The sequence below is a fragment of the Glossina fuscipes genome, unplaced genomic scaffold (genome assembly GCF_014805625.2).
Source record: "Glossina fuscipes isolate IAEA_lab_2018 unplaced genomic scaffold, Yale_Gfus_2 26, whole genome shotgun sequence".
NCBI classification, from domain to species: Eukaryota; Metazoa; Arthropoda; class Insecta; order Diptera; family Glossinidae; genus Glossina; species Glossina fuscipes.
The window spans coordinates 5,226,402-5,297,306 of NW_023998421.1; the positions used below are offsets into that span (position 1 = coordinate 5,226,402).

General features: G+C 33.5%; 1 protein-coding gene across 1 annotated transcript; it reads right to left on the reverse strand.

The window, feature by feature from the left end:
- Window positions 1-21,888: 21,888 nt before the first annotated feature.
- Window positions 21,889-46,505, reverse strand: LOC119635502 (protein atonal homolog 8). Its single transcript, XM_038030327.1, has 2 exons — window positions 46,182-46,505; window positions 21,889-23,326 (listed from the first exon to the last, which is right to left on the reverse strand). Exons 1-2 carry the CDS (start codon window positions 46,267-46,269, stop codon window positions 22,272-22,274), a joined length of 1,143 nt encoding a protein of 380 aa, XP_037886255.1. The 5' UTR covers window positions 46,270-46,505; the 3' UTR covers window positions 21,889-22,271.
- Between the last annotated feature and the right edge of the window lie 24,400 nt (window positions 46,506-70,905).

The following is a 70,905-nucleotide window of genomic DNA, read 5'->3' on the forward strand; positions in this document are numbered from 1 at the left end:
AGATGAACAAGCACAATTTATTTGATTTCGCTACTCGTGCTAGCCAAGCAAATGCCTAATACTTTAAACGTCTCAAAACTCAAGTTTTCTTCTTTTTTTTTTGTCAATTATGTCCAGCATTGTGGAGCAAAAACTTCGCAAGCGTGCATCGTATACGTATTGGTAACACTTCTCGCAAAAATCATGGTTCAGGTCGGGACATTTCAAGTGACTTTCATGTTTACTTAAATAGTCTCGGAAGTAAGTGAAATCGGCATTTGGAGTGAAGAGAATCCACCCGCTGTTCTTGAAACTTCTTTGTGTTTACAAAAACTAAAATGTGGACATACCGATGGAATGTCACGAATGTCGTGAGGATATATTTCACTTGAAGGACGACGACCTACGAGCTTATTGGTTGGTGTTTTATATACATAGCGATGACTGTAAAATCGGACACCTACGTGAAAGGAAGAGATCCTTCTCTGGATTGTAAATCTAATGATATGATTGGGTTTTCCAATTTTCTTTTAGGTAAATATCTGGGTAAAGGTTTGCGGTTCTCATTATTGAGCAAACTCAACTGAGTACTCGTTAACATGAACAGACGATTACGTAAGCATTCCTTTTAAATGGGACGAACGAGAAGCATATGTCGATACGAAGGCAATGGAGCACCAGGAAGACAAAATGCGAGCGTATCGTACCGTAGTTCGATAATGAGAACCGTAAAGCGACCCTTGACATTTAATGAAAACATACACATATACGAAACATACATAAACGCCTATGAATTACAGATGGAATTCTACTCTTCTTGTAGCAAAAGCTTCTCGATAATCGTTTGAAGTTAGTGCTTGGGTGAGAGTTTTTATACCTCTTAGTTAAGTTAATGCTACATTGAATTGTACGTATGTTGCTGCCGTTTATTTGCTACATTTACTTAAGTAGTCTAGCTTAAGATATTTAGGTTTTTCTGCAGGAAAGTTAGCCTTGTTTGTGTACATTAAGTTCAATTACTATGGAATCTCCCCTTAAGCCGCTACGATTACTCTTTATCTCTATGATAGAATTTATATGTGATGGCGTGAATTTTATTTCTTAATGTCTAAACATATAAGTTATAATGCCCTTTGCCGCTGAAGAAGATTGTACACGTACATGCCTTTTCGATTCCTTCTTATAGCTAGTTTGAAATTAATTTTGGTGGCTGCAATTTAGCTAATCACTAACTATTAAATATATAAATTTTTAGCACCAAGACAGTATACAGAGTACGTTTCCTAAGTCTTAGATCATTATAGAATTTTTTTTTTTTTTTTGATTTTAAAGATCTGGCTTCGGTCTTCTTTACAGATGGGAAACTTAATCTTTGCGTCACATGATACTTTTAAGAGGGAAGAAGGAAGAGGAGCCTGGCTAATCGTAATGCATGTTTTCTGTCCAACGCAGTAAGGAAAATGTTATGATCTACGCAACACATAATGTTCGGGCCTAAATTATTTAACTGTCTTATTTAGGATTCATATCCGGTTGATTATTTTGAAGAGTTAGCACTACGGCATAAAAATGAAGAAGGACCCTTCTTTTCTTCTGGTGAATATATTTAGGCATTATGCAACCATTTCCCTCATAATCAAAAAAAAAAAAAAAAAAACACTAAAAAAATAAAATTTTTCTCTGCTGTTTGTATATTTTTTTTTATGGACCTCGTATTTTACTTTTGTAATAGACTTGTCTAGTTCTAAAATCTGCTTTGGCGAAAAGTTGCGAGTGGAATTAGTCATGACCTTCTTCTCCAAAGATGGTTACAAATTTAAATTTAAAAAAAAATAAAATAACGCAATAACTTTTAAAGGCAATCAAAGATTTAAATTTCCCATGAGTCACTTTGCATCGGCAAATTTAATTGAGATGCACGCTTACAATCACAAATCATCAAATCAAAAATTCACATTCACCTCAAAACGAATCTACCTCGAGTGAATATTAAAAAAAGTCTATAAAAAAAAAAAAAATTCTTTTATTTCACTCATCAACGAAGAATGGAGATATATTAGATTTGTCGTTCGGTTTGTAGCAAGCAGCGATAGATAAAATGCTTTTTATTCATCTAAAATACTAAATTTATTTTGTCATGATCGGTAGTCCTTTTATTCTTCATTTGTCGAAATAATGAGAATCAGTTGTACAAGAAATAGTGAGATTTTTTAACATTTCGTTGCAAGGATAAAAAAATTTCATTAAAAAGGCAGCGCGAACACTCCCTGCGGCCACTTGACCGTTCAGTGTAATTAAGTTGCGATCGGCCAGCCAAGTCCACAACTCTTCGCACAAAGTCTATACACTATATGAAGAGATCATTAACGTCCTTCCAGGCAAAAAGAATATTTTTACTCGTTTTTAGTTCTGCACCAATTTAAGCTTGTTTGTCGGTCTGTCCACGTTGTTTTCTTATGTTCAACCTACAGACTGCAGGCTGGCGTGTTTTGGCCCAAGGACGAACGCTATTAAAAATAATTCGGATCTTGCCATATAACGCCTTACTTTGAACACTCAGGGCGGTGACGGATATTTAATGCTGGGCGATGGCCTACTGCAGTGGCTTTGCTTGTTTCTCATGCAAATCATTGTTTCGGTGAATATTTAGGATGGAACAGGAACAAGATGGTAAACGGCTCTAGCGGATTAGCGTCCCAGACTACGATCAGAGAGCCAGAGAAAACCAGACACGCACACAAACGTATCTGCCTTTTCATGCTTTAAGCTCTACAGCACGACGCCGGGGTAGAGGCTATAAACACCCAAAAAAGAGGAGATCAGAAATCGACGTCGAAAATAGACCCAATCTCAACAATAAAAATTTAAAATAACCATAGAAAACGAAATATTTTTATTTCTTTAAGAATATTTGTTAAAAAGGGGAGGGTGATATACATCAATATTGTATCATGTTGGATCAGATCTTGAATGCTAATCACTTAAGGTAAATAATGCGATAAGATAAATCTGATTTGATCTATATCGAATATTGATTAAGGTCTTTAAGTGAATGATTTATATTTCTCTTAAAATAATTTTTTTTTAATTTTTTATTTGACTTGCAAGCAGACGTTGCGCCCCCTTCTTAAAGGTTATTAAATTTTGTATTAGCAAGAAGACTTTGGCAGGTCAACTTTATGATTAGAAACATACATACAAATACTGTATAAGATCTGCGGTATCAAAATTACAAACTGAACAACGACATTGTTATATCATTCTTATCTAATGTTGTCGATATAAGAAACCAAACTTTAATGAGACAATGTGAAATAAAAAAAAAAAATAAAAAGCAAAGTTGTGGACGCATTTAAAGTATTCGCCATAAAAATAAATTAAAAAAAACATATATATATGGAAAAATAATAATAATAAAGTAAAAAACATGAGTTTATAACTAATTTGTATTCCGAGAGCATACAAACGGGCCGCCACAAAAATTGCGACAATATTAATAAGATTTATTTTCACATTAATATCAAAATCAACAGAAAAGAATCGAAATCGAAAAACAAAACACATTAAGTACAAAAGTAAAAAAAAAACAAAAAAAAAAGAGAAAAAAGAAGAAAATAAAACCTTCAGAAAGGAAGTCTTCAATGCGCGCATGAATGAAAGAATGTGAGCGTATAAACATGTATTCATTTGGAACTTTTGCGCAGAAGAATTATTGCATTGATTTAGTAGCAAAAAGCAAAAATCGAAAAACGCCAACGTACTCTACGGACTGGTGTGGGACCAGCTAAAAGGAAAAAAAAGGGAACGTCGCAAGTTCACCAATAACAAAGTAACTGTTTTGTCTTTTCTGCTTTTCTGCTTTTCTGCAAAAATGGTAAGTGTGTATGCGCGCGTACGAACATACATATGTTCTTTGTTGCCTACTGATAGGCAATTGAAAAAAAAAAAAAAAAACTTATTCATTTTCTCCCTTTTAAATATATGCGCATTTTGATTATATAAAGATAATTAAATTTTTTAGTTTGTGCAAATGAAGAAAATTTCTTAATAATAAAAATAATAAAAAAATTAAAGATAACAAAATGATTGATGATTGATTATATAAATAAGCGCGAACGGTAAAATGTTAGTCTACATTATCAACGCTCGTGAAATTGCGTTAGCGTTCCATGTGTCACGATACTGGGAAACCGATTGCTTGCTATAGATACAGGAGAAGGATTTTGAAGCGTTTATTTAATGCTACAATGTTGAACGACAAGCACCAAAGAACTTTAAGACTTACCAGCGCTGCACAGGCATCAACAAAAAATTCTACATTAACGTTAAGGGTGATTTCACCAACACTGTTAAATCATTTTATTGGAAAACATAAGCGTTACGAATGCATTCAATAGCTTGCAGCGATTAACTTACTGCCATACAAAGATATGACTTTTCTTTGGTGGCTTTCCATGGCGAATAGAGAAATAATAATAATGAAAAAAAAAAATTACGGAGTATCAAGTTTGTTGCTTAATGTTCGAGGCTTGCAAAATAGGCGACAATGATCTGTAGACATCTCCAAGTATTTTAACTCTGACCCCAGTTCGTCTTCAGACAAGGTCCCCGATTGGTTCGAAGTGAGCACTGAGTGACATATCGTAGTTAGATAGCATAAGCCGTCGATTTTTTCAACACAACTGATTGTGTTGCCTTGTGTAGATTGCCGTTAATTAGCAAAATTTTTACCCAACTTGGAAAGAATCAGTATTTAGAAGGATTTTGTTCACAAACTTCTTTAAGACTGATGAGCTTTTCTTCTTCTTCTTTTTTCGTTCTCTTTTAAATTTTTCCAAGTGCGAGAAATTTATCATTTGTTTTTTCACAAGGAAGGACAGGTTTATACATCGGGCCCGTTGCCCGCTGATATATTTATGTTTATGTTTCATATAGAGCCACTTTTCCAATAACGAAATAATGATAAAACGGAATAAATAACAAGTGAATACGCTACAATGGATCACATGTCCCCATACTCAGCTATAGCTATTCAAATGATAATGGAAAAAGCGGACCGATTCGAACCATTTGTAATAGCATTCGCGCTTGGTCGATCTAAAGAATTCCTCAAAATGTCGTAAAAATAAAGCGGACAGGTGGACAGACAAGCTGGCAAACTGACTTTGAATCGATGGATGTAATAGAAGACTGGTGTATATCCTAAGTCCGCCTATGTAAGGCATCTACTCTATGTATGCTTAATAGATCCTTGCATTACAAATGCTGCAGGCTTTCATAATTTCTGTTATTTGCTTTTCTTGCATTTTTTCATACACGTCATGCGTAATTTGAGTGATTAAAGTTCTCACACATGAAAATGTCATATAATTTGTATTGATATACGAGGTGTTTATTAATAACGAATGCACACAAAACAATTTGGATGCAGTCAGTATTAAAGAAATAATATTTAGGAGAAGACGTTGATTGAATTTTAATTGCATTTATGAATATCACGCTAAAGTCTGATAATAAAATAATCTGTAAATCAAAGTGATGAGCATAAGGTATATATCACTTAAGCATATCGTTAAACTGAAATTGAAATTTAATCATACAAATACTGTCAACCGTGAAATTATTTAAATATCCCCACACTCACACTTGTATAAATTTGAATATAAATGTTTCTTTTGCGCAGAGTCGTGAGGAATATTGCTTGTAATAATAAAAGAAAACAAAAGAAATTATAAAGAAAAAAGGAAAAAATCGTATGAAAAATGATCATGAGTCAGTTATATTGTAGTAAAATTGTGTGTACTACACAATGCCTATATGTGTGTAATACATATGCTCTATACGTGTATTCGTGTCTTCATTCAATTGCAGTAAAATGCTTGATTGGTTTCCGACAAATTCCGAGCGATATACCCAAAAATAATTATGAGTGTAGTGCGTTGTTTATGACTTGCGAGCTGATAATGATCTCGTTTCTTCAATTGATTTTTATTAAATTGATCGCCCGTTACAAATGTGATTGATCACCCCATTGCATCTCAACTGCAAGTCGAAACACTCCATAATATAATATAGTGTAGCTTTTAAGTAAAGTGTGCCTTTACTTCACTATTGCGACTGATTGGCTTTCCTTGAAGCAACGTTTCTAAATACACGCTTTCAGTAGGAGGTACTAGTCGATGATATTATTCTCTAAATTTCTTGCACTTCTAGCAGGTGCATATGCTGCTACTAATGAACTCCTTGTGCTATTAGTATAAAAATATGGTAAGGCATTTGTCGGCTTAAGTTTTTTTCATTTTTTGTTTTTCTTTGACTCTCGAGATCGTGATATGACGTATATGCAGGTTAGATTTTGCAACTGTATCGGGAGTTCGACAGAAAAGACAAAAACTATTCCATCAGCAATACATCCTCTTAATGAAAGTTATAATATTTATAACTTTGTCCATAAAAGACGCACGAAATATCTATTTTAGGGTTCCTTGTACGCGTTTTCATACCATTTATATACCCTACACCGAAGATATGTTAAGTTCATGCGAATATATACCATATCTAGAAGGGCTTGCCCACGCTAAGCTCGTCTGTCTGCCTGTCCGCCTACACGCATTGCACGCATTAACAATAATAGATCGTAAAGTGACTCGAGAGCCAAACATTCACAAGGCTCACTATTATTAGCTTGAACATTTTGCCAAGAATATCCTAAAAGTTGATGAATTTGTCAATTAGTATAACGGAATGTAGTCATATAATGGGTCGAAAGCCCTTTAGAACGTTTCCATGACTTATAAGAGTGCGTTAAAAATTAAACAACACTCAATTCTCTTAATTCGCTTAGATGGATGGTCTCTTGGATGGCATGGATTAATTAATGTACTCTTGCATCACAAGTGGTGTGTGATTTTTCGTGTCGAACAGATACAAAAATATACGGAATGTTAAGATTATCTAAATTTGTTGTTTCCCAATAAAAAGAAATAGTCTCCCCATTAGAGTCGTGCAAGGCCGAATTATTTTTTACCATAAGAAATAATGAAGCGGAAGTTTTACTCATTAAACGCTATAAACTATAAATAACATAAACTAATATACCATTGGCGCCAACCTATACTTTGTATTCCCTAACGCTAATGCTATAATTACTAGTAAATGAATTAGATTAACTCGATTAGTTTATTATGAATTCAATAATGTATAAATAATTATGTTAAGATATATACTTTCATACATATTTCTCATATATATAATATAGCAAACAATAAGTCCCAGGACTAAGGAAATAAAATTTACTTTTTGCAGCATACTCGCCTTCAAGAATGATGCAATTAGTCCGGTCGCTTCTTTTCTACTTCGATATCTTCGCTATAGGTCGATTTGTCAGGATACTCTACATGTTTTTATAGTGAATAAAGCAGCAATTGGAACTTCAATTCTTACAAATTTGCCAGTGTACGGAGACCCCAAACTTGCTAATTGACGGTTCAGTTTTTATTGCAATTGCTTAGCAAGATTTTGACTAGATCTCATCTGCTTAGCGGACTCTCTGTTCGTCCTGATACTGCCGTCGATGTAACAAGGGCTGTGCTGTGTTTATGCATCGGTATCTCCAAGCGTTCTATGGAAGTAGAAGAGATTTGCCCACCAATCAAATACATCGCACGGCTAAATCGGCTTTCTTCGCTCTACCGTCTTTCTTTTAGCACATTGCCGCCATTGAAAAAATCTTTTTTAACGAAGATAGCATATCAGTCCTGGTACTTATTGGCCAACGTGTTATTAACATACATATTTTCACCTATGCAGTTGTATAGAACGTATATAATTAGCTATACAATGTTAATGCTTTCGCTTAATAAAACGCAAATAGAATATAACCCGTAACATAATAAATTAATGAAATATTTCTCGGAAATTAGGAAAAAAAACCGCTACACCCAAGTAATGTGGCTGAAATTGAACACAAAAAGAACAATAGCAAGTAAAGCAGCAATAGCAGCAGCAACAGCAGCAGCAGCAGCAGCAGCAATAACACTTAATAAATCAATGTCGATTATAATTTTTAAATAATTAGTTGCAAGTTTTTTGTAATAGTTTTTGCTAAGCAAACACAAGCAGCCACCGCGATAACCGCCTCGATAGAAAACACGATTTCAAATACAACGACAATTATCGGACACCTGTTACATTGCGAATAAAATTAACCTATAGTGGAACGAGAATTTAGTACTGTTATGCCATAGGTCGACGAACTTGGAGTCAACAACAAGATTAGCAATGCAATAAAAAAGAGAATAAAAAAAAAAAAGAAGAAAAGTGCATGAATGCATTACAATTATTACAAATAGCACAACGGAGATTACTTAGAAGAGTAAACAAGTGGACGCGCACAGGCTAACGAATAGAGGCGAGAATTGATTTGAATAATTTAGCATTTAATTAACAAAACAATTGAATTTTTAATTAAAAGAAACAAAGCCGGTTTAAGCCGCACCAGCCATTAGTTTAAGTATGAAATTTGATTACGAGAAAGTACACAGTTTCATTTACTCGATAGTAGTTCTCCTTTACATCTAAAAAGGTTTTACGTTTTCCTTTCTTACCCAAAACACTTTTCCATCTAAACGAAGACTACATTATCCTTCCTCCCCGTCAATAAGAACACTTATCATATTAGATAAGCCAACTGTAATTATCTAAGAATAAGACAGAAACCCGGTGGAATAAAGAAGAAAGAACACAACTAATTACACAGGCAATTTCGCATTTTTCTTCATAAATTATATATAAAAGTTTTTGTCTGCATCAGTTGGAGCGTCTTTTAGACTAAAATCACAACAATTTCGTACTTATAGTATATTCCCAGGTTCGGAGGGGATAACTTTAATTCATAAATTTCCTATGAAATGGGGGATATTTTTTAAATAGATTTATAAATTTTACATATATATATATATATATATAAAATTAAATTATTCATAAATCTATTAAGACGGAAAGTACTCTCTCCGTTTTTAGAGAGTAAAACAAAATCCTAGTTTCCGAATAATGGTCTCTGTTAGTTTGAATGCTTGAAGTCAATTAAAGTTAACTTCGAATACACGCCTAAGCTGAATGCAATTTTTTCTAGCAAAGCTAATCGATTCAATCAAATTTCCATACGCTAGCAGTTATTTTCTATTCTGGTATGCCGACAAGGACACAGACGGACAGACAATAAAGCATTCCAACTTACTTTCTATTGTGCATAAAATGAGAGAAATAATTTCATATGTGTGCTTAATTAAGCATTTGATGTAAAATTTATTTTGCATTTTCTTATTATTGCCATTAAAAACATCAATAGCAATAAATGTGTAATAAAGTGATTTAATTACATCAGCAATCATGTGTAGTAGAGTATGAATAAAATAATATACTAACCGACATATTTGCATAGCTACAAGTCCAAGTAGCTTAGAGACACACATTCATTATCTGTTGAAAATATTAAGCCTATTAATAAACCAATTTTAGTTTATTTAGTCCCAAATATTAATACAGATTCAAATATTGATAGCTAAGTACTACATACATATGCATATAGCAGATTGCTTTATACATTCTAACACATAGATATTTTCCGAAAGAGGATATTTATTAAAGCCCAACACATACATTATATAACATTATATATCAAATATTGAGTAAGCTTCTCAATGCAGTCACGTTTTCCCCAAGTTTGCAGACTTTTCACAAACAAGTAGCTTGAGGAGTTGATGCCTTTTGTTTTGATTTTTCTTCGTCTTTAATGCTCGCAAGTAAAGGCCGACCGCCGACCGCCGACCGCCGACATTCATCCCAAGGTCAGCAAGGGTTCAAAAAAAAAAAAAACAAGTAATAAAATCAGATTCGGTCGTAACCGAAAGAACCAAGTCCTCTTACTCTATTCTTGCGAGGAACACGCCACAAACATGAAAAACAAAAGAGTTCACAGTTGCTTTTGGGCATGTTGTAGGAGTGTGTTCTTTGAGATATTTGGATCCCATCCAATTTCCTATCATGTCATTTTTGCGAACTGGATAATGTTTACCGCAGATAGTACACGGTTGCGCAGAAGGACAGACGGACAGATGAATGGACGGGCCACGCTTAAATGCATTCCGAATTTGAACTTTGCTTCTGTGCTTTATAAAAGTTTTGAAAAAAAACATGGAATTATGACACATTGTAAAATTGAGTAGGTGTGGCCGATTTTTGTAGATATGCTAGAACATCGTCCATAGAGAACACTTTCAAGTCTTTGTAGATATATCTGTTTTCCATTTCTTGTGGGAAACAGAGCTGTCGACACTTTACGTAATACTGCAAGCGGGCACTTCGACTGATTTCGCTAGCAGCCTGGGTGTTAAAGCCTTCCAATGTTTCAGCCAAATTTAAAGACGATAGCTTCATTTTTACGGCCAGTAGAACGCAGACAGACAGACTGCCAGACATGCTTAGACTGTTTCAGAATCTGATTCTGATCAAGAATATATATACTTTAGGGAGTCCTTCTGGGCGTTGCCAACGTTTCAACAAAAAAACTGAGTAGCATTCATGCGTGAATACATCGTACAGGTGTATAAGTCACCCTTCTTTTTTTCTTTTTTTTTATATCTCCGCAAGTAAGTGAAGTTTAAATATCTTCTCTCATAAAGAAGCAATAGTTTGCATGTCAGATTCACTGCTAGTTGACGACAAATTCAAAAAATGCAGTTGACTTTTACGCATATCCCTGCATTGTTGTGGGCGAACAGAAAGTGGTTGCGTGAGTGGATTTAAAAAGAGAAATAATTTTTGCGCAGTTGATCTCCTTACAGCAATATCCCGAAAAGTATTTGCTCCTGGGCCAAACGCTCTCTGAAAGTTGATAAAAACTATTGATAGAGCGATAAGACAAGATCGATTTCCATTTGCCATGTACTCACGTAACTATTGGATTGAATCCTAAGTAACTTCCATTTTGTTTTACTTGCTCATTATCTTTCCCGAATTTATTCAGGTGGCGGAATATATTCAAACATCTGGCTCGGGGAAACTCGGGGAGCTTAGTTCTTACTCTAACGTTTCTTTTATTTTTTAATACAAAATAAATGAGAAAATTATATTCAGTCATGACCGAATCTTTTATACCCCAAAAAGGCACAAAAAGGAGCACTAAACTTTCGTACTCAATAATAATAACCCAGCCCGGCTGGTCTCCTCTGTTTTCAAAATAAAAGTTTTTTGTCGCACGGGAATGTGTCTGCTGTCAAATTTGAAGTCGATAGTTTCATTTTCTGCGGTCGTGGGAAAGTTTACGGCAGACATACAGATGGACGTGCTTAAATCGATTCAGAATTTAATGCTGATCAGAAATATACATTCTCTGTGGAGTCTCTGAAGGTTCCTTCTGGGTATTACATAACGACCGTAAAATATTATTTCTTAGAAAGATAGTCAGTTGGACGTCATGGGAGGTAGTCTTATATGAATTATATCAACACATTGCTTGGCAGTGTTGAGTTTTCTTCTGCTTCTCTCAGCCTAATCAAAAAGAATCACGCCGACCCTGTTAAAAAAAGGAACGGATGGATGGACATACATTGATATTGTGATAAATATGTTATATCGAACGTGGTTGTTTCCCTTCAAATAGGCTGAACTGGAGCAATACTTCGTCTAAGCAGAAAAAAACCTTTTTGTAGTATATGTCTATAGATTCGAAATAAGTCACACTTAACGCCATATAGCTTATCATTATCATTATTATTGTTTAAATCTTTGAGTTTTTTGAAACATTTATAGGTTATCAAAATAAATTTCAATTAGTTGAATTAACATAAGTTTTGATTCTGCTTAATTCTTCACATCGCTACAAAAATAATCATGCAAAGAATAAATTTCGAAACTTCTGAAGTATTTTATTACTTGAACTTGAACACTATAAACTGAAATGAAAATTTTCATTAATCGATAATCTAGGGCAAGAAGAAATTAATCCACTTTAGTTAGTTAGTTAAGGTTATCAGAATATTTCGATAGGAAGGAAGAATATTCATGCATTCTTTTTAGCGACTGTTCGAACAAGTTCTTCCTATTCGTTTTGTTCAAGTCTGTCCCTGCGCTGAGCTAATATCCATTCCGCACACTTTATTCTTTCTTTCGCTAGTCAAAAATCAAGCATGAGGAAGGGAGTACAAAGAGAGAATAGCTTCGACAGAGCAATCAGGCTTTAAAAAATATGTTGCTATTAAACACTATATGTGAGATGTTATGAGAACTAAATATCAAGAGTCGTGGGGGACGGGAACGCTCTCTAATCTGCCCGAATACGGTGAAATTACCGAAGAGCTGCGCAACTCGTTTAAATACTAGAGGGCAGGTAAATGATCCTTCTCTTCGCACATCACATTCGACAAAAGATATTATTATTATTATTATTATTATTATAAATTTAGCCAGAGAATAAATTCTAGGACTAAAGTCTTAAAGCACTAGCATGTTAGGCTTTCGGCTGTATTAAAAACTCTACCGCACGTGAGATTTGAACCCACGACCATTGAGTTGTTAGTCGAGACCCTTGCCTAGTCGGCCACTCAGGCGGATCGACAAAAGATAATCTTATGGATTCTTTCTCTAGCACTGCTACTTGATATGCGTATGACGAGTTACTTACGAGCTAATCGCTTCTACTTGAAAAGAACGCCCTTATCAATTTTTAAATAATCATTAACGCTGCTTGTTCTTCCAAGCTGATATTTTTCGCTGCAATAATTATGTTAATTTATCATAATTTTCTGAGCTCGCAATGATGAAATTGCAACTTTGCAAGACATCAGCTAGAGTTTATATTATAAAAATAGAAAAAATGTCTATAAATATAATATTCTTATATAGAATTTATTATAGGTAATACCTGCATACGATTACATCAGATTTTTGATTTTAAATTGGTATTTGATTTAAATATTAATTTTATTATAAAACTGCTATCAATAGCTCGAAGCAAAAATTCCGCAAAACAAGAACCATTCGTTATTTTCGAACGAATGCATAGAAAAGGAAAACAGGTGTTAACTACGTACAATTATACGATATTGAATTGCAGCAAATAATAACAAATATTAAAAAAAAGAAAAGAATAATAGCAATAAACAAAGTAACGTAATAGTAAACATATTCAAGTGTGGCGAATAAATAATTCGTTAAAAAATGGAAGACTATATATTCCATATCACATCGCCGAACTCCATGTAGTAGGAGGAGTCCATATTAGATTCATATCTATAAGCTACCGAAAGAAGAATGAATAAAAATTGCAAGAACCATCTTCTCTTTGGGTGAACATCGTGACCACCAAGCTTTGAAGAATCTGGCTCCTCGAATCTGGGTCACAGCGATTTCTTAAACAGTTCTTAAGCTATTGGCAAAAAAATGTGGCGGATTGAACAACACACAACAAAATTATATTAACTATGCACAATAAATTAATCGCTAACTAACTTTTTTAAAAGCCAGGGAAAGTTCCCGCAAACGGCTTTAAAATCACGTGTATGAGGCACACTTGTCTGCGGTTGTGTTTTTTTACAGCTTGGACATGGGGACATAACAAGCAGTCGTAATACTAAGAAACAACTTAACGTAAAAATACTTTATTCTAACAACGAAAATGTGGGAAATAAAAAGCGTTCATCGGCGGCATCTTTTCTTCACTTGAGTGCTATAAAAAAAGTCACTTTTGCAAGGTGTCCTGTTGTTTTGAAAATGTCACGCTTGCAAATGCACGAGCAGATCCAGGCATACCATTCTCATTGACTGCAGGAAGACGACATTCTGCGTTTGGTGGGACAAGATGAGTGTGGTCTGTTATTAGCTTCACAGCTTTAACAAGTCTGATGAGCTCGCCAAATTCATATGCTATTATCAACAACTAATCGATTTGAAAGTTTCACTATTTAAATAAAAATCGTCCAGAATATTAAAGAAAGGAGCGTACTTTTCCCATTTTGTCCGTCCATCCATCCATATTGCTAAGCCGCACTTTACCTAACGCTCGTCTGCGCGGATTATCACCAGGCTTGCGGCCTCTTCATAACTACTCACTCACGAATGGTACCGTGGCACCCATAAATCGTTAAACAGATATACTTCGGTTGAAATATTTTCTATCGTAAATGTTTATTTTTTGTTTACTTATTACGAAAATTCGGGTTTCATGTTTACATATCTTGTCATACGTGCTCACATTGACCCACTGCTACGTTGAGGTGACGACGCATCCGCTGTTGACTCGCCGATTATCTTTGCACATGAAGAAGAAGAGAAGTGCATGAAACATGAAAAGGGAATGCGTTACGATATTACTAAGGGGAAAAGTCACGCCAAAATCGAAAAAATTTAAATATGCTGCGCTTAGTGCAATCAGACGGATTAAAGATATTATGAATGGCTCCTTATATGCAAGCAACGAAATTACAACAGAAAACAACAACAAATGATACAATTAAGTCGGTCATTAAAGAAGGAAACTCAGGTCAGCTATATTCGGTTACACATCCTAACAGCTTTAACGAAAACCTGGGCGCCACCGAATTGAAGTTTGCTGTCCTGCGTACCAGACGTCATTCCTCTCGATTAACATCTTTTTCCCTCAATCACCTATGTCGGCCTGGATAGCGCACAAGGCATAGCATTCAAGGAATGGGCTTAACGATAGACGATATTTTGAACAAATAAAATTCTAATAATTTTTTCACAATGCAATCATGTTTTAATAAAAAGAAAAAAACCTTCCGAGTGAATTTCTACTCTAAATATATTGCATGGGATTTTTGATACGATTTGCACATATTACAAAAGGAATGACAAGAACAGTACGCTCCTCTGCTTTGGTAATTGAATTAGGAAAAAAACGACAAAAAATGTAACAACTAACTTCATATCTGTGAAAATAATTGGAAATGACAATTTGCAAACAATGTTTCAATACTTTACTGCAATAGTGCGAAACAATGTTTCTAATTGAAAAAGTGTAACAAGTTCTATTTAAGGAAAGCTGTAATCAAAGGTTTTAGGTTATTTTTAACATTATGAGCTAATAACATTTAATATGAATTGTAATAAAGTCATAACAACTGTGAAAATCGGAAATTTGAAATCACTTCGCTTAAAATGAAACGCAGCGCAGCCAACCATGGTTACAGTGAAAATACTCGATCAGTGCTACTGCTAGTTACGTTAGTTTAATTCCAATGAATTTTTCGATTACTACTTACGACACTTCAAGTGCTAATATCTGCGGTTGTTTTCCATCGTCCGGAGCGAACATTTGCTCTGTATTTGAAATCGAACGTTTGTTATAGTTCTCGGATACTTGTAAAAGAAAACATAGGCGTAAAGCAAAATAGATATCAAACGCCAAGTTTCAAAAGTATAGCGCGAGTGTCTCTACGTTATGAATGCCAACGAGACAAACTTCTGATTGATGTCTTTTAGAGGCCGTAGGTTATTTTAAAAGACCACAATAAGAACAAATAAAGACATTAAAGTGTGGCATGGGCCATCATTAAATACCCATCGGGACGTGGTCGAAAAACTAGTTCGGTCCCAATCATTTTCAATAGCGTTCGTCCTCGGGCCAAAACCAGCCGGCATATCAAATAAAAAAAACATAACAAGACTGACGGACAGAAAAGCGTAGAAATTGCTTTTTAATCGATCGGTATAATAAGAGTTGGGCATGTCTCACGTCCTTCGAGGTGTTGCATACATCCGTAATTTAGTATAACTTTACACTACAAGTGGTGTAGAGTATAACAAACAAATGACGTAGGGTATTCTAGAGCTCGTAGCTCTCATTTCCAAAAATACGAAAACTGTCTCGATTGGACTTGATGACTTGACTAAACAGACTCAAAATCTTACATCAATTGAAAATATAAATATTTTCTGCGCACTCTAACCCACATTGCATAAGCAATGACATATGGAACACATTTCTCTTTTTTTTCTATGATGATCTATCTCTATAGAAGAAATGTGTGATTTGTTGTTACTGGTAAATAAAAAGTTTAGTGTTATTATTGTTTGAACTTCCGTTTATATTTGGGTGCTTGAAATTGCCATCATTCTGATAATAGTAATAATAATAATAATAATAATAGTTAAGTGCGATAAGGTACAATGAGACTGGTTACAACCAGACCAGACGGTTAGTAACACACCTGTTTTACTCAGTATTTTTATATGGTATGTAATCAAAGTGCAGATGTACTTAGAGATTTCGTAAATTTGAGTTATTAATAAGATAAGAATGAATTTCTCATTAAATTTTTTACACTTAAGAGAAAAATATTTTTACTTAATTACATAAAATGTTAGCTTAACTGACATGAATATGTGATACGAAAGAAAAAACAATTTTTTTTTTCTCAGCGAATCAGATCAATTATGATCAGTAAAACATTTGCACATATTTTGGGCAGAATATGAACGAGTTATGCGCGTACACTTTATGTTTCTTTTGTAAGTGGTGTTCCAAAATGAACAGACATTTAGTTCGGGTCTAAGCTTTAAGATGAATGGATTGTTTTTCAGCATATATCTGATAGTATAAGTCTAGAGTGAGTTGTAATCTTGCAACAAAGTAATGTAAGTTAGGCGTTATCAGCGGTTAAGCGGCTTGAGCGGCTAAAACACCGTTAGAGAAAATTCTGTACAGCCTTATCGACATTTCTTTGCAATTGTTTCAATAAGTTTTGGGTATTGTGTGAGAATATGCAAATGCCTTCATAACCAATACGGAAATGTTCTTTTCTAAGATATGTTAAAGCACATATCGTCTTCATATCGTTATTGCCCATTATGAGAAAAATACTATTATCAAAGAAGAAATAGGTTTTATTAAAGCATTTAAATATCGTCTCATTTTGGAACCCCTTTATCATATTTATTGCAATCGTATGAGCACATGTATATACAAAACCCCCATGACTTTTGCGGTGATTTATCATTTGAAAAAATGCGCGATATATGTTTTTGATAATTGCTAAGATATTGAAACGTTTTTCCTGCTTAATTGATTTTATTGGCCTCAAGTGCCAACATAAGAAATATTGTTATTAAGCTAACTATTAAGCATTATCTGAATGCTAGGTTTAACATAGAGTTAGTATTTTTCCATAGATATTATATTTCATTAAGTGTAAAAGTGTTGAATAGCAATTAGTAAAATAATGGCATGGACGGCTATATGACATGTGGACATACCTTCCATAAATGTATCGAGGCATTCTTAAGGAGTTCAAGTATTGTATTCGCATGGAGTGAGTTTTAACATCCACCATCTCGTAACGAGTCGGGCGGTCGGGAACTGAATCTTAAGAGACTGTATGTTGGAAAGCAGAGCGGTAGCATATGTAGCGCATAGGCAGTACGCCGGTGTCTAACGACTAAGAAGTAAGCCGTGACATTGGCGGCATCTTTCTTTAGAGAATGCGAAATTGACAGATTTTTCTTTGCTATCAAGTATGCAAAATGTACACACACATTTTCTTCTAAGATATTCTTTAATAAATAAATGTATATATGTATTATATTGGAAAAGTTTCAAATACTCAATTCTAAATCCATATAACAACGACGTCTTTTTTAAATTATAACTTTCCGTTAATAATGTTCGTGACTTTTTGCAGCCTAATTTCCTCCTCCCAGCCTAATAGGCGTGGCTGTAATCAAGATAATCCTATGCATTTTCTACACATTCGATCTTGTAAGAATTGTATGTTGGGTGTCCCAAGGTTGTTTTGAACTATGTAAGGCAGCGCAGCACACATTAATTTGACAATGGGTAGGAGTGATGAAATATGTGTGAATAGGAGGTCTTTTCACAGTTACACAGTTATTACAATCAAATGAATTAATGAATAGGTTTATGTTCGTTGACAGCTAAAATTTATTTTCAGGCCAAAACACTCAAATAAAATGAAATGAAAAAAGAAACACTTGGAGATAAAAAGAGTTATTCCGAAATTAAGAAGTAGTAGGTTAAGGAGACTGTGTTATTGTTGTAGACATCCAGATTAATGATGGGTTTGTAAATTGCATTGAATATTTTCAAAACAGTAATTGGCGCAAAAGCATGTGCTGCCTACGCTTTCAACAAATTAATGCTAGTCTGAGTAGCTAGCAATGCTTTCTTCTAATAAACAAATTATTTCGAAAAATATTGTTCAAATAATTAGTTGGTTGCTCTTACACTTGAACGCCTAAGCGCATTCGAAAAAGTTAACTGACGGGAAAAATCTAAAGAATTTATATTCTTATGGAAACAAACACAGAGTTGTTGTTCCGATCGATGTCTACCAATGCAATAAACAATCCTTGTTAACGAGTAATTTAAAGGTAAGTAAACGTCCATAAATTATCAAAGGCTTTTCATTAAAACGAGAACGGCTTTCCAAGCGTACGACTAACATGTTTAGAATTTTACCTCGAGTGGAACTTTGAAACCTCACATCTTTTAACAGTTGGACAGTTTGCTTTGGAAGTGAGGCGAATCTACTTTTTTTTTTTTATTGTGAGATCTTTAATCATTTGCATTTCAATAAATTAAAAAATATTGGTAAAAACTAGTAGACACTTTTTTTTTATATTCTGAGGTATTACATAATGTAAGTTTATTATTATGCGATGCAGAGTTTATAGTGCTAGCATTCAGCCCAAGTGGCCGAATACGCATGTCAGTGTTTACGAGTTCTGAATTGAATGCATTAGCAGTTTCTTTGGTCGTAACTATAGTGAATGCTGAGTCGGTGAAGACATAACAGACCACTGCTCTTATTGATAGTTATTTACTGTGAACTTATCATTGTACGCTGTAGTGTGCCCATATGTGCTCACACTCTGTAAGTTTTTCTAATAGTAAGATGTTCCCAACGCGATAGTTTCATCTCAAACGCACATATTAACTTCATTGTTATTAAGAGTGTAGAGGCCCTGATCCAATACATACATATTTCACTTATAATTATAATATGAAAGAGAGACTGCTAGCCTAAGGAGAGGGCAGATGGCAGAATGGCTTTTGAAAGCAAACAAGCATTCCCACGAAGATTTTTTAACCAGTTCGGAATTCATCAATTTCCAATTGAATGGAATGGACTTGCCCTACTTTCGAAATAAACATATTTACTCTAGCGTTAATAGGCAAAATTTCCATACCACTCATACCACTCATGTTGGGGAAATTTTGACCATAAATTGTCTGCAGATAAAGTTGTCAAATGAAGTTTTATCTATAATCGTTATTATCTTTGCTGGTAAATTGTACCAATAACCATAATTTTAACATTTATAAATGCCTTAACGAATACTGCCCGCATAACACAAACACATTGCAGCAACCATGAACCTTTAATTCCCGATTGCTTAATTTATTATATTGTTCTGTTGGGCTAGAAGTTATTGACAATTGTTTAGTTTTGTAATTTTAGAATTTATTGTTAATTTATTGATACTTTGGAACAGGGGCCAATGACATGGTGCACATAGCGATAATGAAAAGATTTCAAGTGTCCGTCGTTCAAGAAAACTCTTAAGTTTCTTAAGCGTATTTTTCGAAATGTTAAATAGACTTGTAATCACTTGTAATTAATTCTCTCTTTTTGATACGTCTGTTTATATCGCTTTATCGCTATAGGTCATATACATGTATGTATGTGCATTAATAGCTAAAATACCTAATGGCAGTAGAGGGCACTAACAAAAAAACTTTTATTTATGCTCAGGCGAACGTAAATGTTGCAGTTGACAAGTTAGTAACTGCTTGGCAGCGGTAGAAACTTTTTGTCGATGGATATTATCGGAAATATGTTATATCAGATGAAACTCTTAGGCATAATGAAGTTAATATTAGAATACTACCCATGGATCATTATGAGTCGCTTCAAATATTGAGCTTAAAAAAAATCACTATAGGGCGTGTAAATTTCCAAAAGTCTACAATAGCTTTTAATTAAGACGAAAAGACCTTTAAATAGCCACGACCAGGCTTTCTTCATCTCTATTCACCACCTTTGCAGCTGCCGATGACATATACTTAATTCGACTCTTAGGGGACATTTTGATTCACCCTTAGGAGGCATTGTGGACGAGTCAGAGCCAAAAAAATAAAGACAGGAAGATGAAATTTGGCACAAACATTTCTTGTTCATTGAAAAAATGAAATTAACAACAAAGAAGAAACGGGGAAAACCACGCAAATACCCTTCCAGTTTTTTCATATTTTCGCCTCGAAGGCACCGGAAAGATTTTACCGAAGAGCAAGAACACATGAACGTACACGAGCCGGCTACAGCAGCCTTCGAAGTGAAAAAATCCAGCCATATATTATATTAGATGATCCAAAAGCTTTAATTTCGTGCAGTGGCCGGTGTATTCTTAATATTTCCGCATTTCGATTTCTGGTCGAAAACTCAAAGAAGCGATTTTACAGACCTCTTTTGGTGAACTTAATCTTGCACCACTAAAAGAGTTCGGCAATAAGTGAAATAAGCTGTATCGGAGGTAACATTTTTTGGGTTCTACATCCCAGCCAAGATCTCTCCATTCTTGCCGAGTCATAAAGACATGCCTGGCGACGCGTTTTCTATTAATTAGTTCTGGATGCTTTATCTCATTCGCGCATTATATTCGCATTAGTTGCTAGCAGTGTAGAGTAGAATGAATAGACTGTTCAGGTTGGAGCAGATTATGGTGCACGATTTCTTTCTGATCGCGTCAAACACAAAAATTAGTTGAAGTAGTTGTCACACCTTGCCACTGTTTGTGCAAATTCTTCCATCTTCGATCACGATCTTGTTCTGAGCATTATTATCATACATGAGCCATTTTTCATTGCCTGCTATTAATTTTTTCACTGTTTTAGTACAGCGTAGGTAAAGAACGCCTTTTTTTTTTACAAACGAGTCACTCAGGGGGAGCTTGTTATTCGTATAACACGGTGACAGGGTTACCGCTAGCTAGTGTTATGCGTTTATCGATCGAGTATGCACTCTAGTTACGATCTAATTAATCTCTACTACCGGCTTGATTGTCGAAGTTCCTACTTCGACTTACTTACCCGACCATTCATCCCAAAGAATTTAAAGGAGGAAAAAGCACTGAAGATTATAGTGTTCACAGCAAAAGCTAAAATATTCCGCCAAGTAAGGAAAGTGTAGAGTATTCACGTGCTGTGGTAAGTGATTGATAATAGCGCAATGCAAAACTTAAATTACTTCTACATACTTCCTTCTTCCACTACCAATAAAGTTTTTTTTTAATTATATACGGAAGGGAGATGGTTATCACAATGCAATACCAGTCATTAAAACAAAAAAAAAAAAAAAAATTAAAGAAAAAAAAAAAACGAGTTTTCTATGGGAATAGTGAAGAAATAAAAAGCGTTTGGTTGTATTTTTTTTTTTGTTTGTTTTTTTAAATAACTTCTGACAGTAATGATACTTTTGTATGTAAAAGTGTCAGATTTTTCTTACTTTATTTGTTGTTTTTCTGCAAATTTTTATGGCACTTCAACTTAATAACTAAGAAACAAAATGTTTACAATTAAATCAAATTTAGAGTTTTTTTTTTTTTTTCCTTTTTTTGAATTTTTATAAATAAAGTTTAGTTAAGTTTATAATTTGATAATGAATTTGTTGTTTTTGTTTGTTTTTATTAAATTTGTACACACAGAAATTGAGAGAAAGGGTGATTTGTTGGTGTTTTTGTTGCTGTTAAATACATTATTGTCATTTTTATAGTTTTATGTTTTTTTTTTCTTTTTTACAATTTTCATAAAATATATTTTCATGCAAAGTAATTATTGTCTTTTTCTTAAATTGTAGTTTTTTTAGAAGTTTTTATTTTTCTTTTTTTATTTTTTATTTTATTAAAGATAGTGGGTTTTCTTTCTTTTTCCTTGTGTTTAAGTAAAGCAACATCACAATTTTGTTTGTATTTGTTATTAGTTATTAAGAAACTTTTAACACTATGAGCTTATCAATAACGAACCGCATCTAGCTTGACGATAAAGCTTTGAGCGCTTTAAAGCCATGAAAAAGTTTTAAAAGAAAATAGCCTTGTGAATAGGAAAAAAGCTTAAAGCTTAAATTTTTTTATTATTATTATTATATTTATTTTTTTATTTATTTATTTTTGTTTTTGTTTATAAAAAATAGCAGTTCAGTCGTCTGGAACAGCGTCAAACAAAGCCATATTTATGAACTTTGAGGCGAAGATTGGATTTATTCATCTTTCTTTTTGCGAATTTTACCTTCGGTCTGTATGGTTGCGGTAACCGCATCGAAACAGGAAGCTATTGAGGGTTCGCATTGATCCTTACTGTAATCATAACCGGCCATGCGCGACAAGGTCAAAATGTATGAGCAGGCCACTCTCAGTACAGAGAGTTTGGATAATTTTTGATTGCTGGAATAAGACGGTACTGATCGCCTTAAAGTTTCATAGGCTGCTGAGATTGTATGCACACGTGAACGTTCTCGGGCATTGGCTTCAATACGTCGCTCGCGGGTCATATTCTTATAATTACGTTGCTGAGGTTTTGTTGTGGATGCAGAGGAATTTTTGCCAACAGACGGATCCAGAGCACTTTCATTGTAAACCGAATTTGAAGTCGAAGCAGTGCTCGAGCTTAAAGCCGCTAAATCGGTGAACGTTTCCGGTGTTTGCAAGATTTCGTCTTCTCTGGTTGCTGCAGCCGACAAACGTTTCTTAGGTGATAGAGATTTAGGAGATTTTAATGTTTTTGTACATTCTTCTTCTGCAGTAATTACGGTATGTGAGTTGACTGTAGGTTTCCTTAAGACCAAGGCTAAAGGTTCCTCTTGTTCTTGCGATTCAGCAAAATCTACAGGCGCTCTATGTAGCGTAGTAACACCGGGATGACGCACAAATACCTGAGCCGGATTTGGCATAAACTCATGAGGTAGCACTTGACTAGGATCCCATAAGTGGGGTGATGGTGAGGTTACAGTCATTGTAGGCGGAGTTAATACCACAGCTGAATCTGTATTCGAGGTATACCGAATGCGTTTCTTTAAAGGACCATGTGACTGAGCTGTAGACAATTGTTTACGCTCACACACTACTTTAGATGGTTCGGAACTTTTACGTTTATTTCGAACTAAAGAAATTGGCATCACTTTAACTTCGACCGAATCCTCGGAAGCATCAGTTGGACTACTAGGATCCATTCGTAAATGATCAATGGAGCAATCATCCCCACCTTCTGAACTACCCGAACAAAAACCAGCATCCCGATCATTGGAGTGCGGAGAACCTGCACAATTGCAAAAAGAGGAGAAGAGAAGAAACATGTTAACAAAATAAATAAAATTTAAATTTTTTAATAAGATTTAAATCTTCAAAAAAAAGCAGAACGACAGCTTTTCAGACATTTAAGGCTTCAGCTCTTTAAAGAAAAAAAAAAAAAAAATGATGTTTTGCAAAAATAACTGAGATTATAATAATCCCGGTTTCAACTATTCTAGCATTAATCTTAATTTAATGTAAACGAACTTTGCATTTAATTTAATACAATAAAATAATTAGATAGAATTTATTTTTTCTTCGCATATCATTAATTCACTTATAATGTGTGCAATAAATTTAAAAATGTAAGGGTAAACAAAGTGTTAAAATCAAGGTAATTCACGAGAGGAAGTCTAGAAAATATTTTGATGTCAATTAACATTTATAGTCTAGTGTAGAGCATTATGAATTGATTTGCGTATGCGTATACATGGACTTTTATGTATATGTAAGTCATAATATATATAACTTATCTCGACATGATATTGAGATAAACACTTTACTAGTCTATAACGCGATAATTATAAAATCAATTAAAGATTTTATGATCGTTTTTATGACATTCATGATATTTTAATTACTAGTTATTAGAATTTTATAGCAAAGATTATATTCGTTTTTGAACAGGTGACCAATAAATGATCAAAAATGAAGTTATAAACGAAAGCTATTTGTAATGCAAAACATTTTAAATAATTGTTTGATTAGTTCTCTTGATTGCTACCTTGACCAAAGAATAAGGTGAATTTATAATCATAAAATGAAAAGTCATTATTTATCCTTCGTCTTATTTTGCTCTATTCAATTTTTCGAATCTTTATTTATTCCTCTTTTTATTATTCTTTATTTATTCGTCCAATCTCGTCATCGCTTTTACGATCTTCGAAACAGTCAGGCGAGTCGTTTTCAGGAAAGGCCTTAAACATTTGCTTCACACAATCGAGACGAAACAGTATCACCAGAGCGATCACTCACACAATGTGTGAGTTGTGTGTATTGCGAATACACACAGTTGAGGTACAATATGCTTTGAATTTTAGGCGAAATATTCTCGATGTAATAATCACTTGTGGAAGTGTGCATTGAGGTGATGCAAACACCAAGAATTGTCTGCTGAGTAACATAGATCGCTTCTGGCGAACAGATTTACACTAAATAATATTCCTTGTTAACAGCTTGTGACTTGGCGGATAAAAATCATCGTGCACAATCTACAATTCTACAGTCAACTTGGTCCAAGCAAACTGTATTAAAGGTAATTCAAAAAAATTTGGAATCAGTTTTCCAAAAAGCACTTTTGATATGTCAGATAGAGAAACCTTTTCAACGTGAAATCACTTTAGCTACAATAATCTAAGTCTGTAAGCGTAGCATATATTTGGGCGAAAAGAAAAATCACATTTTAGTCTAAGATGAAAATAAACTCGCAAGGATTCATACGATATCGCTGGAAACGCGTTTAACAATTGGCAACGATTTGCGACGATCAGTGCTGTGTTATTAGTCTTATAAAAACTTCGATCAATAAGTTTGTAGTATGATGTATGGATGTAAGATGGCTATTGACCAACCCACTTTAAATCCATTTGGACAGTACAAGCTTTCAAACGAAATACATGCAAGTGTCATAACATTCCGACCATTGCTTTACCATTGCAATTACAGTCGTCGTATTACGAACTTATTGAGTGATGTGTTATATATTAAATTGTGCCATTTTTTGTAACACATAAATGGCCCGTAGAATAGATGCATGGATGATAGACCTGATGTATGAAACAGGTTCACGAGGTGAAAGATGCTTCAAGGAAATTTAGGCCGATTGTTGCCTCACCTTATTCTATTTCTAATAGATAATTTAAATTTTCAGAGAGACTTAGCCCCTAAATGCACAGCGAACATGTGTTTAAAACCTCATATTTCTTTTCGTAGCAATCTTTGCATAATGTTTTTTTAATCATCAAATGCATTATGTCTGTTTCATTTATTTTTTTTAATTTTTTTAAAAACTTATTGAAGCAATAAGCATACAAAAGCAACTGGCAACAATATGCATTTAAGCGTTATATATAAAAAAAATGAGGCGTTTTATGGGAAGGGACGAAAAAAGCGGCCGAGCTGAACCGTTTTCAATAGTCCTCGTCCTGCCCGCAAAGCCCTCCTGTCTTATCAAATTTCCTTTAAATGTCTGTAGGTTGATCGCAAAGAAAACAAGACCGAAGACAAACTTAAGTATGTTCAGAAACCGATTCTGAATCGATCGGTACAATAAAAGTTAGACGCCTCTCAAAGCCTCCTCCATGTTTCATATATCCGCATAAGCTTAGTATACCCTTGTAGCGAAAATGGTGTAGGATATAAATCCTTAACTTGTCAATAAATTCAGGCATAAACACTATTAATTAACTAAAGGTGGTAAGTTAAGTGCAGCTTATGCTTTCAGTGCGTAATTGTCAGTTTGACATATCTCTTTTGTGCTTACGACTTCTAGGTGAGGACATTTCGTTGCTGCGCACGTTCCATTCGTGCATATAAAGCGTGCGCATAAAAGAGCTATTAAAAATTAGTGGGTGAAATAAATCCGCGTAAAATTGTTTAATTTATTGGTTAAAAAAAGAAAAATTCCTTGCAGCATAAGTGAGTTTTCGAGCAAAACTTTTATAATAAACTCATAAAAGTTGTACTCAACAAATGTTGCTGTTGCTGTCGTTACGAAGATATGAGAAGGAAGTAGATACACTATCGCCGTTACAAAACAACAACAGCAATAGCGTATATACATACAACGATCTCGTTCCGACTCACGGCAAACAAATCGGATTCGTATTTCGATGTATATCGATGTATATGTGTGCATAGGCAAACAGCAAAGAGGGACTCGTAACACTTGTTCAACTTTAAGTAAATTAAGCAATAAAATATTATTATATCTTTTTTGTTTTTTTGTTTTTATTGTGTTGATGTTGTTTTTGCATATTTGGCATTTGTTACAAGTTTCACACACGTTTGTACCTAAAGTGGTTTGTTATTGTTTAAACATTTTTGTCATTTTTTTTTTTTTATTTTTTTTTATTGTTGCTATTTATTATTTTTTCTGTTACTGAGTCTGTGAGTATGTCTTGTCAACAACTGCTGCTAACTTGTTTTGTTTTTTGCCTTTTATGTAGTATATGTTTTTTTTTGCTTTTTTTTGTCATAAAAAAAAAAGAAGAAAAATAGCATTAATGGCTATTGTCGTTTGCAGCTGGTTGCAGTTGTTGTTTATTGTACTCCTTCTGTTTTACAGTAAATTGTTATCGTTGGCAAATTGCTGTTAAAATGTATAAATTTCGTTTTATTTGTTTCCCTTCTTTTGTTTCTTTTTTTTTGTTGATAGTATTGATTTCATGAAAGAGAAAAATTAGCAATAATAAATATATCAATAGCGATTAATTAAGACGAATATGAAACAAAAATGCGAAAATTGCGGGAAAATATTAGAAAAAGAGGTGAACTCGATTTCAGGCAGATTTAAAAATACAAGCAAATAAAATCACTAGCGTGGGCCACCATTAAATGCCTACACCACCCTACAATTCTTAATATAAGGCTTTATGTCGAAAAAGTGACACAATCCAAAGTATTTTCAGTAGCGTTCGTATTTGAGCCGGAGTATAAAATTTCATCAAAATACGTCAAAAACTGCTGCCTGTAGATTCAATAAACGAAAACAAGACCGACAGACAGATAGACAAAGAGAAAAGCAAGACAACGGTCTATCTCATTTTGCATACATCCACACAAACTTTATATACCGCTGTATCGCAAGTGGTGTGGGATATAAAAAAAGGCGAAGGAAATGAATAAAACAATTTTTTAATCTTCTGATCTTAATATTATTTATTGAAAACCCATTAGCCAAAGTATTCTAGCGAACAATATTTTTTGTTTTTCTTCAAAACCCATAGGCTTTGTTCTGTTTTCAACATGTGAAGAGGGGCTGATTTATAGGTGTCAATATCGAGTAAGCTCGACTGAGTAAGTTCGATTGTTAACGTCTATTATCGACTAGCTGTAACGATTAGTGAGTCTACAGCCATGTAGCCAGACCTTGGTTTTTTCTTTCAATAAAATAACTTTTTCAGGATGAAACTGCTGTCGAGTAACACGTCTAAATTACTATGAGACTTACTCGATACAGTTATTGTCATGGAAATGCTAAAATAAATATTGTAAGTTTGATTACAGTATCGGTCCAATTAGCCTACAGCGTCACCTATCGAAACCCAATAACATTACGTAGCTTCTATGAAGTTCGCTTAAAATTAATTGGAACGCTGCGTCCTATTAAGTACTATCTGGTAGAGAGCGCAGAAGGAAAAGAAGTGTGCGCCAATTTCATGGCATTCGGATCGCTAACTTGCAAGTTGCAGTTGTTTAAGTAGCGCTATACTCAAAATTCAGTTTTTTCCCATTGTTTTACAAAAACAAATATATAGCGCTATTAAAACAACTTATCAGTAATCATCCTACGAATTTACCCAGCGTATGCAAGTTGTTCTATCATTTCACTTATGAAAACTCCTGCAACAGATGAACTGAACCACACTTTTGTCACATCTCAGCATGGCACACTGACGATAATAATCCAAGATATTCCAGGCGTGGTAATCTCAAATGTTCTCAAAAATTAATGACTTTCATGTACGTGTAAACTGACTGAATATAATAGACGCCTTAGCTTCTATAATATAGCGAATACACAAATCTAGACTTTTTTTCTAACATGACCTATTGCCCAAGGATGTCTCCTATCTGTGAAAAGGTAAAGAAAAGGAAAAGACGACATAAGGAGTTGGGTGCAATCTAGTAGATGTTTGCCCAATCGGTAAGTGTTACACGTTTACCGACCCGACATTACTACTACTAGAGCTTACTACTTTTTGCACTTATCACCTTCTTATTGTGTCTAATGCACCACATTGGCGTGTTGGAATATGAAAGATACCACTGTTGTGCTTGCGGCGGGTAGACTTTGTAATAACTTTGTTGATAACTTAATGTAATGGACATTTACGTTTAATGAACAAGCGTCAAATGCATTCGAGAATGTCAAGCAGCGGCTATTAAATAACATTTGAATATACTTTTTTTTGCAAGTTTTGCAACCTCGTCAGTATTAGTGGGAAAGACATTAAGTGCATTTTAATTATGTGTGGCGCTTAATTAATTAACTCATATTGATATCTTTGGCCTATGCAAACTTTTTTTTTTTTTTATTATCTCTGTCTTGTCCATAAGCCAATAAACCACTCGCACGTAGTACATTAACTTGTTGATTGTCTGTCTTAACAAGTATGTCAAACAAACCGCCGATATATATTTGGCTTTTAAGTATATCTGTATTATATAATTTTCTTTCATTTAATTGTTCATGTTGGCGTAGTTGATTATCGCTAAAAGTGAACAAAAAAAAAAAAACAACAACAACAACAACAACAACAACAAATTATGGTATTTTCATCAATTTTTTCCATTCAATATATTTCAGTCAGTTTGCCCATCACTGTCAATTTATGCTGACTTTTTATGGTTAAGCATTCTTTGTAACTAAGAGAGATTTGCTATCGCAACCTTTCATGGTAATATTTTGTTAGAAATTTTCCAGATGTCATCTAAGTGAACGTTACCTTTTAAAGAATGCTATTACTGCCGTACACAAGAATTTATTTGGAGAACAGTAGATTGAATACCGATTCGAAGAGATTGTCGGTTTAGTTCATGTGGATGTACGTTATAATGTCAATTAGCTTTAAATCGAAATGTATTGAATTGTAGATAATTGCTTGATATGCTAAAAAAAGAAAAAAAAAAAAAAAAATCGAAAAAGAAAACAAAAAAAAGTTATCCCTACAGATTTGGAGTAGAAGCAACGACTTTAACATACAAATAAGTTAATAAAATGAACAATTTTTCTATATTATTATGCAATTATTCGAATAATATGGAATGGAAGGTATTTCATAAAAATATCTAAAATATTTTATACTTGCTTTACGATTTTAGTCTTAGAATTTATACCTCTGCCTAATTAATAATAATAATAAAGTGTTTTAAAATTTGAATTTGTTGCCTACACATCCACCTTCAGTTGGCATCACTATGGCAGATAAATTAAAAGAAAAGGTAGGTAATCAAGAAGCCCGACAGGTATTCATATGCTTCAGCATTTCTTACATATTACTCAAATTTTTAAGAAGCATCGTATAAACTAAACAAAATAGTAATATATGAGTAAACATAAAGGAGTACATATAAACAATATAAATAGAGTACCATTAGATGCACTACGACAACCTAAAGTTGTTCATATTCGTACCATATAAGGTCTTCTATAAGACTTGATGTGGAAAAGTGGTGAAAAAAGTGGTGCGATTTGAACCATTTCGCGAATGGCGTTCGTCCTTGAGCCGATACATGGCAGTGTACAAAATTTCATCAAAATATCATAAAAGTAAGGTATATTGAATACAAAAAAACAAGACGGACGTACGGACGGACAAGCCTATATTCAGAAATTGATTCTGAATCGGTATAATAAGTAAGCCCTTTTGGGTGTTGCATATGTCCGCACAAACTTAACATGCCATTGTACAACAAGTGGCGTAGTATGTAAAAATGTCATTCCTAATCATAACTTGGCGAATACAGACTCCTGCCCACAAGTATCCGAATTATTGTGCATTTCATTAAACGATTCATGAAAGCGATTTTTTTCTTTCAGCCAAGTTAAGCGGAACTTTTAAGGTTAAAAAGCTGAAACTATCACATTACCAACAAAGTTAAAAGTACAAGGTTTACAATGTTTTTAAGCTTAAAATACTAATAAGCGAATATGAATGTAACTAACTATATATGCGTAGCTATCGCATTGAGACATGAACCCGCGAACCACTGCAATTCTTATCTGCTCGGCTATGCGGTTGGTCTTATAGCCAATATTGAAAGCAATGTTAGGGATGTGCATGAGAGTATCAATGATGATACGATTTTGTTAATTTTGCGCGCTTTATAGAAATTGATCTTGTGTTGGGTTCTTCAGCAGATATGGAATTCTTTGGCTTACTTGTAGCAAATATATTTCCGATAGATAATTTTAACAAAGGAAAGTAACTGACTGTAAATCCCTTTATTGAATTTCCGCGCAGATGTAAAATGATTCAGTTTTTCATCTCTCTCGCTCTTCGGTCATAAAAATGTTACAAGATTCAGTGTTAACGATAATATGAATTTATTATCTGTTTCGAATGTTTATATCAAAGATTCATCTCGGTGCGTTCTTCATTCGGAACAGGTAGACTTCTTTATCGATTTGGTGACAAATTTAAAAAATTATATACAACAACATGCCATGAACTGATTGATTAGAAATATCGTTGAATGAGAAGATATATCTGCTTTTATTACTATATATTTAGAATTATTTTCGATTTCCAGGCATCTATGAAACGATCAACTTGGCTTATTTTTAATCATTCGGTCACACGCAGTTCCGAACACAACTTTACAAGTTCTGTTCTTTACTATTAAATACATGGTCGACCTTGCTTGACTATAGTGTTCCCATGTAGCTATTATCTTATGCTTGTTATGTTTTAAGAAAAATCCATATAGAAAAAGCAACGACAAGACCAACATTTCATATTAATAAATCTTCTGTTTGATAACATAATTACGAATAAAATTTTTATGGAGAAGCAGAACGAATCTTGCATATACATTACTTCAAGCAGTTGTAGAAATATCGAAAATTTTCTTAGTTGCGTGTTGTCTTTCAGAAAGTTGCAGATATGCGCATATTTTTTAGGATCCTCTAGTAAATCGTTGAGCCAAGTATCAAATGGGTAAGTAATTGAACGTACAGGTGAAGAACTCTTTAACATTGATGCTGGGTCCATTTGCCGTTTTCTGGACTTTTTCCTTTATTGATCTAAAGTATATTGAAATTTATGGAATATTGGCAGAGTTATCAACTTTCGCTTTTTTTTTTAACTACTTTTCCCAAATTTTGTTCAAAATTATTTACGATCAAGTGTATTTTCTCGATATCTAGTAAATCTGATCGTAATTTCAATATCTTAGTCGACAGAAACTTTCCGATCGAAAATTGTTTTGCCCAATGCTAAGAAAAAATGCATTACAAGAAATACAAGGAAACACAAATCGGCCTCAGGCGCGACCAGTATCAGATTTCGATTAAATTTGGTAGTCCTTATATAGGTTAAAATTGAACCTTAGTTATACAATGCGTTATGTGTTAATTTATTGAAGTTTATCCATAGCTATCGCGTTCACTCGATATCGAGAATAAGAAACGCTGCTCTGTAAAATTTACAAAAAAGTATGTGTGCTATGCTTCACCTGTTGACGTGACAAGCTTACATTAGTCCACCGAAACTCAGATGTAGCAAGAATTGTCATACTTTATAAGGTTCCTGCATCGTTGTTCCTTCTTGTCACAAATCGATTCACGAAATTGGTTTGCTCTGTCGTCTTCGCCATGAAGGCATAAACGGAGCCAAATGATTTTGTGTATGAATCTTAAAGCGTTCACATATAAGTACAATTATAATGACGCACATTAAGTTTTGATTTTTTCTCTTTCAGTTTTTTCTTTAAGGCATAATATTAAATAAAAATGAAAAGACAAACGACAAACCAAACAAAAAGAAGGAGAATATGATCATGTTGTTGCCAATCACAGCGATTATTAATAATTTTTTGTTTTTTTTTTTTTTTTGAGATCGCTTGTTATGGTTGTGTGTCAATTTTTTGATTATGATGTCAATGGTAAAAATGTTGTTCATTTTTGTTGTTGCTTACTTATAATATGTCTGAACTTTTTCCAACAGATGTTTTTAAAATTCAAGAATTTTTTACTGTCTCTTCTTTCCGGTTCGTTTTTTGTTTGGTTTTTTTAATTTTTTTTTTATATATTTTTTTCTTTATTAATTTGTCGTCTGTTGCTTTTTTTTTGTTTGACTCTGAATAAATTACTTAAACTCTTTTATAGTTTTGTGTTTAAACAATTGTTCAATTACCTTTTTCGTATTTTGCGGCATTGTCATCTACATGTTAACACATGTTTATACGTAGGGCATGCATTCAAGCATTTTATTGGCGTTCTTTACTGATTTGCTTCAAATCAATTAAAGTCTGTCAATAGAGTACGGCGCCAAGTGCAATTTATTTCAAAATGCATATCAAGAAAATTACGATAACACATACAAATCGTAATGATGCGTTTTATAACAAACCGATGCTAAGCATCATGTAAATGATGCTCTATTATAAAGACATTTTTTTAATAATGTTTTACTTTGATTATGCATGACTGATGGTTTTATTAACTTAAGATAGAGAGAGAGAGTATCAAATAGAATGAGAAAATCTCTTCGTTTTTTTCTTCTTTTTTTTTGCCGATATTGTACCAATTATGTTCAGTAGTGTTGGAACTTCTAAGGCGGTCATATCAAACGTAAAGTATTTAGTAAGCTTCCTCGAAAGTTTTGAAATACTTGACTAATCAATGTTGAGGTTATGGCTGACATTTGCATTCAGGAGAAATCAACTAATTGAGTAAAAGAGATGAGCTTTTATAGTGAGCATAAATTAGACATAAAATTGAAAAATGATTACAGTGAGCATAAAAGCACGTACTATTCCATTCACTTCAATAAATTATTGTAATTTTCGCTTTGCTTAGCAAAAACCTATCTATTTACTTTATTTATTTATTTATTTACGCATGATATTCAGCCAAAATAAATTAGCAGTCGAAATCGTTGGACCCTTAGAAACAAATCTTTCGCTAAGTATTACGAGTACGAAATATATGAAGAAAAATAACGAACGAAATCATATATTGGTCTTTAAATAAATAAGAGAAGAAAAGAAAGGGGAAAAGAAGCATATGCACATCCAGCACTATAGAGGCACACCCACAACCGGCATAGATCGTAGATGGGAGCGAACACCTAAGCCATTGCAAAAATACGAAATGCGAAATGCGAAAAATGCGATGGTTGTGAATACATGCAGTTCGATCCACCAATCGACCGAATATTTTAAGATTAAAAATTTTGATGCGACTTAAGCTTGGCACGCCTACTAAACAGAGTTCATTTGATAGGATTGAAAAAAGCCGATATTGAGATGATTTACATTTTTGCAAAGGATCCTAAACGGCTTAAAAAGGTCGTAGCTATATTTACATTGGCTGAGTTTTTCAAGAAAATAAAGGCCCTAGAAGAATAGTTTAGAACATCAAACCTTATTCCATCTAGTAATGCCGGCGAGCCAATCGTAACATTTAGTTACTTAAATAGGCATGAAATACCAAGGTTAAATCTTTAAGTATCTTTCTCTAATGAAGTTGACTCTAACAAGCACAATCGATGTTCATTAAGGAGGCAAAGACTTTAATCCTTAGCTAATTCAAAAGATAATAATCGTTACTATTATTGCTATTCATCATACACTGTTAACTTACCGTTCGTATATAGCGTCACATGCTGTGGGCTCTTGAAGTTAATTAATTGCACGAAATAATAGCACTGAGGAGGTTTCACAGTTTAACGAAAAAGTCAAAGCCAAGAGCTACACACACGCATTCTTCTTTTAATAGCAGTCAGACGATTTGGAAGTTTCAGTTAATTGACATAAGGAGGAAAGAAAGAACGAGAATTTCATTCTAGCCTTTACTTCCTGAACTCGCTCAATATCACATTTACAACTTGCCGACTAAGCTATTAACGCCTACAAAGGTCATCAAATGCGAAATTCAGCGGCACTGAGCATATATTTATTCACTACATGTGCGGTCTCTAAAGCGTATTTCGAGAAGAAAGGCGGAAACTGCAATGTGTTAGTGAAATCATAGAATGCGTTAACTTAGGTTTTTCTAACCTTAAGCTGAGTCCAATAATCTCACTCTTAAGTAAGGATTCACCCTAATTCCCTTTCACCCCTTTTTCGTGCCCGAAGTCCATTTTCTTTACTCTATCACAGTGCTTACGAAATAGATCACCAATTTGAAAACTGCTGTTGTAGTCGCTTACTGTATTTGAAAGATCGCTGAGGATGGCATTAATAAATTCACGTAATAAGGATGGTTTTAAGATAAGATTTTAAAAGCCTTGACAGAATGCAATTATCAAAAAAAGAACAAAAAATTATTTCTTATGATAATATTATATTAAATAAAGAGGATGTTTTTTATTTTTTTTATAAATTTTTTTTTTTTTGCCTTTGGTGCGAAGAAGATTAATTTTATATTTTCATCATATATTTTTTCCCATAGCAAACACTTGTTCAATTGATGCTATTGTTGCGCTTGTGTGATGTAAAAGAAAACAAAACATTTATAATATTTAATCATAATTTGGTACCTAACACCTGTAAGGGATCAAGTCACGTCTTAAGGAATCAAATTTTTTCTCCCTTCCCTTTTATCTCAATAAAATTTTTATGTGAAAATCTAAACGTTACTTGCGATGGTTGATAACAATCTTGGACCATTGCTTAGGCACGCAGGATTATGTAAACACAATAGAACAGCAATCCTCTGATTAGGGGAAAGAAAAAATCTTTAAAAAAAAAAGCCTTTTTAGTTTTTTTTCTTCTTTTTTTCGTCTTCTCTTTAATAACAAAAATTGATGTTTTTGGGGGAAAATTTAGAGAAAGAGTGTGAACAACAGATGGTTTTCTTTTCTTTTTTTTTTTTTTTTGATTACTTTTGGGTGAAAAGATTTCTTCACATATACATATATGTATTTTCACTAACCAAACGATGGCAAACGATGAACATTCTGTAACATTTTACAAAACACAACTTTTCTAATAACTACCTGAATACAATGTGAGAAAGAAAATAAAGCAATTAAATATTTGTCTTTCCTTCTTCGTCTTCGTCTTCGTCTTCTCTTTTTTTTTTTTTTTTTTTTGTTCTTATCATTTTATTTCTTCGTTTTTTACATCAAGTTTTTATGTTTTCACTACGCCTTTGCTTGCAGGGTTAAAGGGTATCAGTCGATGCGTGTTGTATTATGTTTAATACGCGTTGATATATGTAAAGCAATTACTTGAATACATTATATTGTGAAATATTTGTAAAAGACATTACTTTTAAAAATAGAAAACCACATAACTCGTTGATTATAAGAAACTAAACACAAAAATTTTGTTTATTACGAAAGACAGCTGCCGCATTATCAACTGAGAATTTGTGAATGAAATTTTGAAATCACAGAAAATATTGTATTACGCATTGATTATTATTTTTAATAAGAACGATTTCAGTTGAAAATTTACGAAACAAATTTCGATGTCGACTTAAAACATTCAATTCTGTTACTAATAATGCCATGAATATTAACGTATTATATTCCCACATTCATTATTCACGGGTTACATATTCATATAAGTTTTTATTAGTAATTAATATAAACCTTTCGAACCATAAAGCAATAATCTTTGCTAGTTATAACACAACATTTTCATTCATTTTAATTCGATTGTTCTCATTTATTAAGAGCTTTAATAGAATAAATTCTATTACGCAGGGTTAATGTAACTTAAACTGACCGGGTTCCCTTACGAAGAACTTTCGTATGCATTAGTGGCGCAAAGAATGTTATTTAAAAACAAGTAACAAACACTATATGTAGTAAGTAAGGGCGCAACAGTAAATGCCCAACATCACCCTAGTTATTTATATAACGACTTTTCGAAATGAACTGTTATATGGAAAGTCGTCGAAAAAGCGGTCCGATGGGAATCATTTTCAATAATTATAATTTATTTCTGGGCCAACACAAGTATGTGTACCAAACTTGATCAATCTGCAGGTCGATCAAAAGAAGACGGACAGACGGACCTGACTTGACAAGCTTGAATTGATGAGTAAAAGCCATGTCTATCTTAAGTCCTTCGGTGTATTTCATTCATCATCAACAACGTGATCTTTTTCTATGCCGTAATGTAGGCCTGGGACGGTAAATAAGGTACCTATGAAATCTATATAAATGTTAAATGTTATCTTTCCCGTTAGCTTCATTTGTATCCTCGTAATAGAAATCGTAATTAAAGTCCAGACGCCTATAGCATAGATCGGCTGCAAGAATTTTCTCTTAATATTAGAACACAATAAACAGAATACAGCCCAAGATCGGAATACAAGTTCCCTGTTCACATATGCACTGTTATGCTCTATGAAGGAGAATATTTATGAATTTTAAGCTATAAAAAGGAAACTTTCTGATTCTCTAATCCTCCTGATATTCATTCGATTCAATCCAAAGTCCATCGTTTGCTTCTTCCGCCTATCCATTGTGCGAATCTTTCAAATGGCAAAACTGGAAAATGGAAAAATGAAAAATGGTATAAGTTAAAGAGCACAATAATGCCTTATACGATTTCACCAAACTCTAAGGAACAATAATAGATAATCAACCGCATTAAGGGAAAAGTGATTTTAAAAATCCCTCACAAAACCTTTGTTAGCTTATTCAAATCTAACGATATCAACGAAATTCTTTCCTTCTTTGCACCCATCCCAAGTTATGGAAACACAACAATAGTATCAATTTCTCGTATGTTTACTGAACATTTTGCTAGATCGTTGTCGTTTCCTGAAAATGTTTAGTCGATTTTGAAATTGAAAAGAAGAAAATCGAAAAGTTTAACAATAACTTTGCAGTCCTTAGAAGAAGGTGGTCGCCCTTACATTTCAAATATAATATACACAATAACTAAATGCGAAATGAATTAAATCATCGACATCGGTAGGCAATCGTAATTCGTTCTAGAGTTTTTGATTTATTAAAGAGAAATTTGTAGAAAGCAAACAAAGATGCGAAGATTTCTGGTTCATTATCTCGATACAATTTTGCTTGAATAGAAAGCTCAGATGTTTATTAGGTTGTTATATTTAAAGAATTATAATTTTCAATATTAATCATTTGTTATTTATAATGTAATGTTTGTTTGCCTCGTATACGTAGACGTAATGCATGTACGCCACTTAAACTGTATTTCCCTAACGATTTGTATTTTATACCGCAAACAATATATTTTGTTCTGAATGCTGAATAAGAACTTATTTACACAGATGCTGGGCATTACGAAATTCATGCACCCTCTCTGTGCTGTGCGAGCACGGACCCCTTCTTTATTGATATTATTCATGCTTAACATTGAAGTATAAAAACACTTGTCATAAAAATGAAAAAGTAACTCTACATTGTCTTTCCCATCCATACGGACATATAACATACATACATACATACATACATACATACATAAATATTGTACTCTATACAGCCATACAAAAGTTAAATTTATATATGCATATAAGTTTTGGGCGACAAATGCATGAAATATTGTTGTATTAGTGAATGTTTTTACTGCGTTTACACTCTCCTCGAACACACTTAAAATATTCATTTTTGTTTATTCTCTACTCTAAACATGCGTTTACCATTCAAACCATTCAATAGTAACGGTAATCATGATAAACATGAACATGATAACGATCATAAGATTTTTTGAATTTGTGGCCATTGTGTATATATATGTGTTGTCGTTGCTGTTACTAGAGTTACAGTTCCATTACAAATTGTACAAAATGTATCATGATTTCTATTGTTTGTACGGGGATAAGCACGAAACTTGTGTGTAACATTTCCATTTCATTTGTTTAACAACTTGCACAGTTTTCTACATAAGGCAAAAAAAAAACAAAAAAGAAGAAAAATAGAAAAAACAAAAGAAAACACGACACAACATTTAAAATGGGAAAAAAAAAGAAATTTTATATTAACGGCGCCACATGGCCTTTAAGGGTAAAGGATATATTGGGTAGATCTAGCAATAAGTGTGCGTTTACTTATACGACCCAACCACCCATCTTACTCTTCTTATTTGTTGGTTTATTTGTTTGCGCTTGCACTAAAACCCACATTTATGACACACACAGCTGTGTCATCTCGGTTTTTATTTGTATTACGTGTATGCGCTGCAGCCAAGCAGCAAATAAGCAAGCAAGCAAGCAAGCAAGCAAGCAAGCATGAGGCAGGCAGACAGAACGAAAACTGACACAGTTGTTCGCACGCAGAGTAAACTTCCTTTTCTTTTTACTGCCGCTCACACACACACACACACACACATACACACACACACACAGAGAGAGATTGAACAAATTTTACGTTTCCTACTTTGGATTTTTTTTTATTTTTTTTTTATTTCATTTGTATTTATTGTCGCCTTGTAAGCTTTCATCTTTATATGTATTTAAGTACATACAGTATTCCAAACAGAGAATACTTTAGTGTTTCTATTCTATTTTCAACTGTTACGAGTTTTTCAATATTTGCTTTTACTTATATAAGTGCTGTGCGTGTGTGCCTGTGCATAAATATTTTTAGTATTGGTTGGAAGTTTTCTGTGAATTTTTGGGCGCCATATGTTTTGTGTGGGTATCGTGTACGTTTACAAAATTTTTCCAAACAAAAAACACCCACAATATCTAAATCATACCAAATGGTATAAAACATGAATGGTTTTGCTTGCTTGCTTGCTTGCCTGTTTGCTTGCTTTTTACTCGATCTCAATTGTTGGTAAAATTAATTTTTGCGCTCAGTTAAAGACTTGATTTTATAGCATAAAAATTTTGCTGAGATAGGCTTATTTATGCAAGAAATTTTATGGAACCTTTTATGGAACATTTTTTATACCTTATGTTCAGCTATTAATTTTTTTTTTTTTCCAAATTTTCTAAAAATATTTTCAAAACAATTTTGAACTATTTCAAATCGAAAAATTTCCAAACCAATATATTAAGCACACATTAACGGTTGTCGAGAACAGTCGCGACAATAAAGCAAATTATTGTTTGAAGCATTGAACATCCCTTAGATAACGATTCAATGTAAAGTGATAATAGAGATAAATGGCAATCAGGGTATTTAGTAAAAGGTTTAATTGATTTACTTGTTCTACAATAACTCTCACCTATCTACCCCTTACGTGTACTTTAGCCTGTTCAAAATTGATTATGTGAGCTTAAGTGACTTCATTTGCCATTAAAACTGATGTCATGCTCGATTAATGAAGATTTGCTACGTTTTACACAGCGTGTCGTTGTCTAATCGATGATCTAATTAACTCATAATATCTAATAACAGCACAAATATTCACTGCAGATACAATGCGATTTTAAAAACACAGTACTTCAGCATGGAAGAGAGTTTGAAAGACCTCATTATTTATTACTTGTGCAAGAAAAAAAATTATTGAATTGCAGAAGAATGCTATTCCAGCGCCCTAAAACGGATCTGCGAAGTCAGCAAGGCATGTTTTGACTTGACGGGAATGGAGTGCAAGACAGCTAACTTTTGCACTTAAACTATTTCGTAATTCTTTAAATCTTTTCTTCATTCCAACAATTCCTTTATTTAGCATCTCGTAAAAATAAATAGGGAACAATAAAGTTTACTAAATGATCAGCTAATAATACAATATAGTGCAAGTTATATCTTGTCGACAGGTCCTGGTTTTTATGTAATGAAAGAATAAAGAGCTCGAACAGAAATAATATGTTTATTATTAGCAATTAAATCTAAAACCAACAAGGGGCTGTATTTACACATATATATATATATAATTACTTAGACTTACGTTCATTAATACTTTAAACCTAAAAATATTGTACAGTTTTTAATTCACTTTTGCTGCTTGCTTCTGATTGATACTCTATGCGCTGATACCACAATTTAAATGTCAGACTTAAGTTCGCTTGTTAGTGCCTTAAGCCTACATATATTTTAAACTATTAAAAGACCTATAATGCGCCTAGGTCCACTATTATATGCCCTACATCACCCGTCAGTTATTATTGATCAAAAAAGTGCTCTGTTTCGAACCATTTTCAATAGCGTTGTTTCTTGCCCCAAAATACGTCAGTGTAACAAATTTCATTCCGATATTTTCAAAAATTGTGACTTGTAGGCTGAATAGAAGAAAACGAGACAGCCAGACGGACAAACAGGCTTAGATCAATGCCGAAGTGATTCTGAATCGATCGGTGTAATATTAGTTGAGTCCAACTCAAGTTCTCCTAGGTGTTGCATCCATCCCCGCAAGCTTAAAATATATACCCTTGTGCCACAGGTGTTGTCCCATATAAAATCTGTTTACTTTGCATTTTGCTGAGCTTTTCATCGATGATCTTCTCTGTAATTTCGTAATTTAGGCCTTAAATCTTAATAGTTTTGCTTAATTCAACTAAGTGCATATTGGAATGTATAAAAAAATAAAAAATCATGTTTTAATAGTAATTTTGATTATTTTTGAGCTTTTTTATACTTTTTTGAAGGTTTTCCTTAAAGTTCCAAACAATTTAGATAAAAAATCAACGATATAACCGTTTAATTACTCTTTATCATCTATTTATCATATGTATACATCATACGCATATTTTCCATTCAACTATATCTGGCGCATGCAAAACTACTGTCGACTATTGTCGTTCGATGTATATATCAGTTATCTCTATTATTGGAAATGAAAATCCAAAGCCAAGGCAAAATAGCGGCAAAACAGTTTTGCCGCTCAATCATAGTAGATTTTTTTTATAAAAGGTAAACCGTATTTTCGGACAAAGGAAAGATCAAGATTAAGTGCACATTTCTTGAATTAATTTTTTAAACGCACAAAACTTTGTTAACCTGAGAAGTCGAATCCATTTAAGTATATCAACATATAGATAAACCTCTAGATATTAAACGTGGGTTAATGCCGTGATGGATTAATTCCACTTAACTCTACAAAGCGGTGTGCCTAAACCCCTTTCGTAAGCCCGAGAGTATTTAAAGTGACCGACTGCCAAATGCAGCAAAGCGCTTGCTCCATGCCGAGCAAGCGCTTTTTCAGCAAATTGTCATCGCAAAACTCTGGTAAGGGGCGTTTTCGCCGTCAGGTGGACGCAAACGACTGCAACGGTAGCACTCCTAGTACCGAAAAGAAAATTTTTAGACCACGTACGACGTAAAACAAAAGACTGCGATACATAATTTGCACACAGTGCTGAGATAGATGGAGCCAATCTACTTTAAAAGGGTGGACTTAACATTCTTATTGGATCGAGCGAGATTTGTCTCTACATCTTCGGCTTAGAAGTGGGGAAAGGTGTTTATTAGGTTCAGTCTCGATCTCGCTCTCTAAGCATAAGCATAAAGAATATTAAAATCCAAAAATACCGATAGATATATTTCGGATATCTGAAGTATTAAAGAAATTCTCCATATTCAAAACTTTATTCCACTAAATCATAAGAACAATAAAATATTCAGTTCACTTTCCAACCGGACCAGTGCGTAAACACATAAAAGTATTACATTGTAAGCGATTAAATCTTGTGTATATATGGCTGAATATATTTTTGGTGACTAAGTCTTCTTATTTAACAATTAGGAGTACATCGTACACAAGTGGTATGATTATCTTCGACTTGCAAAACTTGCACGAGTCTACTTTATAGAAAGAAAAAAGTCATCCATTACTGTTTTTGTTATTTTATTCTTCGTTCTTCAATTTCTTGATAAGTCATAATAAATATATTATTTTAATAAAATTTGGCATTTTTGTATTTCAGTTTTTGCTTTCATATACAGAACGCTATTAATTCATTTATTATTATTATTATTATTATTTTTTTTTTATATCTTTTTAATCGAAAACTTGTTTTCATTTTTTAATTACTAACCATAAAAAGTATCTATATAACGTATATCTATATACGTATGTACGTTTATGCAGGGGTATTTATGTATGTATGAATATTAAAAATGCATTAAAAAAATCCGCATAAAAAAATATCGAATTTCTTGAAGCTCAAAAACCCCAAATTATGTACGTGTACATATAAATATATATATATATATATATATATATATATATATATATGGAAGTTTGTATGTGTTCATATTAATTATATCAAGAAACCTTTCTTTCTAGTTTTGGTTTTCAATTTCTCTTTATTAGCTGAATGTGTTTTTTTTTTGCCTTCTTCTTTTTTTACTTTTGCACTTTTTGTCTTGCTTTATATTTAATATTGGCACCTGTTGACAGTTTTTCGACACAGCCTGTTTTTTTTATTTTATTTTTTATTTCTTTTTTCGATGGTCAGAGAGACGCTGAATAAGTATTTTAACACTTGACTTTATTTTCGGGATACATAGTGAACGACACACAATATTTCATATAATCACAATATTGATGTGTATTCTGTGCTCGTTCTCCAATTACAAAAGCAATGCAAAATTGTGCAAAATATAAAGGGAAAAAAAAACTCGGTTTGAATAAAGATTTATTTATAATGATTTATACAAATAATGGAATTTTTTGCTTTTTTTTGTTTTTTTTTTAATGCAATTTTTTGCTAAACTAAAGTTGTTGTTTTACAATATTTTAATTTTGGTTTTGAAATTGTGTTAAGGCATTTAAACTTTTAAAGGTCAGGTTTTTTTTCTTTTGACCGATCTGAAAATACCTTAATATTTGTGTCAATTTAAATTTAAGTCAAATTTGTTTAAAAATAAGTTCATTCATTTGATTACAATTTGTTGAAAAATTTCGAAACAAAAAAAAACAAAGAAAACTCGCCTTCACTGTAAATCGAATCTTGGGTACCCTCCGTTTAAGAAAAAGTTTTTTTTGCTTTTTTTTCGTTTAGAGTAAAAGAGTTTGTTGAAGGAGGGTGGGAGTGGAGGGGGAGGGGGGGGGGCGCACTTCATTCCAATGGTGCTAATTCACTATGTCTTTTTTATACTCGTTTAGGCGGCCAGAAAAGATTGTGGGCCGAGAAAGAGATAGGAAGAAGGCGCAACCTTAATGACTTTTGCCTTAACTGGAAAGCCTAGTTGAAATCATTCTTCCGAACAAGAATCAACATTTTAGAGACCTGAACACAGTAAGTTAGCAATAAAAACATATATTAAAATGGTTATTTCTCAGTCAACGGACTTTTATGTGGACAACTTATTCCCCTTTTATGTTTGATACTTTAAGTTAAGCTAAAAGCGCTTGAGTTAAATTTCATTCCTTTATCTCAAGTTGAAAGGGTTTGACGGTATGAAGAATAAACGATTACCGTCATACCTAAGTCGAGCAGAAAACTTTAGCTGTTACATATGTTATATGTGTATATGTGCACATTTGCAAATCACCAACGATTAGATCTAATTTATTGTCAGCGTAATTAGCAAGCAAACTTCATAGTCTCCTCGCGCCTATAAGATGCAAAAGTGAAAGGAATGAAGAAAGCAACACAGAGGCCGTGGGATATGACAGAGCTGTGGCGACACTTTCCAGCGTGTTTCCTGCATTTTATCTCGAATGTGTAGCTATACATTTTTACCCATGCATTTTAACGTACATGTTGGGTTGCAATTTTTCTTATTTTGCCTTTCGAAGGACTTCTACTAACTTGGGCTGGAGTCTCTTTTGCCTCGCAGAAGAAAACTTTGCGCGATTTTTTGCTTTTAAATTGCGAACAATTGCTAACGTAATGACAATATTAATGCACCTCCCGTACAGTGTGTGGTGGGTACAAAACTAACATGTCAAATATTATATTAATAATAGATTTCACTTGAAAATACAGCTGTTTTCTTTTTCAATGTAACATATTGAAATACAAATAAAGTTAAATATATTTTCTCGATTAACAAACAGCAAACAGATGTCCAAGATTTTATTTTTTTTTTTTTTTTTTCACCTAAATTCAAAGTGAAGTAGTCTCTTTCAAATATATTGTTATTATCAAACAAGAAAAAAAAAAACATTTGAATTTCCAAGTCTAGTTGTTTTTCGTTTATATATATATATATATACATATATATATATATATGTATTGCATATTTTTATTATCGATTTTTTTTTTGCTTTTGTTTTTTAAAAAAACAAATAATTTTATTTCCAATTAGTGTTCGGGGTTTTTTTTTCTGTTTTGCTGTTTTAAAAATGCGCGATCACTCGTATGGGCTTTTTTTTTCTGTTTTCTTAGCTAACGACAGATGTTTTAATTCTTCTTAATAGACATAAATGTATGTTTTTTGTATACTTTGTATATATCGCATTCGTAAATATGCGTGCATTTAAATAAATAGACAAATAATTTTTGTACATTTTTTTCCCCTCTAAAGATACGAAAGGAAATATATGCCAATAACATACATATTATAGAGGTTTAAATCACTTGTTGGCTAAGCTAAATTTATTTCATGTTTCTCTTTAAATAACAAGATGCAAGTATGTAGCTAACAAAGTATGTAGCAAGTCGTAACGAAATATGGTAAAATATCTATGAGAAATTTATCAATGAAGGATATCTTAATTTATTTCATATTCTATTTGTTACTAAAGACCTGACTTTCTTGACTGATCGAGAGGTGGGAGAATTCCAGGCGAGGTGTATTCTTCAGCATATAAGTGAACATTTGAATATAGTTCGCAGGCAGTTAGAGTACAGAAATTTCTTTTTTGCTAAATCAATGCGTATCAAATTAGTAATGTGCACGTATATGTCCGAGTGGTTGTTTTGCAGCATGAAATTTCGAATCTCAGTCAAACATTTAGCTATAGTAAGTATACACTACGTTTAAGGTGCATTTTAAAGGCTATATTAAGCTTGTGAGTAACTCTACGACACGCAGACGAACTTGTTCAATTTTATTACGGCCATTGATTCAGCATTAATTTCTGAAAATAATTATATTCGTCAGTTCGTCTGTCCATCTGTCCCCCTGATGTTTCATTCCATTCAACCTAAATTTCGCAATTTTTGAGATCTTTTGATGAAATTGCTTCATCGACCTCTTTTGGCCTAAGGACGAACGCTAGTGACAAACGGTTAAGATCACTTTTATAAAAGCCTTAATTTGAAAAGCCGTTATATAAGTAAAGATGTTAAACGAAGCAACGCAGGGTATTTAATAGTGACCTTTATAATGTCTTCACGTGGATCATGAAAACAATCTCATAAAGCAATCATTACATGCATGCGATACAATTGTCGTAAGCACAGTGTAGTGAATTGCAATGCCTTACACCATGGGTCTCCTTTTTAATGCACCCACGCGGATGTCCATCTGGTGAAGGGTTTCTGGTCACCTAAACTTGGCATTTTTATGCGTACTGGGAGTGCACAGATCAAACTATGAAATGTAAGCAGTCTGATGATTGTGTTAACCCTCATAATAGTTCAAGGACAAGAGTAAAAAACATTTTCCTGGTTTATCATAATATATTTGATATGAAAGTAATTCATTCCATCCAAAAAGTAAGGATAAATTTATGGATCCTTTTCAAAAAGCGCATTGTTCTACTCTTGACGTCATATATAGTACAATTTATATTAACCTAAGGTGAATAGAATGCACTTAAAAATGCTTGACGCTTCTTAACTAAACGAAAGAATAGAAAAAAAGCTTATTGCAAAGTCTAAGTTGTCAATTTACCGACGGTAATTAAACCTTTCCCTCTCTCTCTCTCTCTCTCACTCTCTCTCTCTTTCTCGCTTTAACGGAAATTTGTCTTAATAACCGGAAATATTTATAATCTTATAATAGTGAAGCATTTTAATTCGATTTAATTGAAGTATGACCTTTTCAGCAAAGTATTTAAAATTAATTCGAAATCATTGAAAAATTCTACACAAGTAGTGCGTATATAAAGTAAAAAAAAAAAAAAAAAAAGCGAAGAAGAAAATAATTAAACTTACTCACCTTTCATAATAATTGCTGATAATTCGGAAGCGTTTAATTGCATGTAGAGATTTTCCGTTGAAGCGTTGGTCGCTTTTAAATCTGCCATGATGTGCGAGGTTGATATATTGATAAAAAAAACAAATTCCAATTTTCAAAAGATTGCAAATGATAATAATCCGAAAAGGAAATTGCGATTGATGGCGCACCGTTCGGTCAACAGGTAATCCAAGTGGCGGTAAAATAAGCGAGTAATCCAAGTAATGAATGGGTACACTTTTCACTTTTAAAATAATTTTTGTTTCCCTTTTTTTATTTTATTTAATATAAAATCTTTATTTACTATTTATTTAAAGTAAAAATATTATTATAAATTTTTAATATTCCTTTTCAATGTAATATTTTTAATAATTTGTAATCATACACTTTTGCTTAGTTTATTTTTATTTATTTATTTATTTATTTTTTTTTATTTTTCTTTTCCTTTTCCTTTTTTAATTCTATTTGTATATTGTATTTATATGATATAATTTCTTTTGAATATATATATATATATATATATATTTTTTTTTGCATTAATTTAATTGATTGATCACACCCGTTTTAACATATCCGAAATATTTTCTTATTATTGTTTATTTTTTTATTTAATTGTTTGGTATTCCTCAACAATAATTGGGTGAGAGAAAACATGTGTGCTTTCAGTGAATGGTATTTTTAATAAACATTTATATACGCGCTATACACACCCGTCAGCATGGTAGTCGTTAACTGACTGAGACTGAAGATACTTAACCCGCGCGTACATAGAGCAAATGCTGTTAAAGGCCTCAAACGGGCCGGCTTACCTAACAAACCGCACACTCATGCAAACCGATAACAAGAATATCAACCAGCAGCTATATTACTAAATACATTCGGCCAACAAGCGGAGATATTAACACAATAACGTTTAGATATACACACACAAATACAATTGCATATAGATACGCATAGGTTTCAGGTTCTATATATATGTATATATAAGCTGAATGGACAGACATTTCGAACCAACTCACTTATTAAGAACACATTGTGCTCATAACTGTGTAAACAAGTCAACAATTGTTAATACTTCAAACATGTTTGATGCATTGAATGGGGATTGGTTTGGCATGAATGACTCAAGCAAAATGTACGTATCTAAGATTTTTCGTCGTTTAAACGTTAATATTGACGTTGTTGGCGAGATGAGTTAATTGGCGCCTTACATAGAAAGCATAATAAACATTTTTTTTTGCTTTAGCTGCTTTTACTTTTTTTCTTTATATTTTTTTTTTTGTTTTTCTTCGTACTTGTTTAAACGTTTCATATTGGTTTCGGTACATGTCAATGCTTCATCGCTCTCATTGCTTGGCGACATGCAAGTTGGCTGAATTGGTTTGAGTTGATTGCAATGAGATTTTAGGTTTTGTATAGTTGTAGGTTGTATATATGCATATATACATATATATATATATATGCAAATGTAAATATATATATATATACATGTGTGTATACATTATGTATATATATATATATAAATACATATACATATATATAAGTATATATACATGACTATATATATATATATATACATATATATATATATATATGTGTTTGTGTGCACGTGTGTTTGAGGGTAAAAGCAATCACACCTCCTTTTTTATGAAATTTTTATGAATGAAAATCGTTTTATTGTTTGTTTATTAGGAAGTGCTTGGGTTGTTGTACGGTTAGTGTTGGTATGTTTTTATGTAAGGTTTCATTATTACACCATATGTTAAACACTTACAAGTATTTAAACGAAACAAGACCACTAGGAGGTCTTAGCAATCAATCCTACAATTACGAATTATTTGAATTTTACATTGTCTGTGGATATCTTGCGCTCAGACCCACACATGTAAACGTTTACGATTCCTATTATTAAATTTCTTTTCATTAATACTAATAATATATAAATTGATTTCTATTCTTAATATTTTCACAAACAACCTTAACTAAGTAAATTAGTGTTTGTTGTTCATCAGCAGCTACATACTCCTACATGCTTTGTTAAAGTTAAACTGTCTGTCAATACTAGTTGATGTCTGGAGGATATAAGGAAACAAATTAACGTAATCGAATATAAATCTAACATGGTTGAGTCCCTATTAAACAAAGTAATACTAGTAAATATCATTGTGTTAAATTCGGAATACAGTGAATGCATTTGCCTCGCTCATCATGCAACAACTGTGAAAATATAATTTGAGTGTATGTTAGATGTTGGATGTGTAGTCGAACTTATAAATTACATTACATTGCTTGAGTAAAAAGCATATAAAAAAAAAACTATTTTGCATGATGTACGATGCAAATGCATTTTTATATTGTGTTCAGCATCTCACTAATTTTACTGCTTAAGCGAAAGTTACTTGACGTTTCTCAAGAGGTCAACATGATTCGATATAATCCTGATGAGCAGAGAAATATCTCTTAACACTAAATTGCGTATGATCAAGCGCCACTCATTTGCCGAAATTCATATCATTGATGACATTGTGGAGAAAATTGTAATGTCTCCAGGCAACAAAAGCCAACATGACTAGAACATATATTAGAATGTGCCTACACTTTCGAAAAATTCAAGCGCACAGTGTGAAGCATATCCAAAAAAGTAATAAGCATTGTGTGAGTATTAGAACGCACTGGGGTGCACAATAATAACCGTAAGTTTTCAGCAAAGCATTATGTAATTGAAATGATAAAAGAATTCGACTCTTAACGCTATTAGATATTTGTGGAGTTTCGTCATATACTTACTGTTCAGTTACAATGCCATAATAGCTAAAAGATTCTTAATAGCAAATTTTGACGTTAAACATTAGGACTACCTTTCATAAGTTAAGAAAATCAAAATAAGGATAACCGAGAAGATCACAATGCCTGCATAGATAAACAAGCGAAAAGAAGGAGAAAAAGCCCAAATAGAGCTCTGATGGAAGTAGCAATGAAGTCTAGAAAGATATCAAGAAAGCCTAAAGTTATCTATCAAATCCGTATTCCATTGATATAGAGTCTCGTTGAAAATATGCATCTCAGATATCAATTCAAAATTACTAATTAGGTTAACACACAAGCTAATCAACACTGACTAATATCTCATATGAAAATTGCGTCTACATACACTCTGCTCAAAAAATTGTCATATGTTTGTGATTGTTTTTATGCCCACCACCATGGAAGGTCATAAGTATATTCATAATCTCAAAATGTTTGCAATGCTCAGAAAGACGCTTTATATAAATTCTTGATTATGATTGGCATGCCTGTCTGTCAATTTATGTGATATTTATGGCAAACATTCCGCCGGTCGAAAAAACCAAGGTATCAGCTTCAAATTTGGCACAAACGTTGCAAGTGTCTGCGCTATATTAATATTGGGCACAATCTGCCAAAATACACGCCTACAGCACTATAAAAACTGAAGGCAACTCTGTTTCCTGTGGTTTTTGTTCGCTACACCATAGACAAAACGATAATAATTTCCTTCTAACTTTCATGAGCGATCTTACAGCCATTGCCGCTTTTTATTTGTAAATTTCTCTCTAAGACATAGGTAGTGGGTGTAAGAGAAACCATCCTCACTTTGTCTTTCTACAAATCAGATCTTTACTCGAATATTTTCATATTCTTTAAATGTTGTTATGCTACATTATAAAATAAAGATATATATCTCATAATTTTACGCCCACAAGGACTTGGGATAGGTCCGCCCTTTGCTGTACTGATCGATTCAGAATCGCTTTCTGATTTGATTCAAGTGTCTGTGTCCTTCCAGTTTTCTTGTATTCAGCCTATAGGCCACAAGTTATGAGATATTTTAATGAAATTTGTTAGATTGACGTGTTCTGACCTAAGAACGAACGCTATTGAAAATGATTGGGACCAAATTACTTTTTCGTCCACTTTTCAAATAGCCTCATATTATGAAAAGTGATTTTATAAATATTTGTGGGATGATGTGTCTTTTTACCTTGGTTTTGTTTTATAAACGCTTGGTGAAGTATTTACTCATCCATAGTAGTATTTATGATTAATTACAATAGTAGAATTCACCTGAACCAACGAACCTGGCTTTTAATTTGTCTTGTATCTAATCCTGCCTATGCCTTTCCTAACCTGTGCTCGTATATTTATTATACGGAATACAAATATTCTCTTATCTGCTAAAGACTCCGCATATCAATGATTGGCATGGCTAGCAAAATTGCGAAATGCATATCTGTCCATTGACGCGATCATTCTATCTTTGAGAACATTTTTAGACCATCGAAATTCGTATTAAACCTTTTTATTCGTCACCTTTAGGTGGAAGTACAAAATCAATGGTATTACACCCGGCTTATGTGTAATTAAACAAACTTTTCAGAAATATAGATGCAATAGATAAGAGCGTTGACGTCACAATTGCTTCGTTACCGGAGCTTGTTAAGTATAGCAAGCTAAGTATTGGTTTCGTGTGGACCTAAACTACACTCTTTGAATATAATAATGGTTTGCATAAGAAAATACAGTTGTATACGCACAGCAGTAAATTTCTTTACAGTATGAGAGTAAAGATGACTTTTTTAATTTCATTAAAATAAAGCGAAAACGCAACTAAAATAGAGAGCTGGCGGATACCCAAAAAAAACAAACCCACAGCTGATTTTTTTTGTGCTCTTCTCATATTGAAACGTCGCTTAATATTTCGAATCTTTATAACCTGCGCATCTGCGAATGCAAGTGAGATAAAATTCTTGAAGTTCGCACTTTTAGGAATAAAGTAATTTAGATCAAAATATTTTCTAACTTTTCATATTCTGCAACAAGAAAAAAAATAAATAAAAAAACGAATGTAAAAATTGCATTTGTTTAGAGCAAAAAAAAAAAAAAAAAAACTAAAAACAACAACAACAACAACAGCAACAACAAATGAAAAACGAAAACCTTTTGAAGAAGACCCACAACCATCGCACACAAATTATGCTGCAACAATTGTATGCAGCAGTTCAATGCATTGCCTTAGACGGCGGCCCTTGGAGTGTAAAGCGGCAATAGTTCGTATATAGTAGAGAACATAGTTGTTGTTTTTTTTTTTTATTTTTTTTTTATTTTTGTTTTTTTTTTCGTAATCATTGGCTGAATGCAGATGATGGCAATAAAGATGATGACGACCATGATGATAACGATGCTTTTGCTTTAGCTCATGCTGATTGTTGATTCTTTTGTAAGAGAAATACCGCCACATCGCACCGTTCTAATGCAGAAGCAACACAATGCTAAACCGCATTCCTCGTGCGGTTGGTGAAACAGTCTGCTTTTAGACGATAGCAGTGCCAGCATCAGGCAAAGAACATTACCAGCGATTCAAGCATTACTGCATTTGTTTGTGTACGTATGCGTGCGATTCACTCGTGAAAAATATGAAAATTAACTGAAATGCAAAATGCAAAAAAAAAAAGCGAAAAAACAAAAAAAAGAAAAAGATCAGAAGAAGTTTAGCTATGATTAGGACCGAATCATTTGACGCCCTTCAGCTTACAATACCTTGTTCTTATGCAATTTATACGAAAAGTAGAAGCATTGCAGCTCCCTTAGAAACGGGCGAAGCTATTTCCAAAAAGGTAAGCATTTTTTTTTTCTGTTTACTGTAAAGGCAATTAGACGGAGACAGAGAAACCTGCTGATGCTGCTTTGTATTACGCATAATTTTTTATTTGAATTGAAATCAAGTGAAGCTGGAGGCTGATGTTATGGCATAATTATGCAACGATGCAGTTAACATGCTGTCTGGTGTGTAGTGGAAAGTTGTAAACGCTTGAAAAACTTTTACAAATGCGCCCACTGCTTGTTTGCATGGCACAGATGATGCTGGACAGTGAGAGTAGGTCTGTGTTGGGTCGATTTGCGGTGCAAGTCAATGGTGGTGGTACTGGTAGTGGTATTTAAAACAAACGTCGTCTCGTTGATTCTCAAGCAAGCAAATGGCTTGAAGTGGCTTAATGTAACTTCTGCTTTTTTATGCATTGGATTTTTTTTTTATTTTTTTTTTGGTTTTACTTTTCTTTTTTTACTTTTCGATTCCACTGCTTTATGGTTGTTGGCGTTGTTGTCGTTGCTGGCTTTTCTGTTATTGTTTCCACTTTATTTTCATTTATTTTTCGTTTTTGTTTTTTTCTTCGTTTGCGTTTTGCTGAAATTGCCAAGTATTTTGTGTCTTGTTATGAGAATAAACATGTATCCACATACATATGCATGCATACAGTGGATGGTTAAAAAGGCAATCGTAGCTGGTCAGCCGGCTGGTTGCTTAAGTGGTAAATGGTGGCAAGGCAGAGAAGAAGGGTATAAAGTGTAGTATGGCATGACTTTAGCATTGGGTGTAGTGAACAAAAAGAGTAACGCCAACAACAAGCAATAAGCAAACAGCACATTCCACAAAAATATGACACAACTGGCGCCGCATGACCATCGCCAGCAACTGCTGTTCTGCTATTTGTTGGCCGTTGCTTAAGCTGCTGCCACTTTTATTATATGTTGATATGTGTTGTTAATGGCGTTGTGTTTGTTATATCCTCGATATTCAGTTGTTCGTTGTTTCATTTCAATTCAATTCAGCTGCATTTGTGTGTCGGTGATATTGCTGTGCTGCTTCTGTTATTTGTTTGGATTTAGCCACTTTATCCACTGATCAAAGGTCTACAGTTGGTGTTGCTGTTTGTTAATATTGCTATTGTCGTTACCGTATTTATTGTCGTGGCAGTCGCTTCCACATGAAAGTCAACCAAACAACCAAACAACCAACCAACCAACCAACCAACCTATCAATACGTACAAACTTATATAAAATGAAACTGTTTCATGTCTTCAGTTTACGCACAGACAAACATATAAACATACATCCATACATCCATACTATCCTCATCGATACAAACAAACGCGCTCATACATAAATATATACGTTATGCTTTTGACAATGTACGAATCCGTTTTGCCCTCAAGTGTCACATGCTATTGCCATGACTGCCAATGAAGAAGGTTGAGGTTACTCGTCTATTTAACGTTCTCCACAATATAGCAATTTTTAGTCTCAATATAATACAATGGCTTTAGGGAATCATTCCTTTTGTTGTTACTGCTGTTTTGTTATTGCTTTTCCCTTTCATTTTCGACCTGCTTAAGATTTCTTTCTTGCTTTGCTACTTTTAAGCTGCGAACAGAAAGCGCAAGTCCTACTATCTATTAATTAAATTTTTTTGGAAACTTAAATAGAATTTTTCCGATTTTTTGCATTTTTTTTTTAAGTAAAATATACAAGAAGTGCCAAAATAAAGGCTTCAATGATACCATGCAAACGATCATATTCACCGTCTTACTATTGCTTATGGATCAAATAGAAGAAATTTTACCGATCAACAAGTACACCCCCCCCCCCGCCCCCCTACCGTCCCTTCCTCCACCCCCATCCACTCTCTCTCTCTGTTTTTATTGACATACAACTGATCCTCTTCTATAAAATCTACAAAATTTAATCAATACTTCTATCGACATATACAAGTCAAATGGAAAGATACCAAGGAATCAGCGAATTTCTTCAATATTTTTTACTTGTTGATCTGTTTGTTACTTTGAGTACGCCATTTTAAAAAAATGGATCTGAAAATAAAAAATAAAACCTTTTGTGCCACTCTTATGATCTTGATGTAAATATTTCAGTGCTAAGCAAATGTATGAGGGACACCGGTGTCGCTGCTCTGGTATACTTTTACGTAAGTGTCATGACAAGTGTCAAGTGTAGGTTAGCACAAGAACAACACGAATTAGATTTAGTTTTCGATTGCCCTTTAGGTCTGGTAGTCCAGTCTTTCAATGGCTTCACTTTATATTACATACAAATTTGGAAGCTCAGGTAAATGGTTTCTATAACTAAACCGTAATCACGGTCATTTGAAATATATGCCGGATCTGTAGACAGGCTTTTTGATCCTGGGAAACTAAAATTGACAATGCAGTTATTGAAGAGTTGCACCATGTTGTTAAAATAATCCTTACAAAACCTCTCTAGTTCCAAAGAATAGAGGAGCACAATGTTCTGAGGAACTTTTAACCTTAATTAAAAACATTCAGATAGTCTCGTAATAGGTGCAAGCCCTGATGCCACATACCAAATATATGACAGCCACTTAAGATCACAAATTTGATTTGGTGCTTCGCAAATAACAGCAGCAATGGTAACAACATCAATGGCGATCCACAAGGGATCGCATACGCCACAAGTGCCAATGACCGAACGGATTTACTTTTTTTTTCTTGATTGAAGGGATGTGAATTGCTTTCCTAGGTCTTTTGCACCAACATTATATGCAAACTTTCATGATCATTATAAAAGATGTCTTCTGCCTCAAACCTGTCAAATCTCAATTGGTGTCAACAAAAACACTTAATTTCTTGAAAGAAAGTCGTCGCATTAACGTCTGTGAAATATTCGCATTCATTGCGTGATTTAGTACCGCCCGACTTTTGGCTGTTCGATAAACCTCAAAGCGCACTCCGAGAACATCGTTTCGACTCAGTTGAGGAGACAAAAGCCGAATCGAGGAAAGTATTTGAAGGCATAACGGATGAAGAAGATTTGTCTGACCGTTTCGAGGAACCGACATTGACTTAACAGCCTCGTATCGGAATCGTTAGACCCTGAAGTCGGGGAAAATTATACTACTATGTACTATATAGCACTATAAATAAATAAAGATTTCTTATTTTATAAAGAAATTCACCCTATTTTTCGATCATAGTGCACAAATTCATATGAAATGTTAAATCGACATCTGTTATTGCTTTGACATCTACTATCATTACTACTATTATTATTTATTTTTTCCAAACAAATAAATTTTTGGACTGAAATAGAATGAACACTAAGACTGCCCGGTCAATTTTTTCCATCCCTTAGCCTTAATTATATCTAAAACAAACAATTAAGAATATGCAGTTTCTACCATATTTTCTCAATACCCTAGCCTACCGTTAGCTTCGAAGTAAGAGAACAAGCAACAGGCAGACATGGCTAACCGGATGCGTGCAAGTGTTTGCACTTCAGGAAGTTGCATATTTTATAAAGTTACTGGATAATGTTAGGTGTTGGCAAACTTTTCGCTTGAAAAAGACATTTATTGTGAAAAATTGGTACAGTTGCATAACGTTTTACAACATTTTCGACAACATGGCTATATCATGTCGAAAGAACTTATATTGATTTGGCAGCGATCCACCCACCGCACTTCTTCAACTTTGCGGATCCGCGTATCAGACGAACCGCCCTGTATCGATCTGAACAAGTGGTAAACAGAAGGCACCATACCTGGTGGGTACGCTGAATGTGGCAGCACTTCCCATTCGAGCTGCAACAGTGTATCCTGGACAATTCTTGCAACAAGTGGCCAAAATAGCGCTTTCAGTCAATTCGTGTCGCCCCTTCTAAACCGTTGAATCCAAAACCGTCAGTTGGGATATGATGGAGCAGTGTCGCCATGTGTGTTCGGCGGCAGATTTCTTCAAATAAGAAATAAATTTAATGAATCTGGAAGAAGAAGAATTTTTAGCGCTTTTTCATCAGCGTCGACGTACGTTGGATACATCAATAATATTAAATTGGATAGTGTTCTTCAATCGTTATATACACCGATATTTCCCATATCTTTATGATTTTTACCAGTAGAAGTCGCTGAGCAAAGTTTTAACAAACACCTACTATTAACCGTTTAGTATAAAAAATCGACTTTCATCTTTAGTTGAAGATGAATAAAATGAAATCTATTCTTTAAAATGTCTTTCATTCGTCACCGACAGTAAATTTGTAAATCTCTACTACATACCAATTTAACGGCGATGGAAAAAGCATTAAACATGTTTTTCCTATTCGTTGAATTCATGAGTGTACCCTAACTAATCTAGATTCTTCGTCGTAGCCATTATTTCGTCAAGCTTTGCTTATGTTAAAAAGTGCAACGAACGTTGAAAAGATTCTCTGTTTAAATAAAACAATGCATTCGCACAGAGTACACAGAGTGCCCATTATGATGATACAATCGAATGCCCGTTTTTCTATTCAATCAGTTAAATCATATGCGGGCACATTCGGTTGCAAATTTAAAACGCAGCCACGTTCTCATAACTACGATGACTTATGTATGTTTTACGCAAATTATTTAACGAAAGTGAACTTTATTCCACACATGTTATTCTATAATGGCAGAACGGAGCGCAAGCAAAATGAGAAAATAAAAAAAATAAAAAAATGGGCAAAAAAAAGCAGAAAAGAAGCACCATATGTAAGCCTGAACAATGAAGATAAAATTCGTCAATATCTCTACAAAACAGCACAGAAGGATTCGAACAAAAAAATTCACAAACTGACGTCAGTAGAAGAATGACAATGCATACAACAACATTTGTAATTTCTTTTATTTTAATTTTTTTTTTTTTTTTTTTTTTTTTTTTTTTTTTCGTTCTACTCTTTTTAGGAGACGAAGACCAAGAAGAAAATTTGAATAAGGAGCGACCAGGCTTGTACAAAAGCAAGCAAGCACTTGCTGAAAACACACATTTTATATAAATGTATACACGAATGCTTGTGTGTGTGTGTGTGTGTGTGTGTGTGTATTTATATTGAAGCTTCTATTTGGCAAAAAAGCCTGACTATGACTATAATGCTTCTGTATGTCGTTTACTTCGCTTCCTATTTTCCTGACATTGTAAGCATCGCCGTTGACTGAAAGAATATTAATTTTTCGATATGATTTGTAACATTATGCAAAGCATATGCTAGATCACTCGGCAACCGCATAATCCAATCAGTAGATGATGTTCTTAGTAGCATTGACATTATCTTGTGCATAAAATTCCAACAAAAATTTTGGAAAAAATACTTAAACTTAGTTTAGTTTCTATAATTTCGTAGCAACTTGCGATTATTTGTGGTCTTCTGAACCACATCCCAGAAACGTCATAAGTCACAAGGCAGTTTTTTTTTTTTGGGCTTGCATGACTTAACGGCTTCTTTTTTATTCAAAAAAAATTGGCATTGGCCAATTGGTCAATTGGTCAAAGTCACAAAAAAGCTGTGACCCGAACACACATTGTTTTCTCTGATGGGTAGCGATCAGCCGTAACGCAAGAATATAATAGTAATTATAATAAATTAATTTAGTCTCCGCTTGCTTCAGTTAGCTTGTCTGCTAGCTTTCAGAGCGTTTCAACACTTATCATCTAACGTCTTACTTCATAAATCAGTTTTTTCCATGGGCTTAATAAAAAATTTATTGTCAACTGCTTTATAGGTAGTTAGTAAGCAAGCAATAAGCCACATGGGCCTCTCTTCTCCTCCTTCTTTTCTTGTTTTATTTGCACTATGCACTTCTAAAATAACTGAACTGTAGAATACAGTTCACTTTTGTTAACTAATTTGCGTTCATAAACGCACGACTGCGTTATATACATTATTGTTACAATAAACCATTTCTCGTTACACGTTATTAACAAATTTAGTTAGATAAAATTTCGTTGAAGCAGTTTTTTTTTTTTTGTTGGGATCAAATCGCATAACATTTATATGTGAAAGTCTTTTTTCCAACCCTGAATGTTGCCAGTATTAAGATTGGTTTGAGCGCCGAGATATCCAGAACGATAAAGTTTGAATCTTCTTTGGCTATTACTTTTAATGCCATGCCTTGCTCGTTAATTGCAAATATTATAAAATATTATTAGGATTATTTTTTTGAGGACCCTTAGGTTCAGCATGACGTCACGGGTATTTAAACGTAAATTGCAATCAACTTTTGTCAAAGCATACATTATTTACATGACAGGAGAAAGTCTTCAAAGACAGCTCATCTTAGACTTATGCTTTTTTAATGTTGTATCTCGCTCATAAATAGTACAAATATTCTCGCGATTCTACGCATTATTTCTGCCCTATAACCGAAATATATTGTAGAAAGTAAAAGAAAACAGAGTTTCTTAGAAAACTATTCTTCATCTTAAGGGAAAGAGTGCAGTGCTTTGTTTTGATATAATTACCATTTTCATGCGTCAACTGTTCAATAATTTTCGACTTTAACGCTTGCAAGATTTAGGACCAAAGACTTCATAATTTTGAATCTATCTAAGCCACATACTATTATGATTGTGGTACTGATCGATCTTCTGACACGCCCACAATTAACAAAAGACCTTTTTTTTGTGTTTCTGTTGTATCTATTTGAGTTGATGACGGTGATGCGATATTCGTTTCAGGGCGAGTATAAATTTCTTGGTTCCTTTTTCAACGAAATTAATGTTCGATGTGTTTAAAGTTTATCAGATGCATAAAACCACGCTGCAAACATTGTTATTGTCGGTATTGTTGTTCTTACTATTTATAATATATTGCTATTATTATTGTTGTTGTTGTTGTTATTGTTGTTATTGTTATTATTATTATTGTAGTTGTAGTTAGTTTTGTTGGTATGACTGTTTCGTTGCGAATTTCAATTTTCCATAATCTCTACTGCTATTGTAGATTTAGAATTCAAGGGAAAGAACAAAACAAGAAAGCTCACACACCCAACAACAATGCTCGACAAAAATAAATTCAAAAAGACACCAACGTAATGCCTGCATTCGAGTAAAGAAATTGAAATTATGATCATACGCTTGTGTATGCAAGAATAGCGAGGATTTAAAATCATTTGTTTTTAACTTATTGAACAATTGAACTAACAGTCGGTTGTTCGTGGTTGCTGTTGCTGCGGCGGCTGGTTCTGTTGCTGTCTGACAAAAAGGATAGATGGCGACTATGCATTTTGAAGGTGGAAGTAATATACCATAGGGCTTTCTAAGCCTGGCCATTCTGTCTATGGTGGTGATGTTGATGGCTCCTCACATGTAAAACATATTTATATATATATATATATATATATATATGTGTGTATACACATAAACACACACGCACGTCTTGGTGTCGACTTTTCCAACAAAACCAGCCAGGCAAACAAACAAACAAACGTCGTTATGCATACGTAAACATATAGTAGCAGGCAACACGTTTCATATGTAAATGTCTGGAACTCTTGCATATATAAGCAAGTAAACGCGTACATAGATATTTGCAAACGTCAGCGCCAGTCTTGCAATGTACAAACAAAGCAACAAACAAACAGACATCAATAGCAAGCAACAACATCTACCATCACCATTATCAGCAGCCAGCCAGCCAGCAACAGCGGCATGATTATCTTCATCGTGGCATAAGTGCCAGTCGTGCCACTTTTGCATACAGAGTAACAAGTTTTTTTTCATTTTTTCGGATTTTTTTCTTTTGGCATAAAGTTTTTCTTTAAAATACACATCTGGGCCAACACATACATTCATCGTAAACACACATTCATTCATTCATTCATGCATATGCTGAATGCTGTACAGCGGCAGCAGCGTTAACAGCCTACGCTACGTGGCCGTGCAAAAACCATAGCCTTAGTTGTTATTGTTGTTGCTTTTTACTGAATGGTAAAGAAACAAAAAAAAAATGAAAAAGTCTTAACGCATACAAAACATTGTTCACGGAGTCAAGTTCTGGTTGCTTAATATTCCTTGCAATGTCTGTGAGTGTCAGTAGTGTTACCTCAATTATAATGCTTGATGCCATTGACGCCAACACCACACCATCGCTAACAATCTTAACGTGTTGAGAAACTTACCAAATGAAATGAACAAAATAAATATATACGTATATATACAAAACACATATATATATATATATATATATATATATATATATACGACATATTCATATAAGAAAAATAAAAACAAATCACTTGCATCGTGCTCTATAGGATTTGCGTACATGAAAAAACCAATGAGTATTTCTTACGAATACATATATATGTATGTAGGCATATATCTATGCATCTGTTTGAGAAAGCACATTAGTATAACAACTTTGGCAAATACATACTAAAACAGTTGGTGGCAACCGCGTCAGTTAAAGTTGTACGCTAATTCGACATTACCAACCAATCGAACAGGCTTACATGTACGCATACGTTTATATGCATATATATATATATATATATATATATTTTTAATACACATGTGTTTAACGAAATAAGCTTAACATTCTTAACATCGTCATCATCGTTATGCACACTTTCAGGCAGCCACCACCATAATCGCTAACAATGCCACAAGCCGCTAGTTTGTATTCCATTCCATCGTGCAAAATTTACGTATTCCTATAACTCACATAAGTTTTCATTTATTCTTTAAATACCCCGCTCACATCCTGCATACATATACATGTATATATATATATGTATATATATCGCGAAAGGAATACGCAGACTGCCGGCGAGCCATACAAACCACTTTTAATCCTTGCTTACGAATTCGTCTTCGCGATCTATAGTTATACATGCAGAAAGCATTGTTTTTCATTATGCTTCATTTGCAATTGTGCAGCCAGCCAGCCAGCCAGCCAGCCATCCATCCAGACAGCCAACTAGCCGACCACATCTGTATGCGATGCAGGTTTACTTGTTCAACGTGATTCGGTTTCAGCATGCGCTTCTTCTTCTTCTTCTCCTCCCTCATTTCCTTCAATAAACAAATACATTTATCTTCTTAAGAATTCATTTAGTACTGATGCCCGTTTGCGGCATTGCCCCGCCATGAATCCCTGCCCTCACTAACTGTATGTCTTTGACAGTACTCTTGATTACCTGATGCGCATTTGTACACCTGGGGTTTGATTACTTTATTGCTTTTGTCATACTGGCATACGCAGGCCGGTATACGCAAATTTCTTATATTACTATGCGTGGGTCTTATAATCTGTCTGTATTTATTGCATATTCGCATTCATTTCGTAAGATTGAGTAACAGAAAAAACAGGTTATATCTGCATGTAAACAGTGATATGATACACACACGCGAGTAATATTAATATAACCAGGATTAATTTGCAATCGTCATTGAGTTTGTCAGACAAATTACTTTTTGCTCAATATATATGTACGCAAATTTACGGTAAATGATGGTATACTCAACTTCATTGTCGTATGCAACAAAATGTATTTTCTTTATTTCTAAAATATTCTCTCTGTCCGCGATTATGCTATACATTTTCCCTTTCCTCTTTTACTAATTAAAATATTAAAGGTAATTAGTTAGTTCTTCTTAAGAAATTTTCATTTTCTGTTATGCGTTCAATTTTACGTTACTAAGACGAATAACAAAAAGACTTCTTTTTTTGTTTGTCATCGACTGAATCAATCTTTTGCCTGGAAGGGAGCTCAATTTAAATATGTATGCAGCATTTGTAGGCAAACGTAAAAATAGATTTACATGCGCCTTTTTATGGTGCAATCATATGTTAAATACTTCTTTGACGGTGCTGGTCGGTGACTTTGATTCAAATCTTTTTTTTTTTTTTTCCACTGTAATACAAATTTGATCAAACCTCGGCAGTAAGGTTAATTTTCTATATTTCTAACACGAGGTTTTTAAATAATTACGTACTTTTCCACATCCTTCGAACAAGAAAACAAAAACAATTCAAGGGAATACGCATAACAACATTTTTTTTGAACCGCTACCATAACTATATATAATGCTACCGAATAATGAGGAATAATGGAAAAAAGCCAAGATACTATGTCGGGAATCCAAAGGATATGGTGCTGAGTCAAATCATGAATATGGATTCGAAAATTAACAATGACTTCGGGAAGACAAGGAGGACGTAGGATATTGCGATCTGCTGCACTGAACAAATTTACCAAGAATAACTAAAGCAAGTGAGGGGCGAAATGGCTGCAACATGCCCAAAGGCGCGTCCATCTAAGAGCCGTCAGAACTATTAAATTGGTCCATTTTACCCGGTACGCTTACCGCATTCACCCGATAGTTTGTTCTTCTGATGGATGCTAAGGTTTCAACCGTTGATCTATTCTCTTTCATTTGATTTTGCTGACTACACTAAGAAATGGGCAGCAAGGTAAGACTTCATGAACATTCCAGTTGTACCTGGTTGCCCCGTCTATAGGGGGGAGTTTTATTCTTTTAGGGAGCAAAGCAAAACCTTCGAATTTACTCAGCACAAACATTACGCGAATACCGATTCACCATCCACAGGGCGATTCGCAATTATTAACACTCTCAAGAAACCACCAAAATACGAAAGAAGAAGAAAATTATTATACCATTCACTTAATTAAATTAAGCAAGCGTTAAATTTGACTGTAAAGTGAAGAAGGTAAAATTCAAGACTCGATTAGTCCAATAACTTTGGAAAATTGATAATAAATATCTTGCGGTGCGAGAAGTGTTCTTCATCTTATGAATCCATCAGAAAAGCTGCTCAATTTGATCGATAGTAGATTTTTTTATAGTCTACGCTATCGCATATCACTATCACCCTAGGCTATCTTTATAAATTAATAAACAAAAAAATTTTGTAATATATATTTATGTTGCATGCTCCTGATATCTTTATCTTACTCCTTAACGATTTCCCATGAAGATTATACCATTACGTTTCGAAATATGCCCTGAGAGCATAAAAAAAAGAAAAGAGCACTGAATCTGTAACTGGCGTTTGACTTTTTAATTAAAGGTATGATTGTGTCAATGTATACGCAAACGAAAGCCTACATATAATCCAACAATCAATAATTTCCGGGACTAAGTAAAAAAGAAAATAAAATGATTTTTTATAAAATCCGATTTAATTTTTAAAAGCAGTTCCATTCAAGACCGAGCACAAAGCTTTCTATGCTATTTTTTTATGAAATTACTCGCTCCAGCTAAGCGGGCCAATAATTTGAAGATTATTCTAATCGCATGACTTGTACACGGTGCACTTCTTCATCCATGAAGCAAAGTTGTGAATATACTGCCGTTTGATGTCCTTAGGATGCCAACTATCTCTTGCAGCTCCACGGGAAACATTTTGAAGATTTCTCTGGCTTTGTGTGCTGTAACCGGCCTTTTTGGTTATCCAAGGTAATCAGCAAAATCCTCGTCAATATCAGCAATCCAACGAGAAACAGACGTTTTCGTCGAACATGTGTCGCCATAACACTGCTCAAGTCAATGCTAAGTATGAACCGTGTTTTTGCCATCAAGAATCAACGCTTAATGAACACATCAAATTTAGATGTTATCACTGTTTCAAAAATAGCAAAGTGGGCGTCACTAAAACCACTGCAACTGAAAACTTGAAATGAATGATAAAACTGAAATGAAATCCAATTTTTTTTTCTCGTCGCTTGAATAATGAATGACACTTTCTAAAAGGGATATGATCTTTTTGTTATAAACAACATCGCTGTATTCGTCCCGGGAATTAATGACCGCGTTGTTACATATGTATTTATTTATTTTATGGTATCAGAGGTGGGCTTTTAGGTTCCTGTCTTGGCAAGTATGCAAAATGTTAAATAGTTCAGATTTAACGACAAGAACGTATAAGAATGAGATTGAATGCAATGCACATACGTATGTCTGTAATAAATAAAAGTGCTTGTGCGGCTAGGTATGTATAAGTACATGGCACATCTGGTCCCAAAGGATTATCACAACATGACTGGGGGGTATACGTTGGTTGGTCTCCCTTTATGTGCGAGTGTATGTGTGTGGCTTAATATAATTCCGAAATTAATGAAGAGAATGGTAAACATACAAGACATACAACAAACAAGATATGGCAAAGCAAGGTAAGCAATCCACAGATATGTACAATTGTATGCGATGGCATGTGGTATTATTGCAATTTTTAGGTTACCGCGCCAGTGCCAACTGTAGAGAGTCTCAAAAAGCTCAGTTAATCAAGCGAAGCCGAAAACACCACATGAACGTTGGCAGCAACGTGACGCTGTTGCTTTGGCTATTGGTGGTGATGATAGTGATTGGCGACACAAATGGTCATTAAAGGAAAGAGTTGCGAATGGTAAAACTTATGATAAACTCCATGAGGCAAGCAATAGTCAAACAAGTGAAAGAAGCCAAAGTTTGCACAAAGAAGCAACAAAATCAACTATAATCACAAGCACATACATACAGATATTTAATACCTTTTTAGTTAGATGGCAAAATTCGAAGTTGCACAATAATACCATGCGGTCCTTGACAATCAAATGCTAAGTGCTAACATACTCTTGTCTTATGTGTTGAATAAAATATATAGATGTATATATATATATATATGTATATATATATATAACACAATTATCTCTATACACACTTTTCTCAAAGCACCGATCAAGTTTTGCATGTCTCCTGTCTTTGGAAGTTGCGATGTATAAACATCAAAGTATAAAAGCGTAAAATTAATTGTTAAGATTGATTTATGATTTCTTTTTAAATTTTAAATTTCATTTCATACCACTCTAAAACTCAATGAAAATTAAAGCAAAAAAAAACAAAAAAAAAAAAAAAAAAAAAAACTACCCACACACAGCTAAGACATATAAAAGTCTATCCTTCTCATTCAAATAGTGACAAACGAAAACACGTATGCTTGCCAAAGACACCGCAAATCTCTTCTCCATATATTGAACGTAGTTAATATAACTTTCATGCAAATTTTTATTCTCCCATGAACAATCGGCATCAAAAAATGTTTCCATTTTTTTTCTTTTCAATGCGTAAAAATATATAAAAAGCAGACTTACCTATTCTTGGCGAAAGAAACACTTTCTATGGATCTTTCAAAGACGGTTTCTTTATCATCTTCGTCTTGAAATATCGACAAAAATTTCAACCTAAAATAAGTGATAAATTTATAGTTCTTTCATAGTGAAATTTGATACCGATCACGCAAGGCAAACTTAAAAATATTTTATTATATAAGGGCGTGTTAGATCGTAGGTTGATTTTTACATTGGTTTCTTAGGAAACCCTAGTAAAGTCACTTGGAGACTATGGGTTAAAGTTTTTATTTATATGCAGACCCCGTTAGCGAGCAAATGACGTGTGCCTAGCGGGTTTACATAAACATGTAGATATGATTTCAGACTTATACAAGCGACAGCCTCCAAAGGGGTTTTATGTGAGTGCCAGCTATGTAGAGCCTAATCTCACAACGCCTGATGGCCCATGAGGTAAATTGAGAGGCGCCCTACTATTGCTGAATTACTGAAGCGGAAAATGGGTGCGAGCCATTTTCTCGCTTTTTGGTAGACGTCGAGGCCTACTGTATGCGGCCGGACCCACTCTTGCCCGGTACATCCAGTGCACTGTTCTTTCTCGACAAAATAAATACTTCCGACTAATAAGTACTTACGACAAAGTGAATGTTTTCACAACAACTATCTTATGCGGCAACAGAAAAGGTTTTCTACATTATATCATATATCATATGATATATGATATTTGAAATAATAGTTTTATGTAACTACTAAAATTCTTAAATATACACCATATAGGGGCACCTCTTCCTCTTTGGCAACAATACAAATTAAATTTAATGCACAAATGCTCGATCTCTCATTACACATCATTCAATAAATTCGCTGAATGACGCATAATTGTAGAGAGTCAGACTGTTCCATTGCTTTACAAAAACAACGGCAAGTTTTAAACTAATTTTTTGTTTTTGTTTTTCTTTGGGATGGCCCAGGGAATCACCCAGGGAATTTCATCTTTTCGCTTAATGTGTTCCCAAACGATAAGTGTGATGCCGTAAAACTGTTAACTAATGATCGGAATGTCATGAAATTTCAATACATTTCGTTTAAAGGCTAATAATATCTAAAAATCATATGGATTCGTGTATAGCCACAACGTCCGTACGTCATCCTACGCCTCTATTGCGTGATGTGTTACACATAACTTCTGCCGGCCATTAATTGATTTTCGGAAGTGCACCAATCAATCTTAACCCAGTCTTAAGATCAAAATTCAGAAAAGGGAGGAATTACTGTTTTTCTGCAAACTGTTGACCTCTTAATTCCAGTACGATTGAGTAAAAAAGAAAGAAAGAGATTTGAAAACGAGTTTAATAAAGCGTTAAGTTTTCAATGATGATTTCATCTGACACAGTCAAGCAAACAATGGATAAAAATATTCTTCTATTCAAGACGTGAGTTTGTGCATAATTTACTACCTCAGCGTCATTTGGCTTTATGCGTTACATCTAAAATCCGCGCTGTGATTGATATAAAGAAGCTAAACTTTTGCCGAACTGATTATAGTATATGTAATTTGGTTCGATCGAGCAAGCATTTTGCTTAACAAAATTCTATTACACTGACAATAGTCTCCCGAGGATTCATTTGCAAATGAGACTTTGATTGAGCTTTTTAATTGTGTGTGCGTGTCTTCTACATTCAGATGGAAATTTTCGAAAAAGACTTGTATGTACATAGGTCCAGGTCTTGTCTTTGTATCTGAACTTTTTCGATTTTTATAATACGAGCAAGCGAGAGATAAACGAATAGGCAAAGGGAGACAAATCTTCGTTATATACCGAATCCCGTATGAATATTCATGATATTGATGGTTACAAACAAAATAAAAAAATTAATCTTGTCTTACGTGCAGATAGATCATTTCATTGAAGAAATCAAGACTTGAACAAAATTGATTGTGAAATATGTGCAAAATATAATATTTGTAGTAAGCGTCTGCAAAAACTTTGAAAATTAATTCAAATTTTTCATTTTGCTGGTTTACTCTAAATTAAGTTGAAATTTAAATAATTATAATAAATATGTGTTCGATGATAGATAAAAGGAGAGAATTATAATAACAATATAGAATAAACAATAAAGAATATTAAAACAATAGAAAATTCAATAAAATTATTATACAGATATATTTGGCGTTGGCGTAATAAAATAATGAATAAAACAAGAAAAAAATAAAAAAATTAGATCCAGATGAATAAGAATGTTTATGAATATATAAAAAGCGGGTATAGAAAATAACTTGATTTTATATAAATTCTTTATCTGAAAAACCATTTCGCTTAAAGCACTTGTCTTTTACCGATCTCTAATAATAATAGTAATAATATTAATGAAGAGATTCTTCCATATACGAGACCGCACACATTTCATTAACTTTCTATACAGATATATATATATATATATATATATATATATATATATTTTTTTTTATTTTATATATATTTATTTATAAATAGCCCTAAGTCAACAATCAAAAATTGTTTACGTATATATGCCTTAATACTTTAGCGATCGTATTAACATAATGCAACTCATTAATTGGGACCGGATTCGTTTAGGAGGAACAATTCTCTTTAAACTATGTTATAATAAGACAACTTAAATTCAAACCTAGTACGAGAATTTCTAAGAAATGGGAAGAAGGGAAACTTTTTTAAACAGTTATGGCTTTTTTTTTAGCAGATCATCATGACCACTTGAATGCCTTAATGCGGCTTCTAACAAAGCACTCGAATATATGAAGCAAAAACAACTTAGCATTCATTGTGAACACAAAAACTGGTCAGCAGATGTATGTTTCGCGGTCTGAGTTTTTTGTTTTTTCATTCTTTGCCTTTTTTTTCTGTTTCACTTACCATAAGTGGTCATCCTTTAGTAACGTTTGTTTAGAATTTTTATATCCATCATCGAAGGATGCGGACATACTAGATTTTTCTTAACGTTTGTAACGTACTTTTTCTTGAACGGTATTAGACTTATTCCCTTGTTTCGCTATTGGTGATGCTTTTTTTACCTTTAATGTACGTACAGTCGTCAAAAAGTGGACTAGAAAGCTAATGCTTGGTACATACCGTCTTATTATGTTTAAAACTGATCCATGATCAGCAGGCAACAATGCCCAGATTTAGTAGAAACTTCCTTTCTGCCTCATTTGATATCTTTTTCTCTAACGTCTAACTGACGTCCATATAATCAAATTTAGTCTTTTTGTATATTGATTTGATTTTTGATATATGACTTGAAAATGGTAAACATTACTGAATTATCCCAAGGCCAAAATTACGACGATATCTTCCTTGTTTGCCACAACGAAGACCGCAAGTCAGAGCTTCTACGCTACTAAAATTTAAATGTTTTCAATATCTTAGGCGACTGGAGAAATGTGTCCCTAGTAAACAATCCTTAAGGTTTCTATAAATAAAGATATGCCTCTCCATCAGTTTCGGCACAACTTTTTTGCTTAAACATTGCATTAAGAGGAAATGTTTGAAAAAAAAGCTTGACAAAAGCTTCTCCAAATCTCCTGGAATATATGGAAAGAAATTTTTTTCTTGAAATTTCGGCCTTTTTCCCTAGCACTGCGCTAAAGACGGTGTATGCCTCCTCTAAGACACCCGTAATCAAATGCCTTCAGAAGACATTTATGTTAATATAACTTTATCAAGACGACAATCCAAAGTATATAGGGCTGCGAATGATTCGATATGTGTCAAGACTTCTACCAAACATTTAAAAGTTTAGAATAGAGCTTTTAATGTTTATTATGACTTTGGTTATAAAATTATACATTTCCTTGCCTTGTTCTCTGCAATCTCTCTCTATCTCTGTAGAATGTGATTCTGTCTTAGACAGATGTAAGAAAGTACGTAATCTTTAGTACAAAAGCTTCAACGGAAGGGACTAACAAAAAATGCTTGAACATAAAAGAGATTCTGGGATCGAGGGCTAACGAAAAAAAACGACAAAAGTTGTGAAAGAGTCCAAAGGTTATAAATTATATTCAAGGTATTTAAATAAACTCAAACGGAGTACAATTATAGACGAATAATAGTCGGATTGATATAAAATTCAAATTTAAATTTGATTGAGAAACAAATGAAAAGATTATAGCTTTTTTCGCTTAGCTAACCATTGCAGTAGCTGAGGACTCTTAGATATAGCTATCATATTTTTCCTGAAATTCTTGAAGACACAATGAAGAAAACACTTGCAACACGACACAATCTGCTCTTAAATGTCGAATAGGACGTTCAGTAATAGCTCAAGAGCAAAAATCTATAAACAAAAACAAATAGTTACCGATTTTATGATATCTAAAAATGATTCATATCGGACAGGAATGACACAATCATTATCAAATAAACAAACGGCGCCATTTTCAGATATTGGAATCTTTTTACTTGCTACTCGTGAAAAAAAAGAAACTTCTTGTTCTGCGACTCCGCAATTTACATATTATTTTTCTACTATATTCACTATTTCCAATGTCCAATCAGGAAGGGAGGTAAGTTTCCTTCAAATTTTTCGGATTTGTCTTTAAGTACAGCAGTTACAGCAGTGGCATATTCTTATATACTCTATAAAGCAACATTTGCCAGTGTCTTCGTTGCATTTCAAGATAAACAGCCCACAAACGACCCATCGGGTCGTTTATACTTTCTCGATTAGCATAAGATTCGTAGTGATTTTAAGCTTTTTGAAAATAAGTTCTAATAGCGCGCAGGCAAGCTGCGACGGAGAAAGCTCTGTAACCTGAAATTTACAACAGATTGACTGATTGAAATTTACAACAGATTGGTTAATCAAATGGAACAAACTAATACGATTGCAATTAACAAAATCCTTTGTCTCTTTATTATTATCATAATTTAGCCAGAGAAATGAATTCTAAGAAAGAAGTCTTAAAGCCCTAGTATCTAAGTCCATCGACTTTACTGAAAACTCTACCGCACTTGAATTTTGAACCCGACTTGTTAATCGAGATCCTTTGTCTACTCGGCCACTTAGGTAGGCATCATTCTTCTATTCTTACGAAAGGGAACCTTTCTCACTTGCCTTTTCTCTTTCTTTTAATCGATTGTGCGAAAAGACGGTTTTTAAGCATTTAAACCCATATTTTTAAAAAATTCTAACTATATCGATACTGAAATAATTTTTTTATTTGTCGATTCACATGTAGTAGGGGCCTAAAGTAAATGTTACGTTCGTTTAGTTTACTCGCAAAATCCCTCAACATTTTTACGCAAATTCAAAGTAAAAGACATTTTCGGTTGCTTCCAAATTTTCAAATCTTTTTTTGTGGATGGTTTATAAAGATTTTAAAATCAAGAATATTACATTTTAAAAGAAAGCAAAAAATTGAATTTTTTTTTTTTTGGGAGGACACATGAGCCCACATGTCTATGCATGCTGAACTGAAGTGATACATTTTCTTATCGTACGTGTCGGCGTAATCTGATATTTTGCTTTGTAAATATCAACAGTTCGTTTACTTAAAAATTTTATGGCAATCCTTTTATATATAAACATATGCAGTGCGTGTTGTTCTCTTCTTTTTTCAAGAATTTTATATATAATTTGTTTTTGTCAACTCCTCTCTGTCCATAAAAAAATAAACAGTATATTTGGTTTATATATACATATATACCTGGTCTGCATTTACTTGTTGTTATTGATTTGGCTTCTGCTAAACTTCCACAATATATGCTTAAATATGTCTGAGTTTATTTGAAGCTATTGTCGTTAAGAAGTTACCTACTGTCAGTTGATGTTGTGTTTTAAAGTGTTTTGCTTTTTTCACTATGTTAACTTTGATTTAATTTTTATTATTAATTGGTTTCGTATTACCCATAAGATTTAAGAAAATTTGTTTTTTCTTCTTTTTGACAATTTTTTATACCGGAAGCTTTGTCAAACTTCAATGAAGTGTGTAGAGTTTTTTTGAGGCACAATAAAAATGAAAAAAAAAA

Coding starts and splice junctions, on each gene's coding strand:
- LOC119635502 (XM_038030327.1), bottom strand. CDS start 46,269: ATGGCAGATTTAAAAGCGACCAACGCTTCAACGGAAAATCTCTACATG. Junction 23,327..46,181: donor ATCAGCAATTATTATGAAAG/GTGAGTAAGTTT, acceptor GCAATTGTGCAG/GTTCTCCGCACTCCAATGAT.